Below are 72,089 nucleotides of genomic sequence, written 5' to 3'. Positions count from 1 at the left end.
TATTATTTATAAATTTAATCAATAAATACAAATACATTTACTATTTAATGTTATTAGGCACATTTTATGAATGCAAATGGATTGTTTTATAACATACAGTGTAGTTTATATGCAAACTTGGTATTTATTTATTTATAATTTAGATTTTGATTTATAATTTATAATTATATTTAAAAATATTTACTTTAGAATTTGATTTTTACATTTTATTTTATCATATAAATTTATTTTGTAACATTATTACACGAATTATTAGTTTCTTTGTTGGTTTGTAAGTCATTTATGCAATTTGCTTATCTAGAGGTGTTTCACCCTGCATAGAAACTAATGTAAAATTCGCATTGAGGGGTGAATTGTCTGGTGCTTTTGAGACAAAGCAGAAGAAAGAGTCGTGATATGGTCTGTCCTCTGTTTTGTGACCATGAGAGGCTAAAAAAAATAAAACCGTTCTACTGGCCATGTTTAACAGCACCATGAAAACAAACCATCCTTCATGGGTGGCTTTGTGCTTGATGAGGGCCGTAAAAGCACTCTGGTTGTGTTTAAAATCAGTCAAGGCACCCGGTTAACATCAGGCCAGTGGCTCATGTCTTCGGTGCTTTGGGGAGCTTAGATTTCATAAGTTCAACATTAAAAAATCTCCTCTCTGTCTCTCTCTCCACCTATATCATCTCTGTTTAGACTCCAAACACTTGAGGGAGGGAAGGAGGTGTTCCATTTGGGTTGACATGACCGGACATAACAATGAAGGAGCTTATGAAGAGCGACGGGCGACCCTAAAAGGGCAAGTGACAGCAACACGATACCACACTTAAATAAGCATGCAAAGTCTGTCACACGCACAGTTCATGCATTTAGCAAGCATCTCCCGTAATTCCTTGCGAGCGTCGATACATTTGTTCAGATGTCCCCCATTTGTTCTTGTCATCCTCTATTTGGCAAAGTGGGTTCTAGATTAGTGTGGCATTAAATAACTATGTATTCTCCACCCCGAGCCAAACCACTGTCCTCTGAGATGCTGCAGGACGTGTCCATGTATAGCTAACAGCACCGCTCTATTAGGCCAAAAACAAATAGTCCGCCGTCATGTGGCATTATCGCTGTGGCTACTGCATTTATAGGTCCTAAGGCTCTCACAGCTGGCTGTGCAGTGCTATTACTATACCATGTAACACAAAAACAGTATATTTCTGTATCTATATTTTTCCAATCACATGACAAAGACTTGTGCTGAAAATAAATGGAGCTCAACCAATACTTTACAATAGCTCTTTGTGGGTAAGCTGTGCTGGCCTCATTCATTCATTCATTCATTTGTGTGTTTATGCAATTATTTGTGCTTCTATTTTAGCATTTATGTATAAATTTATTTATGAATTTGTTTGTGCATTTATTTATTATGTATTTATTTGTGCTATTTTGGCATTTATTTCTGAATTTATTTATGCATTCATTCAGTCATTCATGCATTAATGCATTTATTTTGTGCATTTATGCATTATTTGTGCTTCTATTTTGCCATTTATAAATTTATTTGTGCATTCATTCATGCATTTATGCAATCATTTTTTTTTTTTTTTTTTTTTGTGGTTCTATTTTGCCATTTGTTTATGAATTTATTTGTGCGTTCATTCATTCAGTCAGTCATCCATGCATTCATGCATTTATTCTTTTATTTGTGCTTCTATTTTGGCATTTATTTATGAATCTATTTATGTATTTATTCATGCATTCATTCATGCATTTATTGGTGCTTCTATTTGGGCATTTATTTATTAATTTATTTGTGCATTTATTTATTAATTGTGCATTCAGTCAGTCATACATGCTTTAATGCATTTATTTGTGCTTCTATTTTGGCATTTATTGATTCATTTATTTGTGAATTTATTTGTTTATTCATTCATTTATGCATGCATGCATTATTTGTTATGCATGCTTTTATTATGCATTTATTTGTGCTTCTATTTGGGCATTTATTTATTTATACATTTATTTATGAATTTTTGTGCATTCATTCATTCATTAATGCATTTATTTGTGCATTTTAAGAATTTATTTGTTTCTACTGGCATTTGTTTATTTATGCATTTATGAATTCATTCATTCATTCATTCATTCATTCATTCATTTGTGCATTTATTTATTATTCATTCGCTCATTAATTTATGCATGCATTTGTCTGTGCTTCTATTTTGGCATTTATGTACGCATTTATGTATGAATTTGCACATTCATTTATTCATCCTGCATTTGTGCATTTATGCATTCATTTTTTTTTTTTCTACATGGAAAATTTCTACATGAATAAATCTGCAATGGCAATGTATTTGTTTAAAGCCATGAATTATTTAGCTGCAGATTAGCCATCATTTATTAAATGAACCATTTCTTTCTCACCCTACCCTTTCAGAACAATTAACTTCAACCCCTTCACATAAGCTGCAGGTACATGCATGAAATGAATATTCTGCGCCTCAGGCTGCTTCGCTCAACCCAAAGCTATAAAATATGTCAGCTTTTTAAACTAACAAAACTATAAAAATCTTTTATTTGCAAATACTGTGAAAAGCATTGTTGACACAGTAGTCATAATATATGGCATTTATGATTTTAGGTTCCTCAATCTGTGTGGCTGAGGATCAGTAAATGTCTTATGGCTACTGTGGGCTTGAAGGTGTGAACGTGTCAGGCTCCTTGAGTTAATGAACAGCCAGTCAGTAAACAAATATGATTTGAGCGTAAAATGGAGTTTGGGCGCTGCAATGCAATGACGACATCTTGTCAGGAAAGAGATCACGGCTATTTTGTTGTACTTTGACCCAACGAGAACAATTGACGTCAGTTGTTCGTCTAGATTGTAATGCTTTTTTAAGTTGACTTTATTTTATCTTACATGTGACACATCAAATCACAAATTTTATTCTTTCCTGGCTATATGACTAATATGGAGTTCAACACTGTTTGGAACTGTATTTGAGGAAACACTAATTCAGTGTCACCAAGCAAGCAATTTCTCAATTAGTCCGCCAAAAAATGAAAATGGTCATAATTTGAGGATGTGAGTAATCAACTAGTTGACGGTGACCATTGACTGTCCAGTCAGTATGGAACTAAATACTACTGAAATCAATATGCTCAGAATTCTTCAGAATATCATCTTTTTGCATTGCATTACATTGCATACATTTCATCATACATTTATCATTTTGAATACTTTTGGCCAGTGCAGGATGGTTAGTGAACAGCTGAAATGACGGCCAGACCGCTTTCAGGTGAAGTTATACGAGCATGTAATGGAGCCTGGATACTGTCGTCTTCATTTACACACTTCTTCACGCATACACAAACTCTCAGACATTCTCATATGGTGACGCCACCTTTGTCTTGGTCTGCTGAAGCCACAACAATTCTGACATGAATTATTCCTTCTAGAGGCCTCACAAGGTAATGCGGAATCTCTCTTGGAGTCCAACCTCATGTCCTCATGTGTTTACTAAAGCGTGAAACACTTAAATCAAATTTCTCTGCTCACGAGCCTTAGATCATAACTGAATCAAGCTCTAGTAAGTGCCGAGAGTCGTCTGGTGCGTCTTTGTGTTTCAGGGTTTGTGTACATGGGTCCTGATAAATGTGCTTTGGCTGTTCTGTCTGCACTTATCTGAAGTGACTTACAGAACCAAACACAACATACAATGCTTCACTGTTAACATAAATACAAAGGCACATCGAGTTTTTGTCACTGGACTTGATGGCACGTAGCACTGAGTGTGCCATAATAATCAAGTGTTACTCTGCGTTATATGGTGATAGCAATAAACCATATCACATTGGCTGTTTATTGTGGGTCAAAGGTCTCACTATAGGAGAAGCTAAGTTTGCAGGATGGCAGCCAATAAGGAAACACCACTGTGGATGAAGTGTATTTATGTATAAAAAGACATTATCGAGAAGCTATTAAATGAATTCATTTTGTGTGATTTTTAATATATGCAATAATTTAATGTAATTAATCATGATTCCTGAACTATAAACTCTGCAAGAAGGAATTTTTCTAATATTGGAGCAACTGAAGCTTTAAGTATTGTCACAGTAATGTCATGCCTTATCTTCATATAAATTAACTTCATTTAGGGCCTTTTCAATGATATATTATGATAAATTATACTAATTAGTTATATATTATATATAAAATTGTAATTTTATAATATGTAATGTTATATTATTATATATTTATATTTATTTTATATATTTATATTATATATTGTTATATTATTATACAATATATTGTAATAATAAATTACCATATGTTTATTAATAATAATAATAATAATAGTAATAATAACAACCGCAACAACATGCTAAATAACCATGAATGTTATTATTAGTAGTAGTAGTAGTAGTAGTAGTAGTACTACTACTACTACTACTACTACTACTAATAATAATAGTAATTATTATTATTAATATTATTATTATTATACATTCTGAAATGCTTATATTAGTATGTTCTTATTAACATGTTAATTATGCATATTTATAACTTGCATGTTGACCACTACAATTTTTATTTTTTATCTTTTACTATTATTATTATTATTATTATTATTATTATTATTATTATTATAAATTATGAAATGCTTTGTTAGTATATGTTATTAACATGCTTATTTAAAATATACATGTTATTGACTACAATCTTTTCTAATTTTTATCTTTTCCTTTAATTAGTATTATTTTGTTTATTTATTTATTTATTTATTATTATTATTATTATTATTATGCAAAAAAATGCTTTATGTATAATTTTAATTTATACAGTATTAACATGCTAATTATGCTTATTTTTCATTTACATGTTGTTAATCGCAGTTTTTGTTTATCTTTTACTGTTCATTATTATTATTATTATTATTAAACGGCATGTTAAGTAACCATGAATATTATTATTATTATTATTATTATTATTATTAACAACAGCATTTATTAATTTATTATTGTATTGTATATTTTAATGGTTATTATTGTTAATTAATTAATTTATTTATTTATTTATATATTGTTATTGTTGTTGTTATTCATTATAAAATGTTTTATTATAGTTTTTTACAGATTATTATTATTGTTGTTGTTATTGTTATTGTTGTTATTATTGTTATTATTCATAGCTGATAAGTAACCATGAATATTACTACTACTACTAACAATAATATTGTATTGTGTATATTGCTATTATTATTATTGTTGTTGTTGTTTTATTATAATGTATAATTTTTTATATTTTTTATAATATCATTTATAATTTACATGTTAATAATGACAAGGGTTTGTTTTTGGTTTTTTTTACAGATTATTATTATTATTATTATTATTAAAGTAAGCCATGAAGCATAATAGAAAAAGTAGTGTAGCAGGGATCCAGTCATGAAAAGGCTTTGGAGGTCATCAGGATATGATTCAGACGCCGACACTATAATAATTTGTTCATTTAAAGTTAATTTAAAACACACACACACAGAGAGATGCTCGCACGCACACATATTTAGCCGTTTAGTACAAGTAACTCATTTATGCAACCATAAATTCAGTTCTGATGTGAAAACATCTTGTTTTAGGCGGCTTCTCATGTGAGCTGTGTAAGCGAGTGTTTGCAGCAGCACAAAAGAGGCTTTGTTCCAGCAAACACACACCACACGTGAATGACATCACTTGTGTGAGTGTGACTGCGGCGAATCAGGATTAAACTCTTTCGGTGTGTGTGTGTGCATGAATGTGAGCCAGTGGTTTGAAGCCATACCTCAGAGGATATTACTTCTTGATTTAACATCTTTCACCTGATTTTAGCAGGGTTTTTTTTTTCGTTTTCACACGTTATTCTTGTTACTTCCATTACTTTGTGAAGTTGACGTGAGACTCTAACAGCCTTTAAACACAGACACACAAAAACAGTATTTATGTGATGACCATAAGTTGGCAGATGTATTCACAATTAAGTGATACTGAAAACATGCACTAAGTCAAATATGAAACAAAAACCTTTGTATACACAAACTGAGCAAACAACATCCCGTCAAACACGCACTAAAGATGAAAGGCAAACATTCAGAAGACTGGCATGTGTGTTTTCCATTTGCAGACCAGCAGCGGTTTTGGGTTACTGATGACAGTGGTGACCGGGCCAAACATAAGCCTTGATCCATGTAACTGTAGTGTGTGTGAGCGGGTGACACGTGTGACTGAAAAACACGTGTGATGCGAGCACTGCTAGGGAAGTCCTGTCTCACTGCAAACACAACAATCAGTTTGCGTGGGAGATTTCGATAAATGTAAATGATTGCTTTGTGTGTTTGAGCATGTGTGTTTCCCAAGACCTCTCCTGGGAACTGGTGGGCTTTAAGTGTGATTATGTGCCAGTGGAGTGTGTGTGTGTGTGTGTGTGTGTGTGTGTGCGCACATAAAAAGAGGATAAATGTAAGCATGAAGTCCGCATTTGCTGTAAACCACAGTTTAGCGGGGAAAGCTACTTCAGCTTGCCAAGCTACTTTTTCAGCTCTTCAAAAACACAGTGTAGCTAATCACTTCGAAAAGAAGCAATACATTTTAACATGTATACTAAGTTAGTAGCTTATTGAAACTTAGTTACTTCCCAACGCTGACCTTATTACTTCTGTCCTGTGGCAATGAACAGGATGTAACACAGTTAGGCAGCCCTGTTCCACGTTCTTTATATCTAATCGCTACTCAATAATAAAGTTGAACTTGAAACGTGGAAGAAGATCAGGCCGTCTACTTTGCTTTGTCCTTGTCTATTTGTCCACTTCCTTTCACCTGAGCTAACTACACAGCACAACACAAGTTGTCCTGCATTTCATGTTTTGGTCTGTCAGATACTGTGCAAACAAGGGTAATCCTCTTATTTGTGTATACCTTTCAGTACAGTTACATGCTGTACTGTATTGTATGAAAACAAAACAACAGCTGAAGTATTGATTCAGTTTGGCTTTGGGTTTCTTTATATTCCTGGATGCCTGGACATCAAGTGCATCAAGGTTGTGGTGGAAAGCAGTTCAATGTAGTTGTGGTCAAAAGTTTACATGCACTTTGCAGTATCTGCAAAATGAGAATTATTTTACCAAAATAAGAGGGATTGTACAAAATGCATGTTGTTTTTTATTTAGTAATGACCTGAATAAGATATTTCACATAGATGTTTACATATAGTCCACAAGAGAAAATAGCTTATAAAAATTAGCCTTTTCAAAAGTTTACATACACTTGATTCTTAATACTGTGATGTTACCTGAATGATCCACAGCTGTGTTTTTTTTAATTTTATTTTATTTTAGTGTCCTGAACAGTTAAATTGCCTGCTGTTCTTCAGAAAAATCCTTCAGGTCCCACAATTTTTTTGGTTTTCCAGCATCTTTTGCGTATTTTGAACCCTTTGCAACTATTACAAAAGGTTCAAATGGTCACTGATGCTCCAGAGGGAAACGCAATGCATACTTTCTGAATTTGGAAATCAGAATAAATTGAACTTTTGTCTTCTGGGAAGCATGTAAATATCTTCTGTAGCTTCTGAAGGGCAGTACTAAAAGAAAAACACATGATATTCAGGCAAAATAAGAAAAATTTACACAACTTCATTCTGTTCAAAAGTTTTCACCCCCCTGGCTCTTAATGCATAGTTTTTCCTTCTGGAGCATCAGTGAGCATTTGAACCTTTTGTAATAGTTGCATATGAGTCCCTCAGTTGTGCTCAGCGTGAAAAAATTGATCTCAAAATCATACAGTCATTGTTAAAAAGGGTTCAAAAACACAAGATGCTGGAAAACCAAAGAATTTGTGGGACCTGAAGGATTTTTTATGAAGTACAGCAGGCAGTTTAAGTGTTCAGGACAAACAAGGGACTCATAAACGACTAGCAAAAAAAAAAAAAGTTGTGGATCATTCAGGTAACAACACAATATTAAGAATCAAGCATAAGTAAACTTTTGAACAGGGTCTTTTTTTAAAAAAAAAAAAAAAATGCAACTATTATTTTCTCTTGTGGACTATAAGTAAACGTCTTTTATGTGAAATATTCAGGTCAGTGCTAAATTGTTAAAATAATTAACATTTTGCAGACACCGTTTCTGCTAAAGCTAAGAGTAAGCGCAGTGCTAGCTGGATAGGTAACCTATGGCACCATTTCTGGTGACATTTCCATAAAACGATTTTGTTGCTGCTTTCACATTTCACAACCTTTTTTTTAAACTAAAATATCCAGTGAATGATGCTAAAAAAATTATTGAAACACATTAATGTGAATTTGACCCTAAACCTAGTAGTTGTTAACAAAAGCAAATGTGAAACAAAAACACACTTGATGAAGCAACCATATCATTTTAGCTTGCCCCTATAAGTCTTTGAGCTCATTTATTATGATTTGTCATATCCGAACGCTAATCCAATACTTGCTATACTGAGCAAGTTTACAATGTTAGAAAAGGCAGACATTTGAAGCTGGTTATGTCAGAATATATTAGTTTACAAATCATGCACTATGGTAAAAGTGTTTAAGATCATAACAGAGTGATGTTAAAGTAAGTCTTTATTATTTGATAATCTGCCCCATATTCGTTTGTGGGAAAAGAAATAGGTTTTACTGCCACTAGTGTTGATTTTACCTGGAAACTTCATTGAATTGAAAGGTAAAACAGAAAAAGGAAATGCAAACCACAAACTTTGACTAATGCTAGCTGCTACAGTCTTGTAAATCTGGTTTATACTCCAAACAGGAGAAGCAGGTTGGAAAACAGTAAACTTTTGTATACATAAGTGTCGTATCTGACCGTCATCGTCAAAAGACAACAAGATCAAACATTTTGTCTTTCAGATCAAAATTGATACAAATGAAACTGTATTTTCTCACTAACCCTATTGTATGCTATATCTTTCTGAACGATGAGGGCTAAACCTAGAACAAAGCGCTCCACAGGTTTGCCGGCCCAGTGGTATGTGCTAAAATACAGACAAAAAATGGCTCATTGTTGTTCGCCAGACAGCAGAAAGATTAAGTGATAGTAAATAGAGAGAGATGCATACAAAGTTGGAGGGAAAGCCTATTGGCACATCCTGTCGGGTGACCGAACCGGCTGAGAACAACCTATGATGTCATGACGGACGAAACTGTCAAAACAGATAAAGCACACATCCCTTAAGTCACCCACGTGTTATGGAGAGAATCTAAATATAAAAGATCCATTTACAGTTTTTTTTCTGGTAGACTCCCTGTTCAGATATACATGCCAAATGTGGTTCATTAGAAGCTGGGATTGGTTTAGGACTAGTATATTTCTGATTCACCTCCGATGACTTATTTAACTGGAACAGCTGTACTGGATGGCTAGAATTAGGCCTGTGGCACTGCAACCCAGCGCAGATCCAGACATGATCACGTAATGCCTGTCTAAATATACAAATGTGACCTCATATCCAATACGTTTCAATACATCAATAATTTTGTCTCTTTCTCTGTCGCTGTGGACTATTGATAGATGGTATAATACACTGTGTTTTGTTCCTGCAGGGTTAGATCTGTTATTTAACACAGTTTGAGTCCTGGAAATCTCAACAGGCAGTGACAGGCCACTCTGGTTTTAAAAGGCAAAGCATTCCCATTTTTCTCAAATAGCGTAAACATGACCTAGTATTGTCAATATTGAGGCTTACAGTGAATCGACTGGCTATTGTCTCTCAGTGTTTTTGTTAGTACACTTGACCTTTCAAAATGGCAAATTTAGACAACCAATCAGAAACTGCCTCAGTTCGCACCTCATTAAATATTCATGAGATTTGTATAGTCAGAAAATTCCTCATACAATTTGGTTTCAATGTCTGATACAGAAATGACGTCAAATGTAAAACATGTTTGCTTTTGTGCATTTCGGTAGAACTTTTTGTGGAGACATTTTCACACATTGGACAAACAGTTGTGTATATATAGTGCAATCAATATGTCAATATATTCCACTCAGGGTTGTGTATATCATCTAATCAGTTTTGTTTACAGATTTGACTTCTTGGATTTTGACTACCTATGAAGTATGTAAAACAGTGAACAAGTGTGAAAAGCCCAAATATCTTACTCTAAAAAGTCGGACTAATTATAACGTTATCTATCTATAGGGTGGGATTTGTGAGACATAATGTTGTGAGAAGGTGAAAGACAGAGTGACAGGCAAGAGTCATTTAGTTGAGCACACCAGTGATTCCTCTTTGTGTAAAAACCATGACAGAGGTTTCCTGCCTGGCAGACGTTATGATATAGATTTTGAGTCACTTTTGCTACGAGAACATCTGTTGCCGGTCTGACAGTGACTCAAAATGTAAAACAGACACAACTATAAAAGTAGACCGAGACTCCCCAGACGATCAGCTCCTTGTACAGTCACGAAGACGATGTTGGCCACAGTTCAATACCTAGAACACCACATTATGATGTGACATTTATATGGTTTCAGGCGGCTTTTAAATTCCGATTGGGAAATCCAATTCAGTGTATTTCCAATTCTAATCTTACACAGATCGTTCCACACAAATTTAAAATGAATCTTGAATGTCAAACATTCAGTTTAGTGTTTTCAAATGTACTTTTTAAAATGCAATTTACGTTTTCAGGTTATTTTTTATTTAAGTTTTTATTTTATGGACATATAAGGAACCAATAGAACATGGCTGTACATACCTGTAAATCTACAAAGAAGGAAGCTGTGTCTGTATTTATGAAAAATCATAAACAATGTGTCATCTTCTGGTAACACCTTATTTTGATGGTCCCATAACAAACTTTATATTAACAATAAATAGCACTGCAAATACGTCAGCTTATTCTACTAACCCTAACCCAACCTAGACTTAAAGTGACAGTTCTTCCAAAAATGAAAATTACCCCATTATTAACTCACCCTCAAGCCACTCTAAGTGTACATGACGAATACGGTTGAAGTTATATAAAGTTATATAAAAAAGCCAAGCTTTATAATGGCAGTGAATGGCTGTTGAGATTCAGAAGTTCAAAAAAGTTCTAAATATGGATATTTTTCTTAACACAAATGCATCGATTTGCTTCAGAAGGCCTTTATTAACCTCCCGGAGCTCCAATTGTATTCATCTGAAAGAAGAAAGGCATATACACCTATAATGGCTTGAGGGTGAGTAAATCATGGGGTAATTTTCATTTTTGGGTGAGCCTTTAACAGTCCACTAATAGTTGAGAGTTAATTGTAGTGGCAAAGTTACATATTGTGCAGTACTAGAAAGTGAACTATTAAAATAAGGTGTAACCCATCTTTCACTTTACTTTATTGCACAACCAATAAAAACAAGATTCTCTCTGACTGTCATAATGGCATAAGTTTAAACTGTCTTGAATTCCTTATTTATTCATGCAGTACCAAAGTTGCATCACAATCAGATGCTTTAAATATACAATAGCATTTTCATTTCAGAAAATATAAATGGACTCTGTATGTACACTCATAGTAATGTGATGTCTGGTGACGTTTTATCTAATGCCATCTCTGTTATCAGTATGAGTTAACGTTATTGGCATCTCGTGTCGTAAAACTTAGGAGACGTGCTTTCTGACATGACTACGATTGTTCTGCCACGTGCACGGTAATGAAAAATTAGTTTTATTTTATTTTATTTTAATTGCAGTAGTTTTCCACTTAGTTTTCGTATAATAACCCTGGGTCTTAAAAACCTGATATGCGAGTCCTTTTATACTGTTCTTTGCCTCTTCCAGCCCTGCAGTGTTTCTACATGGTCGCTTCTATGTGGTCTAAGCAGAACTGGTTTCATATTACTCTAATAAACTACATCAGGAAGTTAATCTGCCGATATACTCTCTCACTTGAAGAAAAACGGCACCGCAAATGCCACAATGCTCCCTCGTGCTCCAGGCAGCGAGACAGGAAGTGCTTTAATCAAGGGCTTCCTGCGCTCCACACTCTGAGAGGAGGCTTGTTGTGTCTGTGATGGCAGTAATGCACTCACCAGCTGTTACTTTAGCAGCTGGAAGCAGACACGTGTGAGTGTGAATGACTTGAGCTGTTGAAACTCCAGCGTAAAGGGGAATACAGTGCTCTCTATCACTTAGATCTTAAAAACTAGATTACTCATGCCTCCATTGTGATAGTAATGATAGTGATCTGCACCTGACTGCCTGATTGTTGAGACTGATGTTTAAAACTACATTTATTCCGCCTTCTGCTGTAGTAATAATGATAATTATCTGTGCCTGACTGCCTGATTGTTTGTGTTACTTAAGCCTTGTGGTCTGGTTGTTTTTTGCCGAAGGAGATGGTATGCTTGTAAGATAAAAAGATGAAAAATGGTTTGTTTTTGTCAAGGTTTTGTGTGATTCCACACCCAGGATGCTAGCAGAGAAACTGCCATCTCGCTTAACCAGTTTAATGAAGTTAAACAGAAAGCGGCGGGGTTTCCTTTTACATATTCTGTCAAACTTTAATGCTAATGAATGAGATACTAATGCCATTTTAGAATCTGGTTCACAGGAGAAAACGGATCCATTTAGGTGACTAACCACAAATAAACATCCACGTGGAACGACCTGGGGTTAAACGTGTTGCTCACTGGCAGAATAGCGATGAATGTGGGCTCGCTCCTCATGGGACTCGAACCAACAACCTTCTGGTTAGCCACTTAGCTTGAAGGTTTTTATATTTTAGGTTCTTTTCTTTTTGTTTTTATTGCAATGCTGAAATTATGACTCACATGTGAACATGCAAACCCTTTTAAAGCAGTTTGAATGTATTAATTCGCTCACTCATTACAGAGAGTATAAGGACCATATTTTTAGCGTTTTAACACAAATTTGCGTGGCAATGCTTGTTAAAGACATTTTAACAGAAATATATCACTAGGGTTATTTTAGTATTATTTGGTAACACTTTACAATAAGGTTTGATAGTTAATATTACTTAGGACAATACTTTTACAGCATTTATTAGTCTTAATGTTAATTTCAGCATTTACTAATGCATTATTAAAATCACAAGTCGTTTAACATTAGTTAATGCACTGTGAACTAACATGAACAAATAATGAGCGGTTGTATTTTTATTAACCAACATTAATAAAGATGAATAAATACTATAATAAATGTATTTTAGTACAAATGTATTTTATTGTTGCTGATTTAATTAGGCTTGATCCAACTTTTGTCCTTTTTTAGGGTTAATTTTGTATTATAGTACTGTAGTAGTATTTATAGTATTTGTTAATATTTTCAATGAGCTTTATTTTATTTTCAGTTGCGGATTTAATTAGGCTTGATCCAACTTTTGTCCTTCTTTAAGGTTATTTTAATATTATATTATTGTAGTATTATTTATAGTATTTGTTAATATTTTGAACAAGCTTTATTTTAATTTCAGTTGCTGATTTAATTAGGCTTGATCTAGCTTTTGTCTTTTTTTTAGGGTTATTAGTATTATAGTATTGTAGTATTTTTTAATAGTATTTGTTAGTATTGTGAATGAGCTTTTATTTTTAGTTGCCGATTTAATTAGGCTTGATCCAGCTTTTTAGGATTATTTTAACATTATAGTATTGTAGTATTATTCATAGTATTTGTTAATATTTTTAAATGAGCGTTATTTTATTTTTTCAGCTGCTGTTTCTAGTAATGTTGTGCTTTTGTCTTTTGTTTTATTAGTTTTTCTATTTAGTCATTTTGTGCTTTTTTTCCAGTTTTTTTAGTTTTAGTCAGTATTTTTCATGTAATATTTCAGCTTTCTAAATTAATTTAAAAAAAAAAAAACGTATTTAATTTAACTTTTAGTAGTTTTAGTAAACAATAACAGTGATACCAATATTCACTTCAATATTTAGAAGTTTAATTAATATAATAAGTAATATTCAAGTGGTCCATGGTTAATGGAAAAAACACATGAATGGAAATATGGACTGAAATCAAATTAAGGCTAATGATGGTGTGAATTCAAAGAGGCTAAATTCACTTTTGCTGTACTTAAATCTGATTCTTCAAAAAAGGGCTCTAACTGTCATTGTGAGACAGAGATTTTTAAAGTTTTAAACATAATTTCTTCTGGCCTCAACTTAATCTCCTGAAATGAGAAAACAATTCTGGTATCTAGGGACGAGTCTTTAACTGTCGGTTTGTTGTGCATTTATCATCTTATCAGTACCTGCAGCGAAGTCTTGGAATGAATTAGTAATGAAGGGACATTTAAAAAAATTCTAATGACTCATGAAGGATGGTATTGTTGCTTTTGTGTCCACGGCAACACTGTTTTTGTTTTTATTCCACCAACACAGGGCAATGCGTTGCACCCATCAAGGACAGTGGGAGGCTCATTGTTTGTGCTTGAAATACTGAAACTCTGATAACTCAAAGACTGATGCATTGTTCTGTGTGTTTTTTCTTCTGTGAAAAAGCAAAAGCAAGAGAAAGACAAGAGTATATTATCTAAAGTAGGTCTAGTTGGTTTATCATAAGTTACTTGCAAGCCATTTGGTGTTTACAGCTATAGCTCTCCAACTCAAAATGGGGTTAAGGGTCTTGTGCAATTGGCTCCGGTTCTTGGGTCACCTACATGCATGCATTTAGCAGACTGAATTGAATTTGTAAACTTTCACATCATAGAGTCCCTTTTGGGTCATTGTCCAAGTTCTTCTAGTATACTAACTGGTTTTTATAGACTAAATTATTTCCCCTGCTTCCAGCCACTTTTCTATGTTTGTCTAATTTTAGAAGAGCAAAGTTCAGAAGCTAATTGACTACATCTAAACATCGATTTAGACATGCACGTGCAAAGAGAGGTAAATCTGCTCAGATGTAATCAGGATACTAAAGGCAAACAACTATTTTGGGTTTGTTACCACTATAAAAGGAAGGTTTAATTTCGTAGGAACTTCCTTTGGTCGCTTGTAGACTTTATTTGTTTTACTTCCAAAAAGGAGATAATCTTTTTTAAACTACAAACTTCTTTTTAACTAGTTCACGTTTCCCCATACCTATTTTGACTTCACGGTCTCGTGGTGTATTTCTCAGAAAATGTCTTTTAATTTTAGATGCGGACATCTTTCATCTGAATTTTTGGAGTGAAATTATCAGATCGCCACAAAGCTGTGTTGACAGAATAAGGTTGTTTACAAGGTGTTTGTGAGATCTTGCAGATGCTGCATTGTGAAGACATCGAGGTTACTTTGGCGCACAAACAGACTTGAAGTTGAGCAATTGCACTTAAAATTGAGAGCTGAGAAATCAGGTCACAACATCCTGGGTCTATTCTCTGAAACTGGGAGCAAAGCCCGCTTTGCACGCAGAGCAAAAGTCCCTTTGGATGAAATTACACCTGGCTAACCTTACAGGTGGGAATATATCTTTTAGGATGCAACTTTATGGCCACTGCGGTGTTGTTGTCTGCAAGTTTTGTCCAGGAGGACTTGTAATATAACTAATAAAAGGGGAAAAGCACATAAATTTACTACAACTTTTCAACTAAAATTAAAATTGAACATATTTAGGTACTTTAAGTGCCTTTACTATGTAAAGAGTTATTAAAATACAAAAAAAAAGCTCATTCAAAATATGAATTAATATTGTAAAAGTGTATAAATAATATTAAAATTAGAATGGTCGTACTCGGTCTGAATAAAACAAGATCTACATTTCACTAATTAAATCCTGCAAAAGTGAATTATGAAACCAATATGTGCTTCTGAAATATGCAGACTGCAAAAAAACTACCATAAAATGTCATTTTATGTGTTTGATTATCATTGTCAGCCATTGTCATCTTTATATAGCATTTATATAGCATTATCAAAAACACAGTGTCTTGACAGTATCTTCAAGTAATGTTAACTGCAGGTCTTTTTAACTCATAAATCGAAAGCTACTAAAAGGAGTATTTGGCAAATAAGCCTTCCAGGCACACACATTTAAGGGTTTTGAAAGAATGGCTTTATCATCTGCTGCATATCTGGACAGTTTGCACATTAAACAATAACAGTTTGTGTCTGGCATTTGGTTATAGGTCATAAAATAGATGGAATCATCTCGTTATATTGTAGATATCTATACTAGATAAAGAATAGTAGTTAACAGGCGGTTGCTGTCTGTAACTTGCATAATTTCAAAACTGAGTGTGTGTTTACCCTGTTGGAGGGAAACCAGCAGCAAATATGTGATTGTTGCAATGTTAAAGTAATGACCATATTTCAGTGTAGCTAAAAAAATCATCTTTGGTATTTGTTTTTGCTTTGCCAAAGGAGAAACAGAAATTCTTGTTGCTTCAATGTTATTTTAGGACTCACGAATGTCACATACTGAAATAAAAATAAAAAGATTTACTGAAAAGTACTAGTAAATTATACAAATGATTATAAAGAAATGGCAAGTAATACAATGAAATGTAACATTTTGAAGTATAAAGACTGAAATAAGTTTTATAATCGGTGTTATTGCTAACTATAAGTATTAAAAAAACATTTTGGGTAACTGCAATGAAGCTGAAATAAAATATAAGTCTAAGTTGCAAAAAGTTGAAGTTGAAGTAATCTCACTACAGAAGTCAGTTGCTGACTTTTTTTTTTTTTCCTCAGAATTGCGTGAACTCGGAATTGCGAGTTATAAAGTCAGACTTGCGAGATACAAACAGAATTCTGAGGAAAATAAAGTCAGTATTGCATGATATAAACTTGGAATTGCGAGTTAAGTCAGAATTTATGAGATACGAACATGGAATTCTGAGAAAAAAAGTCAGAATTGCACGTTTTTATCTTGCAATTTTGATTATAGTTTATATCCCACAATTCTCACTTTTTTCTCACAATTCTGACTTTATTTCATGCAATTGCATTTATATCCCGCAATTCTGAGAACAAAGTCAAAATTGTTAACTTATATCTCACAATTCAGTTTGGAGTTGGAATTGTGAGTCATAAAGTCAGAATATTGAGATACAAACACACAATTCTGAGAAAAAAGTAATTAAAGAGGTTATATCCCACAATTCTAGGTTTTTTTCTCGCAATTCACTTTTTTCTCGCAGTTCTGACTTTCTTGCAGTTGTAAGTTTATATCCCTCAAATCTAAGAAAAAAGTCAGAATTGCAAGTTTATATCTCACAATTTTGACTTAATTACTCGCAAATCTGATTTTTTTTTTTTTTTTTTTTTTTCCTACAATTGCATGATATGATCTCTGAATTGTGAGTTCTGAACTCAGAATTGCAAAATACGAACAGAATTTCTGAGAAAAAGTCATAAGTCATATCTTGCAATTTTGGCTTTGAGTTTATATCCCACAATTCTGATATTTTTCTCACAATTCTGGCTTTATTTCTTGCATTAGCGAGTTTATACCCCACAGTTCTGAGGAAAAAAAATCTACAGATTCCTCAAACTTGAATTATGAAACCATTGTATACTTCTAAAATATGAAAAAGGCAATAAACAAACAAACACTGTTAGAAAGACTGAATTAATATCTCCTTGTAAATTTACTCAATCTTTATTTACAATAAATAAATAAAAACAGCTCAAAATAAAGAAGTAAAAGAGTGAGTGTTCCGGGAAAGAGTGACAGGGAGCACAGGAATATGGATATAGTCATTTTTAGGTAACAAGTTCTTTTAAGGATATGCTTTAAAATGTTTTTCAGGTGATGTTTTAAAAGCTTAAAGCTCACATGACATGATATTGACATGCTAAAGGTCTTCACAAACATGTTTTTTTCCAGAATGGCACAGATGGAAAACCGCGGCCTTACAGACTGTTTTGGCTGCTGCGTTTGCATCTGAAGGTTGTTGAGAAGGTCTCTGTCGTGTTATTGTAGAGCCGCAGAGCCGGGAAGACGTTGTTTTTGTAGGAGCTCTGAGGAGTGGTTAGATAACAGGCTGTTCTGCTGTAGTTTACACTTCGCAGTGTGCTCCTGTGTGGACAGATGCTCAAGTGTTTAGGCAAACTGTTTGTGCACCCGGGACACGTGTGCGGACTGGAGAACCGTTGAAGGTGTTATGCAACCATGTTAAAGAGTTCTGCTGTTATTAGTCTGCTAACTAGATCCAGATTTCTGTTCTATCTATCTTGTCAGTCTTTCTTTGAGCGCTCAACTCTCTTTTGTGGTGACTAAACTCACTCTCTCTTTGTCTGTTTCTCTCTGGCTTTCTTTGTTTGTCTTTTGTCTGGTGGCAGTGCGAGGTGAAATCGGAGATTGTGTGTGACTGGCTGACTCAACAGGTGAGTAAGGCAGAATTGTGCTTCGAGCAATGGCAGCGCTCCAATGAGGGGAACCTTTCACACGCAAACCCTGCATCACAGCACTAGTGTGCAAAACAATGTCAGACAGACTGCACTCGCTGATCATACAACTCATACTATTACTTCTTAACCAGCAAATCAGTTATGGGACGTCAACATCCTCATGCATTTATGACTGAATGATTGCTATTTTGTTATTAAGGTCACAAAAACATGTCAAGGTCATGTACTCAAAAAAAAAAAAAAAAAAAAATGTTATTTTTTTTACTGTACTCATTATTTAATTGTCATTCAGTCTTATAACCATTTTTGCATTTTGTTTTTGTTTCCTACTGTAAACAGTACTTGCTTTGAAGTTAAAAAACATAAGTATTTGTTACAATAACTTATTGTTACATGAATTAAAAACAATTCAGATTTTAAAGGCAGCACAATAAATATTAACTTGAAGTTGAAATACAGATTTTTCTTTTAATTCGTATAATAAAATGTAAAACTAATACAATATTATATATATATATATATATATAAGCATAAATTAAAGCAGTACATCTAAAATGCTACAATGATTTATTTATTTATTTATTATTTTTAAGACCATATATTTTATAAATCACTTTTTACCCCTTAAATTATTATTGTATATGTCAGTCATGCTTCAATTTTGTTTTTGTTTTATATTGTGAACAGTACATTATGGACCGTTTTAGACTGAATTAATGGTTTGAAGTTAAAAACACAAGTATTTGTTAGAATAATTTACTGTTCCATAAATTAAAAATATTGCAGATTTTACAGGGAGGACAGTAAATACTACCAAGATATGTGCTGTGAAATTGAAATATAGATTTTTCTTTTAATTTGTATAATAAAACTAATAAAATGAATTCAATATTTTTAATGTTTAAATATATAAATAGCAGTAAATAGCAGTAGCAGTATAACAAGTACTACTATGATGTGTAAATTATTTTAAATAGCATTAATTGGGAAGACGAATTGTGATTGCTTGCTTATTTATTATTTATTATTTATTTGATTTGATTTGATTTGATTTGTAAAACCATGACCCTGACTTGTTCTTGACAGGTTATGTGAGTTCCTCAGTACATTTATTATTTTTAGTGACTGTTTAATTAACTGTGCATTGATTTGCCCTGTTTTCACCTCTCTCAGACCTCCGTTTCTGTTCTGTGACTGTTGGTTTGCTTTGATCGTCTCTGTGTTCTTTGAGCAGTCTGTGGTCACTGATTCATGGACACAAATTATGAATCTTATCTGCTTTCCCAGCAGTGCATGATGGGAGGTTTATCTGAGAATCACTGCTGTAGGCTAAAACATTTCAGAGTATTGAAAATGACCGCAGTTTGCTGACCACAGCCTCAAACAGACGCAACACTCACAAACACGAGCTGAGTGGCTGTCTAGTGTAACCTTTCTCTCTCTTGGAAGACTTTGGATTTGCAATATCCAGGCCAACTCCTGATAACAAATCAGATGGGATTATCTTATCACACAATAGAACTTAATTTCTTGGAAGTGACACTGTCACTCTGATCTGGAAGTAATCATCTCAGTGGGCAAATTGGACAACTAATTGTTCACTCAGTGAATTCTAAATGCACTATAGGGAATAAGGAGTGATTCAGACACTGATCTATACAAGGAATAAATTTCCATTCTTAAGAAACACAATATCAGGTGTCATTAATCCACTAAATGTAGAGCATGCTAGGAATGAGGAAAATACGAGTCCGAAACTCTGTTCATGCATGAATAAATGTGCCACTTGTGGTTGTAAAAAACACTTGAATGTGTCACGACTGGTCAACTGACTCAGTATGAAAACACACTGGCCTCCAGGAGTTTAAATCTCTGCTTTAAGGTCACTTTCATTCAAGAAACGGTTAAAGTGGCTTTTCAAATGGCCAAACAGGCACGTTTTAAGACCTAGGTTTACATTTTAGGTTTCTGAGAAGGTTGTCAAGATTAAGGAAGTTCTAGTTAAAGTGTCAGGCCCAAGAAGCAAAATTAGCATTCTGGATTAATTTAGAAAACGTATTTTGCCTTTATATAATAATAATAATAATAATAATAATAATAATAATTGTTGTTGTTATTATCATTATTATTATTAATAATTAATTAATTAATTAATTAATTAATTTTAATATTTATTTATTTATTTATCTATTTAAACAGAATTTGTGCTAATTAATGGCAAAAACATTATATATATATATATATATATATGTGTGTGTGTGTGTGTGTGTATGAACTGACATTAAATGACACTAAAGTTGCTAATAGAATAAGTCAACAACATTTATTTATTATTTATTTATTTAACAGAATGTGTGCTAATTAATGGCAAAAAACATATATACACACTATATTTAAATAAATTTGACAAACTGACAAGAAACAATAACTACTTAATTTAACAAGAATCTAAAAAAATTCAAAAGCTGTTTGTTTATAATTACTATATTTTGTGAAAATGAAAAGTGATTTACTAATTATTTTTTATTATTCTGTTAAATCATTTATATATTTTAAGCATTTTTTAAATAAGCCGTTTTATGTATCTATTAAACAAGTGGGGTTTTTTTTGTTGTTGTTTTTTGTAAGTGACACTCCAATTCCTCCATAGCTTTCAGTCTAGACTTAAAAACCAAATTTAACATCAATTTCTTTGAGAACATATGAAGACTTAAGATGCACAAACCTCCAAATCCATCTGAGGTTTTCCTTTTAAATAAACATTATCAATTTCCTATAAAAATAACATTGGGTATTTCTGAAAACAAGGCATTCAATAACCGACTATTACCCTTTCATTGCCATTAAAGTGAAATTACTAACCCTAGACACAGGAGACGCATAAAAATGCTCATTCAAAAGAAAAAAATCTCACATTTTCAAACAGACTTAGAGAAACAAACAAAAGATCATTGAGACTGAACAGATTCGTTTTATCTGTCACTACATATTTAGTATTAAGCAACAAAAATACTACAATAACACCTAACACAAAACTTATGTAATTTCTTTGCCACTAGCATCATAAAAACGGAATATAACAAAAGTAAATTATTTCATTTCCATTCTTCCATTGTCCAGACAAACATTGTTTGGTTAAGACAATGCTGCTCTGTCAAGCTGGTTGGAAGTTTGATTAAAGCTAACATAGTAAGGACAGTCAAAAATTGTAGTTATATTTAGAAATGGGATAGAAAGATGCTGGAAGATACTCTGGTTGGATCATAGCTTTGTTTTCTATAGAAAGACAGACTAAGATATACAGACACTACCCATTTAGAGAGAGATGAGCACCTGATGACATGGCTGAGATCTGTTGAGTCTTGCCTTTGTTCTGCGGTCAAGTCAGGAACACATAATTTGGGCTTCAGGACTGATTCCTCTCTCTTTGATGTTTTCCATGAGACAGATTGAAGAGAGTTGGCCTGGAAAAGGCTTCGGACCACTTGTGTAACACACCTTCAGATCCTTACAGCCATTCGTTTCTAAGAGAGAGAAAGGGAAAGATTCCTTTGAGGTTGCTGTCTGTCTACGTAGTTGGAAAATATTCCCTGACTGTGTAAAACGGTGAGATTCTCTTCATTTTCCCGTATTTTGTAGGCCCTCTGGGCCAACAGAACAGACGGGTTGGAGTCGATGGACGCTGAGGTCACAGGAGAACAATAGCGCAGGGTCTTCATCACTGTTTAAAGCTCTAAATCTGTTTCAACAGGAAGACAGAATGATTCTCTTAGAGGGAAAACAGACCCCCCGGTGCTGCGTGTGTTTGATTTGGGCCTGGTTCAATCAACACATCTCGCTGTCCGACTCCACCCGGTCCCTGAGTCACCATCCTCTCCAAACAATTGCAATCTCAACATCTCTGTGCTAAATTGGGACAATCTTCTTAAGAAATGCGTAATTAATGACTATTTTTAGTTACAGGTTTGAGAAATACTAATTCGAATGGGTGGTCTGGTAATGATCACGGTTTTAGTGGAATCTTTTTAGTCTGTCTGAAAGCTTTGGCCTGTTATACGGAGTGTTTTGTGCCAGAAGTGCAATTTAAGAAGAGCTGAATGTCTGTTGTTTATGAGCTGATGCAGTCAGCCCTGAATGTGCACTTACATAATCATAAAACTGACACAAACTCTTTGCATCAAACTCTTTCTACAAAGGATACAAAAATACACGTGTGAGAAGGTTTTCTGTTGTTCAACTACTCTAACTTTTTATCATCTAAATGAACGTTGGGAGGAATATAATGGATGATTTAATGATTTACAGTTGGTCAAAAGTTTACATACACCTTGCAGAATCTGCAAATTGTTTACCAAAATAAGAGGGATCATACAAAATGTGTGTGTTTTTTTTTTATTTAGTACTGGCCTGAGTAGGATATTTCACATAAGAAATGTACATATAGTTCACAACAGAAAATAATAGTTGAATTTATAAAAATGACCCCCTTCAATAGTCTACATAGGCTTGATTCTTAGTACTGTGTTGTTACCTGAATGATCCACAGTTGTGTGTATGATTTTGAGATCTATCTTTTCACACTGAGGATAACTGAGGGACTCATTTGCAACTATTACAAAAGGTTCAAACATTCACTGATGCTCCAAAAGGAAACACGATGCATTAAGAGCCGGGGGTGAAAACTTTTGAACAGAATTTTTCCTATTTTGCCTAAATATCATATATTTTTGATATTTAGGCAAATAATGCATCGTGTTTACTTCTGAAGCATCAGTGCGTGATTGAACCCTCTGTAATATTTGCATATGAGTCCCTCAGTTGTGCAAAAAGATGGATCTCAAAATCATACAGCCATTGTTGGAAAGGGTTCAAATTCACAAAAATGCTGAAAAACCAAAGAATTTGTGGGACCTGAAGGATTTTTCTGAAGAACAGCAGGCAGTTTAACTGTTCAGACAAAGGGACTCATGAACAAATATCACTAAACAAAAAATAAAGCTGTGGATCATTCAGGTAACACAGTATTTTAAATCACGTGTATGTAAACTTTTGAACAGGGTCATTTTTCATAAATTTTACTAGTATTTTCTGTTGTCGACTATATGTAAACGTCTTTTATGTGAAATATCTTATTCAAGTCAGTATTAAATAAAAAATAACATGTATTTTGTATGACCCCTCTTATTTCTGTAAAATTATTAACATTTTGCAGATTCTGCAAGGTGTATGTAAACTTTTGACCTCAACTATAAAGGCATATAATTTCTAATATTAAAAGCTTGTGTATGAGTTTGTATGTGAGTTTCTGTTTATGCCACATGAACAAGCTGTAACTGTAATTGTAAACTGATTTTAAGTACAAGTACATGTAAGTACAAGTTTTTGGTTCATTTTGAGTCAAACGTGACTGAACATTAAGACTTGTTGTGGTTCAGATCAACAGATCAGTTCGCCGAATGAGCAAATCTTTAGACTGATTTAAACTGATATTGAATTTATAGGTGTAAAGAGTTTAAGTAAGCTACGCGCAAGTCTCTGTGGCACTGGTAGCAGTGGAAACCAATAGGATATACAACACAGAGGTAGCCACATTTTGCTTTTCTCCAATGAGTGTTTGTGTAATTCTTACCAAAAGATAAAGCTCTACACAAAGTCTCGCAAGCCTGTGGATCACTAGCAGATGCATTCAAAATCTATGTAGTATGTTACATAAGGCAAAGGTAACATTGAGGGAGATAGTGTGTGAGACGAGGGCTACGTGCGTGTTTTGTTATTCCAGGTGGATCGCTGAGTGTTTTGTGTACAGACATAGAAGGGTTTATCCTCTGTATAACTGGTGGTGGATGAAAGCAACGTTAGGCCAAAGGTCAAACCCAAAACCAAAGCCGCATCTTTAAATTTTTCTAAGCCATTAGGTATTTGGGGAGGAAATGAAAGTACAGCAGGCTCTGGTTGCTTTTGTAATAAAAAAGCATAATTCACTCTACTGAAGCCGCAGAACATTGTGTTTTGGGCAGTGGTGTGTGATGAAAGATGTATTACCGAATCGAAATTCTTCCTCAGAGTGTACCAAGTGATGTAATGCTACTAAATTTGCTCAAAACATGCTCATTTTACCTAAAGGAAAACAAACAGCAAAAATTATAAGTTACATCAGCATGTTTCATTGAATGATGGGTTATCTAACACCTCATTTATTTGAGCAGAGAGAATAGCTAATACAGGCTTTATGTGGTCATATAATGAGTATTTTTATGTTGTGAGTGTTCATGTTCTGTTCTGTCAGTCAGTGATCCTGAAAGAGTAAAAATCTAGATGGATAAAGCAAAACGGATAAGGAAAATATGAATTTTAAGAATGAAAGAAATGAAGTTTGGAGGAAGCATAATAACCTTTATGAAAACTGTGGCTTTCTAGAGTACTAAAGACCATTATTACAGTAGCCTTAACATTTACATTTAGATTTGCATTTTCAAAAGGAAATACAGATACTTGCAAGGCAGCAGATGTTTGGCTTTTTCGTCTTTCCAGTGTAATTCATTCAGAAAGAAATACTAGCCTACTCACAATTTGCATTTATGAAAATAAATGAGAAAAAAAACATCAGAACTCAATATGAAAATATTATGATGCAGTCTCACTATAAGATATTGTCACGATTCGATTCCATTCTGATTCACAAGCTTGCGATTCGATTTTCTATTTGATTTAAATAGCGATTATTTTGGATATATATCAGCTACAGTACATGCCAAATTTCCTCAAGGAAGAAAACCTTTCAACTAATGCTGTAAAATATACATGAGAGTCAGCTGGGACTACATTACTATAATGTTGAAGATTAAAATGAACCGATTTGTATATACAAATGCTTAAATTACACTCAATAAAACTATAATAACAGTTAGGGCTACAGTTATATAATTATATTTCTACTCCAATTTATTTTTTGTAATATAAACATGTAAATGGTAGCTACCTTAAGAAAATTAACCATGGTTTTATTATAGTAAAAGTGCAGATTTTTTGGTTGATTACCATTTGTAAAACCACACTTTTACTACAAATACTGCAGTTAAACTATGGTTAGAATACCAAAGCAATGGTTAATTTGTACTTACCATGGTTTAACGAGTAACCATGGTTTTATTTGTAGTAAAACCGTAGTTAATTTTCGTAAAAACATAAATGAAACATTAAGAACAGTTAAAAATTATAATGAATATGTTATGGTGCATATATTTAGCAAAAATGCTCCTCTCTACAGTTTATTTTAGTAGCTGACTAACGAGTTTATGGTCACCGAATATGTTTTCTGAGGTAAATGTAACGTTACCTGTTATTGTATACTAACCTCTTTGCGTGATTAAAACACTCATTGAGGATTACATGAGACAGGATATGGATTTCGGTAAGTTGTACTCATTCTTTTAACACATTATTGAATATTCATTCATGTCACTCCACATTAAATAGCGCCAAAACGGCATTTGTTGTTTAAATATTGTAATGTACAGAAATCTGAGACTTTGTTTCATATCCAAAGTAATAAAGCACAAAGCTTGTTGCAATTTATTGGATGGGAGGTGCATTGCAATCCTCCATTAACTGAAAACAGGCTAGGCTAATCATTCTTGGGAGTAAATTTGTAAAAAGCAAACCCAGCCATATTAATCACAAACATTACACATACAAAGTACACCAGCAGTTTCATACATTTTACAAATATTGTCTCCTGCACTGTTATTAAGTGCTTAAGTAATTTCTAATATGCACACATTTACTGTAAGATTGAGCTACACTGTTCATATGTACGTGTTTCATAAGTTTAGTGTACAGTAGGTGTGGTCTTGAGATTTAATGACAGTGCACAACAATACAGTAAGCAGCAGTAATTGCAGATAATGAAATGTGGTTTCTACAACACCAGAACAAAACAGAGATACACAAAGAGCTAAATGATGAAATAACCATGTTGTACGTGTATATAAAATCATAAAAATGTATAAACCATGTGGTGCAGCATGAAAGAATGCAAGTGTCTACTAAGTGTACAAATGTACAATTTTATACATAACTAAACCAATAGATCCAGATGGAGCTGTAATATGTTGCAATCACTCATGAAAAGAGAGAACTGAAAATGGGAGACTCCCTGGAACAGCGTCTGCCTCACTGATAGAACTTACTCATAGTTTGGCCGTAACTCCTGTCAGGAATAGATCTTCTTGCATAAACTGGAAATTTGTACAGATTTATTGGCATAATAGCCTGTTAACAAATATCGCATTTTATGCAATAAGTGATATTTGGGAATGACTAATTCAAATAGCATTCAAGTGATAAGAATGCATAAAATAGAGGTACAGAGGTGATGCCAAGAAAGTGAGTGCTGAGTGACTGACTTGCCTTAAAAGGTTTGTGAAGTGACAGAAGAAATTATAATTAATGGTCAAATGACCAATTTCCCCTTATTTTTCAACCAATACAGTGGTGAAAGATGACTGGTCATGTGCATAAACACTATAGCTCAAACCTGTGACTTGAGCATGTGTATTATCCACATTAGGTCATTGCTTAGTTTTGTGGCTTGTAGCTAAGGCTTTTTATCCCTGAGCATGATCTAGCATGTGAACAATTTAATGTATAAGAAACAGGAAGGATGATTAAATAGGAGGTTAATCTTTGACCAGTATAGTGTGATTCACAGCATTTATAAGAACTTGACATCAGTTCCCAGCTTAAGCTCGGAAACTATGGTTTTGTGTATCAAGCTATTCTTCTCTCTAGCACCTCTGGGTGAATGAAGTCATGTTCTTTCTACATAAACCATTCAAAGCGGGTATCTAAGTGCTAAGTGTGTGCACGCAAGCTTATGTCAGTCAGTCTTTGGCTCTCTTGTCTTATCAGTAGTTTGAGTCAATGATAAGTTGACTTGCGCTGCTTGTCCTACATATCAAGACCTTTTGTTTATGCTTGTGTCTGAATGCGAATGTAGCTGGCTAGTCAGTCAGTGACCTAACAGTGATTGTGCTTGACCGTATCGCTGAATCGAACTGACTCAAACTGACTTCCAAGTGAAAGAGTGATGTAAAACATTTAAGCAATTTTAGACTTAAAGGGATAGTTCACTTAAAAATGAAAAATCTGTCATTAATTGATCACCCTCATGTCTTTCCAAACCTGTAATACCTTTGTTAATCTTCATAACACAAACCTGCTTAGACAGCAACGCAACTACCACGTTCAAGGCCCAGGTTTTCTTTGCACATAAAAAGTATTCTCATAACTTCATAAAATTAAGATTGAACCACTGTTCGACTATTTTAACGATGTCCTTACTACCTTTCTGGGCCTTGAGTGGGTCAGTTTGCACGGGTGAGAAAACTTTCGGATTTCATTAAAAATATCTTTGTGTTCCAAAGATGAACGAAGGTCTTACGGGTTTGGAACGACATGAGGGTAAATAATTCATGACAGAATTTTCATTTTTGGGTGAACTAATCCCTTCAACCAAACAAATATTGAACGACTACAATGCTTATTGTCAATAGCAATGGAAAGGCATTTTATTAGGCAAGGCCTAATAGGATGTGTCTTGATGCCTTTCTGCCTCCATTTACTGTATAAATTCCCTACTTTCACGTTTCAGATACAAATTGTAAGTGGAAGATGACAAAAAAAGATAATTAGAGCTTTAATTGATTCATTAGCTTTAGTCATTCTGCTGTGCCTTAGGTTAATAATAGTGATATTGTCTATATAAGCAATTGCAGTGCTTCAGTCATGATAAAATTGACCAGTTTACATTTGTTTCCATGAAGTCACAACCAAGATTGATTCTCTGAATGTATGAAGACGTAATTCAAAATGAAGTTCTATCACGCCCAGCGTTTGTAACAACGTGAAGACGTTGACCTATTAGCTTCTTATTACAAAATTTCTGTTAGTCTTTAAAAGCGTTACATAACCCCAATCATCTAAGAGACACACTGTGAAGACACATTCGCTTATGTAACCGTAATGATTTACTCTGGAGCCAAGAGCCCTTACGCTTGTTTAGAGATTTAAGGGGTAGGTGCTAATTCAGCGACTGTTAAAGTGCCTGTTTGGACAACATGTCGCGCTCTTCGAGGTCTTCATTTTCACAAGCAAAATTAGATTGAAATTGGGGATGGTTTAATGAAAAGGCCATCCTCTCTTAAAACCTCTCTGAATGCACTCGCTGTTAAACGCTTTGTCTGTTCACAGTTGTAAACTCACCATTATCTGTTTGTTCGACTTCCTCCCAGTAGACTCAATATACGCTGTGTTTGCTTCCGTACAGTGAAGAACAATGTCAAGAGTGTTGCTTCACAATACTGGCCCCCTTTATGATCACCCGACTCGCTCGTAAATGCTCACGACCATTCGCTGACCCTAGAGAGGATATGTGTATGCATTATTAGTGTTATTAAAGTAAATCGGCAACAGCGGGCAGTCTCCTCAGGCGAAATGAACGAACGTTCTGAGAATTCCGTTATCCCTAAAAGGCAGACATGAGGCAATCTCTCTATAAAACCTAAACCTGGGCACAGAAAGGCCAGTTTGAGCATCCAAGAGCCAAATGACTTAATGCGCGTTAAATCAATCCATGAACTCATTGGTTGAGATTAGCTTTAAACAAGAACCAATCGCATTCTTTAGACCCGTCGTCACCATTCACATACAAGCTCTCTGACTGACCGTCAGACAAACAAAGCGATCATGTGTTATACAAACCCAGACTCCAAAGCGCGTCAGCGGACGTGCTAAGTGACTCCTGACAGCCCATTTGTTTTGGGCCTCCCACTAAAGAGATTACCAGAGGCAAATGCCATCAGTGAAGGGGGTTTGTGGAGATAAATGAAGGTATTTGTTTAATACAGACTTACTTCTTTATGCAGCCGCCAAGTTCTAGATGAAATGGAGAAGGGGTTTAGGGCAGTGGAGCTGGATAAGACACAGATTCAGAGAATGAAAATCATCCAAAGGCTAAAAATAAAAGATGGTTCGGGCTGGTCGCCCACATTGGGGAATTGTTTAAAGATCTTTTGAGTGATTCATTGTCAGGGGAGAAAAACAAGTAGTAGGACTAATTGACCTGCGTATGGGTGAATTTGTTTGTATGTTTATTAAGTGCCTGTCTACCTGGAATTTATGGAAACAATTTCAAGATAGCTTTCTCATAATCACATCGGCATGTGTTGTAGGATTAGGTTTTGTAACATCTCAGTTGTTGCGTAGATCAGCAAGAAGAAAGAGAATGAACGCAGTTGTCAGATGCAAATCTTACACAGACCTTTATTGTTCTTTTAATAGTTGATTTTTACACCACATACTGTACATACAGGCCACTGCAGTCCTTCTCAAAAAAATATACATCCATTCTTCTTGGTTACAGACATTTTGAAGTGGTCACAACATACTTTAACCTTCTTAAACAGTACCTCCTAAACATACTTTTTACCTTCCATCTCAAAACAACATCTTGGTTTTTTTACCAGCGTATCAAACCGTCCTACTTCATGAAGACACTACGAAAGTAAAAATAAAAGCAAAGTCCATCATGGGTTGCTAATATCAAGTAGTGCCAATCATCAAGTCCGTCTAGTCATATCCAACTCAGTTTCAAAGTTTCCTTCTAAGTCTCATATCTACATTTCTCAAGCCCTCATTCAACATTCAACTTTTCTTCTACATAACAGTCTGTTTCTACGTCAGCGTTCTGCTTTGACAAGCATGTACATGCACTGGGCCCTCATGATAATACAGGCAGGACTCAACAAGTAAAGCTCCATGCAAGATGCTACATTGAAATATTCATCCATCATTCTGGGGGGGTTGAAAACTTTTGGCTCAGGTTTGATTTTTTTTTTTGCATTAAGAAAATAACAAATTTTCCATGTCCATTTGGACAGTTTAAAATAATTTTGTCTTGATAAAAATTTGATTTAAATATAAAATGGAGTTGATAATGCATCTGTTTAATGGGAATGTACTTGTAAGACTTGCCTTCCAGTAGAGCTCTGAATCAGACTTTTACAAAGTATTCATTGCTTTGGATATTTCATCTTTTCTCAGTGGGTTTTCGTCCCTTCTAAAAGCTAAACACAGTGCTTTCAATGAAAACAAAAAAGAGCTACAGTAAATATCTTATTGAGAAGTTTTAAAAAAGTAAAACTTTAATTACAAAAAATCAATATTAATAAAATAAACAAAAAATATGACCAAACTAACAGTAAACGAGACTAAACGTGTGATCTTGCGCTTTCATCAACGTGGTGCGAGATGCGTCTTCAAACTTCAGTCCCTTAAGATCGACACAGTCGCCTTTCGAATACTGTCTTTCTGGTACTGGTGCGGCCCACATGGGCCTGGGAGGGTTTGGGGGGGAGGGATTTGGTAATAATAGCTGCCATTGTGGACAGTAACACAAAAACACTGCTGTAGAAACACACAGTCCATACACACACATAAATACAAGTCCTCCGCACGGTGCTCCATGTGCACCCTGGGATAGCTTAGTCTTTACACCATGGTCTCTTTTCGCTTGCCCAATGAACAGATTGAACGCTTGTCCTTTTTGGGTTTGCGGGGGAGGAAGGGGGCGGAAATTGAAGATGATGACGAAGACGAGGAAAGGGTGGACGTTGCGGAGGGAGTGGGGCTGGGAGGCTCCTCAGAGCTGGGGGACGAAGGGGCGGAGGCTGCGGCCCGTGGACAGTTCTCATCCGTCTCCTCCATAAGGATGATGGCGGAGACCGAAGACGAGCGGCGTTTGGTGCAAACGTCAGTACTGGCAGGGGTGGACAAGGACTCGCTCTCAGGAAGCGGCAAATCTTTTTGGGTTGACATGGCAGTGCGGAGACAGTTGAGCCACTGTTGCTTGTGGAAGATGTCGTTGACCTGCAGTGTGTGGGACTGACCCTGAGACGGGTCCTGGAAGCGTACCCGGAAGATGTTCTTGGCTACAGAGGAAGAAAAACAGATATTCCAATGAGCAAAAGGAAACATAAAAATGACTAAATGTGCGATCAGACGTCGAGAGTCGTCAATCTTACCTTTATCGGCGTTACTAAAGGCTCCTCGGAATGAGCCGCCCATGCGGACGTCTCCGTCCTGCAGGTCTTCCAATACGAGATCCTGCACTGGGATTGGCTGGCGGTACACCTGGAAACAATGCCGATCGTTCCGCATCACAGGCCGGGTCAAGACCAGAACCTCCGTAAAGAGAAACACATGCAGCTTCTGAAAAAAGGGCAAAGGAAAAAGAGAGTTCTGGTTAATGACATGTTGTTTGAACAGTGGACTGATTTGCAGGCATTAACAGTTTTCTCTCCTGGCACTCTCAAAGATTCCCTTGTCATTGTGTCATGTGTTTGCGAGACAAAGAGAGCCAATAATTTTCTTCTACTAGCCTTATTTGGAATATGGTGGATTTGTGTTTGTTTCTAGAGAATAAAAACACAAGTGATTTGCCCCCAGCAGTTCAGGCTGTTTGTATGGAAGACAAAAACTTACCGTGCCACTTTTGTTGCGAAGCTCTCCATGGCAAAGCAGGCTCTTGCACTGCTCTATGCGAGGGTCTTTCTGTCTGTCGTCCAAATATTCCAGCTTATCGATATAGTATTGACACTCAGACTCTCCTTTCTTCATGTTTATGTCAGCCAGCACAGCCTGAATGATGCTTATCTGCAGATGAGGAACAAAGGCAGCATTAACACCAAATGTCACCTAAACGGCTCCATTTGAAAGCCTAGATTTGTGTCGGCACTTACCGCTTGCTCAAGGCTTGCTGTGTCTGGGTGGTCTGGCGGTGTGTGTCTTAAAATCTCTTTCAGAAGAAGGGGGTATTTGACTAGTCGTGAGCGAGGGATGTCTAAGAAGCTCCACAAGTCTAGTTTCCTGCTGAAAGGTGACTCGAGGCAGCGCTGTAGGAAGTCCTGAACTCTTGGGTCCTGTTTCTTCTGGTCAAGCAAGGCTTTGGCGGCCAGCTGGTTACTGCAATATGCCCTGTATGCGTTTAACCTTGGCAGCTGTGGAGGAAAGCGAGAGTTAGTCTTAATACTCAACAGCTAGCGTTGTTTTCATAATAACGAAACGACAATCAAGAGTTGAATGCTTACCCAGTCCACAACAATCTTGCCGATCTGCCCAACTGTACCATCTGGGCCTGTAGCCTTCGCCAAGTGAGCGAGAAGATCTGATTGGGTAAAGAATGAGTATGTTAGCACTACTTGTCATCATATACACAAACATAAGACGGTGTGTACAATATTTACCTTCATGAAGAGGAATATAAGCATCCAAGTCTCCAAAGATGGCTGTGAGCTCCTCCTCAGACATGATAGAAAGTTTCAACATTGGGTCATGGTACGCCTGGACACAAAATGAGAAAATGATGAGTAAATAATAGCAGCTTCTAATTTTACCAAAAGAGAGACATTTTTTGCTATAAATGGAGGAAGGAAGCGAGCCAATGTATCTGAGTTTGAAAGCACAGCCAAGAACTTGTTCCGTCTGTTTGCTTTAAATGTTTTAACAAAAAATGTAAAATGGACAAACCTTTCGGGCTAATTTCAGGTCTTCGATCAGGTCCTGTTCCCCTCGGGACAGCTCAAAAATAGCCTGGAAAGACAAAACGAATGGTCACATTTAAAACCAAGTAAGTAGTTTGGATATTTTAGTTAAGACCCTACATGTCTGATTCCTCTCTTTGGTGGGAAATATTTGAGGGGCTCACAGTTTGCTGTTATGTCTGATTACTAGATCTAGTTGTGAATGAGAGGTGGAGGCTTTGTGCGTCAGACCGGCTAGTCTGTGTTAGCACTGTACGTCTGACTCTGAGACGCCAGAATGCAGCCGGACACTGTCCGCTCCATTCCACTGCGTGCCAAGAACACAGGCCAAAAAAACACAGCCAGACCGAGAGAGGTAGAGCGAGGGAGAATGAAAACCGAGTGAGAGGAGGAAAAGGGCGCTTTCCAAGCCCCAGGCCCTTTGGGTTTAATAAGTCACACAGGCCTGATTCAGTAGCATCTGGCAAAGTGGATTTAATAGTCTGGGTTTCTCAGTGCTGTCTGGATTCCGTAGCTCCGACTGTACTCACCTCTTGTCTCTTAATCTCTTTGGTGGAAAAGGTTCCTTTCTGATGGACGTCGAGGGTTTCGGACCAGAGCGTGCTGTTGCGTCTCTTGGGTGGCGTGGGAGCCGCGGCCTTGCTGCAGGGTTTCTGCTGGGGCACGCCCGGAGACCGCCCATCGCCCCGAAATGAGGCCTGGAGGGTCTGGCCGAAGCGTCGGACGGCCCCATTCTTCACGGGAGAGATGAGGTTCGCCAGCGAGGTCACTCGGCCGAGAGGCCGCACGCGCTTAGTACAAGGTTCCTATGAAACACAAGGACGGAAATAAACGTTAAAACTTAATCACCCCCTACTGACCACAACAGATTCCTTAGTGCTTCATTAACTGCTGACATGAGAATGTTAAAAACAAGCACACATAAACAGAGGCTATCGTATGAGTCACTGGATACACTCTCCACTGTTGCGGGTGTGAAGGGGTCAACCGGAGGTCAGGGTGATTGGTGTTTCCTGGGCGACAGACAGCTACAGCCTCTGGAGGCAACAGCTGTTATGCCAGTCACGTGAGATTGACCTCCTCAGCCAAAAAAAAAATTATATATATACACATACACATGCAAACACGAACAAAGACCTCTCTCTAACTGCAACCCTGGAGACCCAGGGTTCAAGAGGCATGACTGGAATGTAGGAGACCTCAGTCAGCTGTCCCACACTGATGACCCACACACACTCAACATCACGGCCTAACTATAGCAAACAGGCCCCCTGATCAGGATGGTTGTTCACTTAACGGAGATAAATTTGCTCTCTCTCAAGAAGAAGTTTAAGAGCTGTTGCTTATGTGTATTTATGTGGGTCAGACGGACCACCACAGGGAGTTACAGATTTGACCTGGATCTTTAAACAGGGTGCACTCTACTCTGCTCTTCTCCCTTCTTTTTAAGAGCTGTTTATGGCTTCGTGTTGAGACAGGCCCTGCAGCCTTTGCGTGAGAGAGACAAGCACACCTGAACCCCCTGGAAGAGGGGGAGGTGAGCACTCTCAAACCCTATATCCATAATGACTGGGCCTCAAGCCAACTTCAACAGACCTAAGAAGGGGGAAAAAAAATCAAAGCAAAGGAGATCTGAGACATTGATCCTACACTCTGAAAAATTCTCCTACCATTTCTAGAACAATGTGAGCTTTGTTGTGAAAAAAGCATTTGCGTCTTTTAAACAGCAGGAACAAAAAGCACTATGTGCTTGCACTTCTTAAAAATGCACATTTTCCAGTTCTGGATGACTTTCCAGCTGCTGAAAGTATATTAAAAAGGATGTGTTGTTCTCATCTTGGCAAAGTGAAAACAAGGAGCCATTCCTCTGACCAGCGGAGACAGCTGCTGAGCAGATCTACGACTTTATTTTAGCAGGAACTGCAACTGTGGCCAAAGCCCAACTGGACTTGGCCACCCAGATCCGCACCGCCTGCCTGCCCTTCCTCTGCTGTAACATATCATGCAAGTAAACATGAAGACCACAACTGAACCTTCTCCACCGGTGGCCAAAAACACAAGACTTTGGGGAGACTGACCGCAGAGGAAGCAGTCTGGCTCAAAACTGAATTTCAAATGAGCACAGCAGTACCTGTGTGAAACAATACTGGCTCTAAGCAAATAATCACAGTGCTGCTGCTGCCCATTGCACTCTTCCTGCTGTTTAGAGAAACCCTGTGATAATAAACTTTTTTTACATTATAGATTGTCTATTGGAAAGAGTAATATGTAGGCAGACGGATAGGCTGATAGTGTGGTTATTTCTGGTTGTGTTGACTCATTGGGACCCCCTGGGAGAGTCACATTGGGAGAACTTAGCAGGGGGAAGCCTCCCCCACAGGAACTAATGTTTAGACTACTGCTGTTTAGTAATGTGTGAGTGTGTTTGCTTATCTATACATTGGGGACAAAATTCTCACTAGAAGTTGGCTAAATCTGATAAAACGTTTCAATGGGAATGACCTCCAAAGTAAAAGTAAACGGAACAGGGAAAGTCTTTTTTTTTTAAATCTAAAACTTCACATTTTCTTTTAGGGGTACAGTTAATCTTTTGTTATTATTAGCTGTAAATAAATCCATCTGACGGACATATTAGATCTTACTGGCAAGCTATGGCAATGATTACCTGAGGGGAACCAAACTGTAGCCACAACTTCCTAAAAATCTCCTGATTCATTCATAATTTGCTACTTCTGCTTTAGCCTTCCCGACAACCATTTATGTGGCCACTTCCGAATCCGACTTGAAACCGCGAATAGGAATAGCAGCCTACTGAAGAGAAGTAAGAGAAAAGCCTCTTTCTGGGTCTTAAATGCAATTCTAAATGCTCAGAGCAGGGCTCAAGCACACCTGGGCTATGGGCTGTGATTGCTTTCAGACAGTTGGATTTTCAAAAGCTCCCACACTTTCAAAAAAAGCCCTGAGGGGTCACTCAAACCATTAATATACACCCAAACACACAGGCTTTAACCTTCCATGTATAGCCACCAAAACTGAAAATTAAAAAAAAAAGTTAAAATGTAAACCAGCAGCTCAGTGACTATTGGTGAGATGACCTTTAGTCTTGTTGATATGCTGATCACTCATTCAAGTCTCACACCCTTGAGAAACACACCTGTGGTTCTTAGTCCTTTAAAGGCAACTGCGAGTACGAGATAACAACAGGGCAAAGTTCTAAATTGACTGATAAAGAAAGTGAAGGAAGTCAAATGTTTTTAGCATGCAAAACAACGAGCAAAAGGACAGAATTTGATTTAAATCGCCTCTCACCTCTAGTTCTTTGTAAGTCTGGTTCTGGTAGTCTATCTTCTGTAAAGTCCGTTTGATAGGTACCACACAAGGTTCATCGTAAGCCACCATTTCTTTCAATAAAATCCACTGGTTGGTTTCTGTTATTTCCAAGGGGTCGGCAATAATCCACAAGTGATTCTTAAATAAAAACGTGATGTGACATAACTCGTCCCCCAACTCGTGATTGTCCGCCTAAGCGGAGCTTTCTTCTTCTAAACACACTCTCGGTGTGTGTGTGTACTCTAACAATCTCTAACTTTGTTCTAGGGATGTGAACGGTAGGGAGTGCTCATATACAGAGAGTTTTAGGGTGGAGTCATGAAGCAAACTCGCCAATGGGAAGAGAGCGGAGGAGGGGATATGTAAAGGATTCTGAACAGACAAAGTCTGGCTATCTCTGCAACCTTATATCAACAAAGCAAGATTTTGTCTATCTAGATATTACTGATTTAGAAATGTATCATCAAAACATTTCACGGTCAATAAAGCAAGAGGGCTTACAAACGTTTTATAAAATCTTATTTATTAAATAATCCTTTTCATTTTTATAAACTCATTTTCTGTCTTAAAAACACTAATTAAAGTTATTTTGGACAGTGACTAAACCAAACCTCCCATATTCTCCAGGTTGCAGTTAAAGTTTTAAGATAAAATGGCAAACAGTCCAGCTTTGTGGTGAGTGAAAGCAAGTCTGTTTCTGTTTGCAATGTGGATTGGTTTATGTATGTCTTTGAGTTGCATGAAGGGTGTAAAGTACAAGCATATTTGCTTTGAGATCTGCCTAATGAAGAACTGGGTCGTTATCACCCACTCATCAGGAGAGGAGGGGGGGGATGATCAATTACAATATCAATCAGGGCTGAAGGTGGGGGGGTCGCACGCAAACAGAGCACTGGTGGCTGTCTGTGTATTAGAAGTGTGTGGGGAGGTCTGAGAAATCAGAAAAGTTTCAGTGGTCCGAACCAGAAACTGACTCAGACCACGCCATAAACAAATCCTGCTTAACAAAAGCTGCTTTTCTCTGTATATTTTTCTCAGCGTACACAAAACAGCACAGCCACATTAGAGTGAACAAAAACTACACTACAGACCCAGATCTTTTACTGCTACCTTCCCACACTGTCAGCGGAGGTATTAACTTGAGCTGCGCAAATGGACTGGCATGATGTGTCGGCACGTTTTAGTAGAGATTTGTGTTAAAAAGTGTGAAAGGGTTGGGATGCGTGCTAAGCAAATGGAGATGAACGATGTGCGGACTTTAAGCTCACCCTCCTGTGTCAATACAAGAGTGTGAAACAGGACATGCATTAGTGTGTTTGGATCAGGACACCTTTCACTGCTCAGTGGACGGGCCAAACAAAAGAAGGGTTATTTGTGACCCTGCATCACAAAACCAGTTATAAGTAGCATGGGTATGTTTGTAGCAGTAGCCAACAATACATTGTATGGGTCAAAATTATCGTTTTTCTTTTATGCCAAAAAGCATTAGGATATTAAGTAAAGATAAAGATAGTTTGTAAATTTCCTATCATAAATATATAAAAAAGTAATTTTTGTATTAGTAATATGAATTGCTAAGAACTTCATTTGGACAACTTTAAAGGGGATTATCTCAATATTTAGATTTTTATTTATTTATTTATTTTTTTTATATTTTTTTTTTTTACACCCTCAGATTGTCAAATACTTGTATCTCGGCCAAATATTGACCATCCTTATTTATTCAGCTTTCAGATGAATCTCAATATCAAAAATTGATCATTTTGACTGGTTTTGTGGTCCAGGGTCACATTTGCTAATGAGGCTGTATTACTGTGAAACATTACACTACTGATTTTCACAACTAATCAATGTGTGTGTGTGTATATATATATATACACATATATGCATGTGTGTGTGTGTGTGTGTGTGTGTACCTGGTATTTATCACGAAATGGGGACCAAATGTCCCCACAAAGATAGTAATACCAGTAAATTTTGACCTTGTGGGGAAATCATGCAGAATGAGGTTTTTTTTTTTTTTTTCTCAGAAAGTGTGCACCATCTCCTGTGTGGGCTAGGTTTAGGTGTAGGGTAGGTGTAGGGTGATTAGAAAATATGGTCTGTACAGTATAAAAACCATTACGCCTATGGAATGTCCCCATAAAACATGGAAACACAACATGTACGTATGTATATGTACTTAATTTTGTATTAAACTGTAACTAATTGCATCCCGATTGTAATTGTACTGAAAACCAGCTAAAACTACACTCTTCAAAACATGCCCTTTTGTGTTCCATAGAATTACAACAATCATAAGGGTTTGAAACAACATGGGTGAGGGAATTGCCACATTGTTATTTTAAAATAAACCATCCTTAACATAAACTATCCTTTTAACAATCCTTCTCAGTTCCTTGAAACAGCATTTTGCAACATCCTCTTATAAATGATGAAACTGAAAGTGCAACATAAACTGGAGAAGTAATAGACAAAATCAGATGAACTAATTAACGAATTAATTTTACTACTAAAAGTCATTTATTAAACATAATTAGCCTAAAATATTTTTCTATAATATATATGTACTTTTTAAATCAAACTGCGTGTATATATTTTTTTATTTTACAGTTTTAATTTAAACATACAAATATAATTTATACAGAATTTCTATTTTTAGTTACGCTGTGTAATAAACTGTACTATTCTGGACAAAGTTTCAACTTTGTATTGCAAACATGTTAGTGGATAAAAGTGTCTGCTAATGAATAAATACAAGTTTCCAAAAACACAAATTAAACGAAATACATCAATTTAATAATACTTTTTTGCCCATCTTTGCCATAAGTATATTAGATGTAGCTGATTTATCAGCAGTTAGTGGCTTTAATCGGCACATAATGGTTGTGCACCAAAAACTAGTTGTGCATCGAATATTGGTGTTGGTGAAATCAATAACAGTGTTCTTTCACTACTCAATCCGTTGGGGAGACACTTTCGTTCTGTTCTCGGTGTGTTTTGAGAGGTGAGAGGTGTGGCAGCCTTATTGGATGAAAGCGGACTCAGCCTGCACCCCCTGCGGGCTAACACCTCGACACACATGACAGCTGGACATCTGGGTGTGAAGCACAAACACAGCACTCCTACTTTAGTGCTAAACACCACCACACAAGAGTGACTCACTTAATGCGGGCCGTGTGCGAGCTTGCCTAACGGGAAAATGTGAGCTAACTTGCTTCAATCTGATAAACCTCTGTTGAACAGGCAGTGGAAAGATGTGCAGTGGATCGTAGTGCTGCCCCCTGGTGGGTAATTCAATGGTAATGCAGTTTAGGTGACTGATGGAATTTTATTTCTTTATGGCTGGATGTTCTAGGATGCACGAATGCCTTTGATTAGCAAAGAGGAGACATTACGATAAAGCTCTCTAGATAACCTCCTTTGTCCGAATTCTTTGAAAGCTTTCTGTTTTTCCTCAGTGTTGGAGGAAATCATCTACTACAACTAACAAAGGTGTGGCTACAAGACAAGCCTGTACTGGGAATAGGCTGTAGGTGTGTGTGACGTCTAAATGTGTAAGTGTACATCAACACAGCAACACCAGCTGTTTTTCTCTAGAATAACACGGTCTACTTCATGGCCAATCCCCCGTTTATTCAACTTCCATTTGGGATCTTTTCTGCTTTTTTCCTTTTTCCCTGCAATATGATTCTTTCTGATATTTAAAAATGTAAACATGGAAACCCATCAAATAAAAATGTTATATTCCACATTAAACCTGTATAATTTTTTCTGTAGAACAAAAATAAGAGATTTTGAAGAAAGTAGATGATTTAAATACAACTGTATGGCTTCTGCAGACCTGGAATATACCTTAAAAAGCATATAAGCCACTTTTATGGTGTGTTTGCATACATTCTGAAGATAGAAAACACCAGTTCCCATTGTACCTGCAAGCATCTACATTCTTTCAAGCATTTACCTTCTTCAAAACATCTCCTGTGTTCCACAGAAGAAAAATTATACAGGTTTAGAAAACACACAAGTTAGAAAATAGCAAGTCTTTTATTTTAAGGCAAACTCTCTCTATAACAATCTCAGTTCCTGATTAGTTTTTTGCAACATCCTCTTATAAAGAAGCTGAAACCGAAACACAAAATCAGAGGATCGTCAGATAGACAAACCAAAACTTGTGTTGAGTTATAATGTGACTTACAATAAGACAGAAATGTTTTTAAGCACATTAAGGGGGTTGGTTCACCCAAAAATGACAATTCTGTCATTACTTACTCTCATGTCATTCCAAACCTGTAAGACCTGTGTTCATCTTCAAAACACAAATTAAGATTTTTGATGAAATCCGAAAGCTTTCTGACCCTGCATAGACAGCAATGCAAAAACCACTTTCAAGGCCCAGAAAGGTAGTAAGGACATCGTTAAAATAGTCCTTGTGACATCAGTGGTTCAACCTTAATTTTATGAAGCTACCAGAAAACTTTGTGTGCAAAGAAAGCAAAAATAACGACTTAATTCAACAATTTCTTTTCTTCCAGGTCAGTTTTCAACGCATGTTCACGACAGTACCACAACGCATCTTCGGTGCGTCACAGACTGACTGATTTCATCAAAATATCTTAATTTGTGTTCCGAAGATGAACAAAGGTTTAATTTTTGGGTGAATTATCCCTTTAATATACCAATGTCAACATTTTTACCTTTACAGTGGGTTCGCTAAATGCACTAAACAATAAATTGCTTTTTAGTCGCTTCATATTTTGCTGTGCCACAAAACTCCATCTACAGAAAAACAAAAATCACACACATCCTGATCTCAAGTATTTTTAATTCCGATTGAGTCAACGCACTCTCAACATAGGTGGTTGCCACCAAACAGAGCAGGTAACTAATAACACACCCCTCTGTCCAGACACACAAGAGAGTCAGGATGTATCCCACACACGCACAGCCTCTTTCCTTCTCATTCTTACAGACTTAATATATTGCAACTTGGTTTGAATATGATCAGACTTCGCAAGTTAAATTAGTCACCGATGAAGCACTTCGGCTATGACCATTTAAAGACAACATTATGACTCTTCTTAGTCTGATTGTGCAAATTCGGCAGCTGCGTTAAGCAGAATCTGAAGAGTGCGTATTTAGCGAGACACAATGTGACAGTCTCAGGATGACGATGGCTCTGAGGGGAGTGCAGAGGGAAATAAAGAAGGTACCTGCAGGACAGGCGATTGTACAATACCCCCACCTCCCCCAATATGCATTCTCAAAGATGTGCTGTGGGGAAGGGAACTGGGAACTTTTGTTTAATGCACTGTCTAGCGAAACAAGTTTCACTCTAGAGTAGTCTGGGTCAGAATGGACCAGTGACTAAAGCATTTCAAAGATGTGAATTGAAGGCATTGAGGCCTCATTCCTCAGGTCATTCCAAAGCCGCATGACTTTTTCTTCAGTGGAATACATAAGAAGCTATTTTGAAGATTTTTATTTAATAGAACCCATAGTCAACCCAATAAAAGTCAATGGGGTCCAAAATAATGGTATCATAAAAATGTATCAGTATCTATCCATCTATGATTTATAATCTATTCTAGCAGTACTACACTCTTAAAAATAAAAGTGCTTCACAATGCCTTAGAAGAACCTTTTTTGTCTAAATGGTTCCATAAACCATGGTTTCTGTTTCAGAAAAGGTTCTTTGTGGCAAAGAGGTTCTTGAGATAATAAACAGGTAAGAAAGAGGTGGTTCTTTAAATAACCTTTGACTGAATGGTTCTTTGTGGAACTAAAAATGGTTCTTCTGTGAAGAACCTTTTAAAGCACCTATATTTTTAAGAGTGTATATTAAACAAAATGGATTTGTCAATCCTGGGCATTTTGTTACGAGATGTTGTTTTTATGCAATACCTTCACCAGCTTTTTTCCATTGCTTAAGGCATGATGGCTCTGGTGAATCAGAGAGCTCTCATCTCGTAGGCGCGAGACTGATGAAAGTCATCTCAGTTGTATTGTTCTCCTGTCTGTCAGAGCACAGAAGATCTGGGCGTGCTCAGTGTGACCTCTTGCTAAACTGTAAAAAAACACTGGGTTGCTATGGACGTGTAGTAATAAATCAACTGTTCCCTTTTGGATAGAGAAAAGTACGAAAATAAACCAGAGAGGAGTCGAGATCAGCGAGGAGTCAAATTACACAACATGCTAGTTTAAACAGCAGCACGTCTTAATTGAGTCCTTGCAGAAATGAGGATAATTACTGACAGTAAACATGGAAAGTTTATGGGTTTGAGAGAAATGACCTTTCTGATTATCAGTGGAAAAATCTTGTAAGATTAAATTCCTCCAGTTTAAGGTTAAAAGGCTTTGATTTTTGCAACAAACAAGTGATTTCATCTAGGATTGCTTTGCAAAATGGCTTTGATTTTGCTAACAAATACGGCAGAGGGTGGCTTTTATTTTTGACCTTTTTTGATGTTGTTATGAGACTTTGATGTTGTTTTGAAGCATGCTTTGGACTTTAGGGAGTAACTTAAAAATCCAAAGCCTCTTGATTTGTGCATTTCGATAAATCTGGCCAAATCTGTCCTTGCAGAACCTATGTTGTTTTGCTGGTTTTCTTACCTTGAAGTCAAAGCTGCACAGACTGACTGCGTCCGCATCGTCTTTCTCTCTGCGCTTGCGTTTCTGCAAAAAAGAAAACAGCCTTTAGGAATCTAAAGCACATTTAAACTAAAACAGGACACTTAAAAAAAAAATGTAAACACTTTCTGGCTTTGAGAGAGGAACCAAGGAAGACGTTCTTTTGTCAACTTACTGAAGAATATGCAAAGTGCTACCTTTAAAAGTTGGTATTATTACGGGTTACAATGGCTCCTAAGGAGGTCCAGCAAGACTCAGGAAGGACATCATTATCCCTCAGGCCTTTTAGCACCTGTGTGTGTGAGTTGGGGGCTGGTGGGGCATCTGGCTAGTGAAAATTCTACCTGTGGAGTGTGTGCAGGGTGTGAAGGGGTTGTAAACATTTCTGGAGCACTGCGGTGGCCACCGAGAGCCCTCAGGGTCTCTGTTATTGGCCTATGTTCTCTTTACTGGGCTTTTCCCAAAACCACTTTACGAAACCATTCAACACAGGCCATTTAAGACAGTTTAGTTGGTGGCTGAGTTATAGCTTAATGAACCTCCCAAGAAGACATCAGCCCCTCCATATAACTAGAGCCACATTTTGTATTACATTTAATAATAGTAAAGTAATAATTATGTATTTAGGTATGCATGTATATATCATTAAACCAAGTCAAGTGTGAGGTTTTTGAATGCTAACAAATCTTGACTGTTCATTCAGAGTGAGGCTACGTATTTAAAAATGGATGGTGGTTTTAACCCAAATGTGCCCATAATCTACATTACACCTCTATATTTAACATTTCCCAAACAGGGCTAGTTTGTAAGTCAATTAAGCTTTTGTTTATAACACTAGTATCTACTGAAAAACCCCTACTCTTGATGCCGCTAACAGAAGTAATGTCTTGATGAGCTCTTTGTTTTCTTATAGGGTGAAAGCATTTGTAAAGTCATGTGATCAAAACCAAACACCCTATAGCCAGCTCACCTAGAGTTTCATTGAAGCAATGAGTAGATTAGGCTAATTTAGCTTCAGAGCCATTCATGGCGAACAAGTTGGCAAACACAATAAAACAATAAATGACAAGCTATCATTTAGCAAATCCCCATTCACAGACAATGGACAGAATTAATCAAGGCCTGATTGGAGGATTTGAGTTGACAGTAATGATTGCTGACCAATCAGAAGCTGAGCTACTGAGTGAATCACAGGTGTTTGGTTTTGAATGTTTTCATGGATAACGCTGATAAGCGGCTGCTTTTGTGTTATCTGAGACTGGAGGAAGACTAATGGTCTGTAAGTTTACAAGTGGCACCGATATTGCTAGCGTATTCAGATAAAAATGTATGTAAAATAAATTAGGTCAAGCATAAAAAGAAAATCACTAAGAATAAAACTAAAAGTTCAACAATAAGAAGAATTAAAACTGAGAGCAACAGAAGGAAAAGGTCAAAGTGATAGACAGGCCGTGTATTTTGGCTCCAAACCGCATGTTCCTGGTGGACCAGCCATAAATGGATATTACTGCAAAGAATTTATGAGAGCAAACAGCTGCTGGCACAGAAAACATGGGATTATTACAAGCAAGCTCAATCAAAGTCACGTTTTGGGACACTCTGCATATTGCAAGGGTCAGTAAGGTCTAGGATGAAGCGTTTGTGCACATGATGGCCAAGACATGTGCTTTGCATACTGTGTTTTTGACAGATCTGGACAAAATCAATACCCATGAAGCCCATCTGTTAGAGAAAGAACACCGATTACCAATCAAAGTGGGGGGAGAAGACTAAAAACCAAAAAGTGAAATGGAAAAAGTCAACTTAAAAGTGTTTGCAACCTATTTAACTTCTTCAATGTGACATTTTCCAAGTAAAAATGGATATTCAATTTGGGGTAAAAGTAAGATGGGACTTCCATCAGGCTGACTTGATGTAAACACTGGACTTGTGGTTGGTAGAAAGGAGCTGGAAAAAAAGAGAGCCTGATGTCACCTGAAAAGTGGTTTCAGAGGTGAAAAGGCAATCTTTAAAGGGAACCCCGGGTATTAAAGGAGTGGTTCACTTCCAGAACAGAAATTTACAGATAATTTACTCACCCCATTGTCATCCAAGATGTTCATGTCTTACTTTCTTCAGTCGTAAAGAAATTGTTTCTTTCAGGAAAACATTTTTAGGAATGTTCTCCATATAGCGGATTTCAATGGTGCCCCAAGTTTGAACTTGGGGGTCTGTGCAATCCGGGTCAATACACAGAGTATGTCAAAAAAACACCCGTCTCGTATTTTTCTTCAACATCTAAATCATCCTACATCGCTGCAGAAGTACCGACCCAGTGTTTATAAAGTGAACACGCAAAGAAGATCAAACACCCATTACAAAAAAAAGATAAAACAGCGATGTAGGACGATTTTGAAGTTGAAGAAGAAAACGTGATGGGTGTTTTTCGACATACCCTAACTGTACTGACCCGAATTACACAGACTATGCACACGCATCACAGAGACGAGACAAGACGAGCATTTGAGGTTAAAAAGTATATCAATTGTCAATTTGTTCTGAAAATGATCAATCGTTTCACTAGACAAGACAACACAACCTGGAATATGACACGATGCCACATTGTGCAGCTGTCGGTTGTAATTTTCAGTCGGAGGGCAACGAGAAGCGATGTAAGCCTTTAGTGTTTTTCCTAGCGAAAAAGAGGAGAAAAGAATTGGAAAATGCCTATGGATGAATAAAACTTACTAAGGACCTGCGTCTTTGTTCTCTCCACTTTAGCCCTGATGCCTTTGAGGCTTTTAGTAGACCACAGGTACTGAAAGAGCTTTACAAACAGCAGAGACCAGAAACACTAGATGCCAGAACTGATTTCACTTGATATCCTGGGGCATTTAAACTCCTTGTGGGGAAAATCGATCGTATGGCATTTGGTTAAAGCCTACGCTTATATCCATCGCCACTTGTAAGCTCTTTCAGTAGTTGTGGTCATCATATTAGAATTTTATTTTCCGAGCTGTGTTGCAGTAAAAATAGCAACAGGTAGTGCAAGTAGCTCACCGAGTGCAACCATCATAATGGCGCCCCCATGATCCAAAATATGTTCAAAACGATGTGGATTTTTTAAAATAACGTAAATCTTTCATGGGTTTTCTACTACATATCGGTAATAGACCTTATTTGCATTATATTAAGCCATACAAGTGTTAATACCCAGGGATTCTCAGGTATTTTATTTTAAACTGACGCCATCCGTAGAACCAGTGCTGCAACTTAAAGACGTCACCTGTACAAGAAAGATTTTAGGGCATGGTTTTCTTTTAATGTGTCAAATGAAAGTAAATGTTCATCTGTCTCAAGCTGCTTCCTGTGTCTTCTGCAAAGTGACTCAATCCATACGCTACAGAAGAAAAACCACACATTTGTTGTATGAATGCCAAACCAACAAAAATTTTCATAAGAACTACCATGTCTTTATGAGTAGGTGGAAATGCCTTAATACTGCACTGAATCACTTATATAAACCTTTACATTATGCAACAAAAATGAACATATTGAAAGACTAGACGTTTGAACATGTCTGACACAGATTTTTCCAAATCATCTTCGCATGTTGGTACAAGCAGCTGTCTAAATTCAATCCAGCAATACCACAGAGGTCCGAAGGCCGATTCCTGCATAATCCGTCTGTTGTTGCACCACCTCGTTCACCCTGCGGCCATGCAGACGGCTTTATCCAGAAGAACTGCTTCCACATTAAAGACAAAGACTCTACGCTTTCATGTTCCAGGAGTTAGAGCAGGGAGGAATACTCTTTCACCTCGGCAGGGTTTTGAAGGTGAGATAATGGTGCTGGAGCTGGAAGCATAATGAGGCCCATGTGCCCGCTAGATGAGCTAATGTGTGTGTATTCATGAAAAAAAATTACATATCAAAGGGACATTTTGGCACGGGATGAAGCGGTTGTCTTCTTTCCCGTCTTTCCACCCCCCAGTTTTCCTACAGATGAGAGATGGATTGCGTTTCGCTTGGCCTTCATAAACTTTGGAATGCTCTAATCGGGCTCTATTCTCTGTTTTCAATCATCCAACTAGTTTGCATTTACTGCTTAACTGATTCAGTGGGATTGAGGGATTTGGATATGGTTTGGTGGAAATTTAGGGAGGGGGGATGCTTGGGAAATTATCAGTGGCAATTTGTGCATCAGCTGAACCAGAGGCACGCGATGCCATGAGAGATGTCATTGAGATGTCATCAGTTGGCAACAACTTAATGGTTGAATGGAAAACAATATCTGCCAAAATTTTCGTAAAGGGCAAGGGGAAAGTACATTTGCGAACTTGCGCTAAGGAAAAGTATGGAAGGTTTAACAAAAATGACCTTAAGGGTGTAGCATTAAAGTTTCTGAAGCATGAAAACTGGTGAACCATAGCAAAGCACTATTAATGGAACTACAGCACTTACGTCATTTAAAATAAAAAGGTCAACTGTTGTATAACAAGTTTTTTATATTAAAATTTTTAAAACCGCTTTATTACGCTTTAAAGACTCGTATTATGAAAGTGAATAAAACGTCCATGTCTAATTTCCTTGTGGCATTAAAAAGTGTAATATAGTTAAATGTAGAGTTATGAAATAAATCATTAATGACTGTGGACAAATCAAGTAAAATGCTAGCTAGTAGTTACCTCAATGTCATCGTATTGATAAAGTACTGGTAAATAGTTTTAGCAATTAGTACTGCAACTAACCATTATTCTGATATTTCTTTTAAATACATTTGATTAATTAAATTTAAAAAAGCATTCTATTTCTTAGTTTTTATCCTGCCCAATGTTGTCCTCCAAACAGTATGCAAACTGAAGAATGTAACTACACCACCATTCAAACGTTTTGGATTAGTGACATTTTATATGTTTTTTTTTTTTTTATAAAAGAAGTTTCTTATGCTCATCCAGGCTGCATTTATTTGAACAAAAATCCAGAAAAAAAACAGTAATATTTTGAAATATTATTTTAATGTAAAATAACTATTTTCTATTTGAATATATTTAATTTCTGTGATGCAAAGCTGAATTTTCAGCATCATTAGTTTTCAGTGTCACATGATCCTTCAGAAATTTTACTCTAATATGCTGATTTATTATCAGTGTTGAAAACAGTTGTGATGCTTAATATTTTGTTGGAACCTGTGATACTTTTCTCAGGATTCTTTAAATAAATAAAAAGTTAAAAACAACAGCAGTGACTTAAAATAGAAATCTTTTGTAACAATATAAACTACCATTTAAAAGTTTGTAGTCAGTAAATTATTCACTTAATACTTTCATTCGCCAAAGATGTTAAATTGAAAAAAGTGATAGCAAAGTTTAATACTGTTAGAAACGGTTTCTGTTTTGAATAAATACTGTTGTTTTTAACTTTTTATTCATCAAAGAATCCTAAAAAAAAGAATCACGGGTTCCAAAAAAAATATTAAGCAGCACAACTGTTTCCAACATTGATTATAAAAGTAATAAATCAGCATATTAAAATTTCTGAAGGGTTATTTGACACTGAAGACTGGAGTAATGGCTGATGAAAATTTAGCTTTGCATCACAGGAGTAAATTATATTTTAAAATATATTAAAATAGAAAAACATTTTTTTAAACAGTAATAATATTTCACAATATTACTGTTTTTTTTTCTATTTTTAATCATGTAAATGCAGTCTTAATGAGGTTAACAGAAATCTTATAAAAAGAAAAACATTTTTAAAATGTACTGATCCCAAAGTTTTGATCAGCAGTGTTTGTAGATTATGCTATACACCCTACAGCTAATATGTTTACATAAAACTCTGAAACCAACCAGGAGTCAAATATGTCTTGCGATTCATTGGAGATTCTTCGAAGACTGCGTTTCAAATCACTTATTCAGTTACACTTATGATGCTACCTTAGTAGGTAGCTGCCTATGTTGATAGTAGACAGCAAAGTGGCTTGGAACAGAACCACTAGGTGTTTTGTATGCTTGAGAAAGAGCTGAGCCATATGGATGTCATAAGCTACTCACCAGCGTGAAGTCCCACTGGGGTCCAGGTGTCAGAAAGTTAAAAGAACTTCCTCGTCTCAAAGACGGCCTACAGCAAGAAAAACACAAGATAAGTTTCTAAAAATCAATTATATTTCTAAAGTCATTTGAAAAACAACAACATGTAATCCCCTCTGTTCATACAGCAAACCAGACACATACAAAGCATCCAACCAGACCCAGACCTCTGGTTGTGCAGTAATGACGTAGACCGTGCAGCCAAACCTTGTAGATCCATTAGTACGTCCATAACCCATGTCAGTGTGCCCACAAAGAAAAGCCCATAAATGTAAAGTAAAGCACATCCTGTACATACCACACACCAAGCCTGGTGTAGCTCTGTCTCCCGTGACACTGCATCATGGTCTGCAGAACTGATACAGAGAGAGCGTCACTTAGCTCCGATCTCTCTAACCCACACCAAGATACTCTGCCGTCTTTCACCCACGTGCCCTTTCCTTCAGTCTCTATCCATCATGTCCTCTTTTACTCACAAATGCACTGCCCCTGCATTGTTGGCTGGGCCCTTATTTGGGGACTGGTGACAACTGTCTCAGCGAGGTCATGTTTGCAAAGATACCCAGGGTTCTTTTTTCAGAAGAGCCGTTGCTTTTTACAGCCACGGTAATGGGACGGCTCGCCAAATCTTTTAATACAATGCCTTCAGAAAAATTCTCAGGTTTATTATGAGCTAATCTACAGAACTACGATTGAATCATCAACAAAGGTGTGTGATATCGCCGTTGGGTTGTTAGTTTTAGAAATATTGCAGCGTACCGATGAATTACCCTGAAGCGTATATCCACAAATCATTCTGAAATCATTTTAGTTTGCTGATGTAATCAAGGCCACATATTATCATATGGCCAAATAAATACTGATTTATACTGATGAAACTACTGATCAAAAGATTTCATTTATTTGATCAGAGATATAGTAAACACTGTAATGGTCTTCTGTTGTAATATACATGAATGTAATTTATTCCAGTCTTCAGTGTCACACGATCCTTTAGAAATCATTCTAATATGCTAATTCGTGTTTAAGAAACATTTCTTATTATCATCAATTACAAAAACAGCTGTGCGGCCGAATATTTTTCTGGAAATCAAGATCTATGAAGTCTTTACTGTCAGTGTTGATCAATTTAATGTGTCCTTGCTGAATAAAAATATTACTGTCTTAAAAAAAAAAAATGTACTGGTTCCAAACGTTTGAAATAAATACATGGACATTTTCATGGAATTTTCAACTAGTTGAAAAGACCAAGAATATTTTGAATATTTTTTCCAGTTTAGCAGTCATTTTTCAAAAATATTTGACCCCAGGATGCTGTGATTGACTAACCAGAAATTATTTATTAGTTATTAAATTAAATATATTTTATTTTAATCAGAAAGTTTTAATATTGCATGAGTTAATTAGCAGTGAAAGCCGTCCTGAATGCATGAGTCAAGGTCTGACATGACGTGTTTTATATTAAAAGTCTTTATTAAAAGCGGGCAAACTTCACATCACAATGAATCACCACTAAAATAGTGGAAAACCAAATAAAGACATTCATTCTCTGGTTGCCATCCACCTTGGGGTCTGGCAGAGGTGTGGGCACGTGTATATGCTTGGGTTAACTTCTCTTATTTTGTCTGATGTGGTTTCTGCAGGCATCTCCCATCTCTCAGTTGTCTGTTTATTATTCCATCACTTAGGAATGAGCGCAGATGACAGAAGAATACAAATGGTGAACGTGTATATGAGAGAATAGGTAATTGCAGTAAATACAGTTTAACAGAGAATGAATGTTTGTGGGAAGTGAGAGAGGCTGGTTTCCCAAAATGACTAAGGTGTGTTTTACAATTGAATTATGTCTGAAGGTGTATGTGGTACAGGTGGATGTTTCTAAATAACAATGCAATGTAAGAAATGTGATGATGCACTGAACAGAACATTAAGAAGCTGGGCGATCCTGGGTGTGATATTGAGAGTAAAGCACAGAATCTATATCAGTGTCCACTAGAAAAAGACACTAGTGTGGGTGGTCTCAACTGCTAAAGACAACAGGGGGCTAAATATGTAGGTCAAATGGCGCTGCCAATACCATGATGGAGTGTCCTCCATTCCATGTTGCCCAGGTGAGGAAAAGACCATAGTCATGACAAGCAGACAGCATACTTAAAGGAACAGTTCACCCGAAAATGAAAATTCTGTCTTTAATTACTGTCATACCCATAAGACCTTTGTTTATCTTCAGAACACAGTTTAAGATATTTCTGATGAAATTCAAGATCTTTCTTACCCTGCATAGACGGCAACGCAACTCACACGTTTAAGGCCCAGAAAGGTAGTCATAAAGCCATTATTTCTGTTTTCATTGTGCAGAAAAAGTATTCTCGTAGCTTTATAACACTATGGTTGAACCACTGATGTCACTATTTTAACAATATCCTTACTATCTTTCTGGGCCTGGAACGTGTTAGTTGCGCTGCTGTCTATGAAGGGTCAGAAAGCTTTCGGATTTCATCAAAAATAAAAAAAAACAAAGGTCTTATGGGTTTGGAACGTCATGAGGGTGAGTAATTACAGACAGAATTTTCATTTTTGGGTGAACTATCACCCAATATTGAGACATGCGGTCATAAAACACTTTACAACCTCTTGTCATTCCCTGTGTTTGCATGTAAATATTAGCTAAATTCATTACCTTAACATTCACTACGTTAATATTCATAATTACAAAAGTAAATTTGGAAGCATTTCTTGACACTTTTCTTCAATATAACTCCTTCGTCCCAAAACCCACCCAACTGCTTCTATTTTTTTATTTTAAAATGTAATTTATTCCTGTGATGGCAAAACTGAATTCCAGTTATTACTTCAGTCTTCAGTGTTACTTGATCCTAAATTATCTCTCAAAATTTAATATCCATGCTGAAAACTATTTTTCCCCTGAATTTTTTAATAAATGGAAAGTTTAAAACAACAGAATTATATATTACTAAAATACTTTGTAACATTATAAACATCTTTACTGTCACTTTTGATCAATTTAACAAAGGTATCAATTTACTTAAAATCACTAACTGCAAACTTTTCAATGGTAGTGTAGTATTTACTTATTTAGATATACTACTTCTAATCTGCCATACTATTTAGACCGGAAGGCATGTGTGAAGACCAGATTATTTCAAGTATGTGTGAACTAAATAGTTGTGATAGTCACCTTAAAGCAGAAAAAAAACACCCATGACCTGTAACCATATTGTGTAAAATGCCTACAGCTGCATTTCCCAAGCCTGTTCCTTTGTAAGGCCCTCAGCACATTCTCTATAATCAAACACACCTGATTCACATCATCAGCTCAATATCAAAGACTCCAATGCCTGATACAGGTGTATCAGATAGAGAGAATGTGCTGTTTGGGAGCTTCAGGAACGGAGTAGGGATCCTGCGAGTGTGTATTACTTCCAAAACATGCCTGGAATGCTGAGGTGTTGTCTGAAACGCTGGACATTGGCATGACAAATATGGACCAAATAACAAACACACCCCATGATGGTTACATCAACCAGTCTCAAACAGGCAATGTAACAGACTACACAAATATACCAAAAATGAGGCCTGCCCTGTTTTAAGAACTCCACAGGACATTACATCACTGTTAGCATCGTCGCGTGTAAGCTGAACCGATACGAGTGTGGGAACATGTAAGATGCTACTTTGTGTTCGCAGGCTGACGTCATTGTTATACAGGTCGTTTTGATGTGAGGAAGTTCATATAAACACATTGCACTTTGTGTGTAGCGTATTCTGATTTTTGGACGTCCCAAGTATTCACAATGTACTATACAAACCAATATTTAGTTTCAACCGGACGGTCAATGTTGGTTTCAGGTTTTTTGGTATTTTCTTCCATCACTGAGAATGCCATCCCACTTACGTTAAGGTGGGAAAACACTCAAGGGGATTCAGGTTAAGATAAGTAGGTTTGGTTTCACAGTGCTTTACGTCGCAAACAAAGGAGAGACCTTGGAGGAATGATATGTCATTTACTCATCCAGAACAGCTTCAAAAGATCTCTTTGTTGTGGTTTCCACTGTCAAATATGAGACATCATATATAACAAACCTGTAGAAGGCCACGCAAAAGGCTTGAGTATCAAAATGATGCAGAGAACAGATAATCTGAAACTGGATAACGGTTGCCTTAAACACCTACGACATTCTGCTATGTGTAAAGCAGTGACGTTGTGCTCTTATCTTAACTGGATCTGTTTTTTCAGTGCGTATGAAACAAAATGGGTTATTGTAGACTAAGTCCTTTCGTCTTGCTAGACAAAACAAGGCTGAAAACACGACATTTAATAAAAGTCTATTTAGCTTTTCCGTTACATAACACTACGTCAAAACTTAAGGTGAGCTATTCAGGTCATGAGCTTTTTTTTTTTTTTTTTTTTTTTTACATGAACTTTTTTGCCTTACATGAACTCATAGTTCATGTAAGGCAAATATTAAGGCCTGTTCACACCAAGACCTATAACCATAAAGATTGTTACAGATTAGAAACTAGATTAGAGTCCACACTAAGGCACGATAACGTTCAATTTATTATCTTATCTGCCACTAAATGCTCAAGCACTTTAAAACAGATGGATTCTAATTGGCTGTCAGTGTTTTTATCATTCATCAGCTGAAAAAAAAAATTTTATCATTACAGTTGTGGTGTACAATTTCTAAACCATCTTTATTGATATTGTTATAGTTTTCTTGCTCGTTATGAATAGGCTTTTACTCATTAATACTCCTTAATTACCTCATGTCGTTACAAACCCTTAAGACCTTTGTTCATCTTCAGAACACAAAATTAAGATATTTTTGACTAAATCCAAGAGATTGATTTCTGACCCTGCATAGACAGCACTGCAACTACCATGTTCAAAGCCCAAAGAGGGAGTAAGGACAGTGACACTGAACTGAACGAAACTCATATATTTTGCTGATTATTGCTGCTGTAAACAGTCAATTATTGTCATGTTTCGGGATGTATTAATAGGTCGGATGGGGAAAAAACATTTGGAGTACTATAGACTAACAAAAGTTATAACGAATCAAGGAGAAGAGTTAAAAAAAAATGTCTGAGGAACAAAAGGCGTTTGTGGTTAGCCAAACTGAACAGTATTTCCACGGCAAGCATCTTGACAACGTTTGTGTTTGTTTTTATCATTTCCGGTTAGGTAGATATTATAATATTCTTTATTGCATACCATGTCCTTCTCTATAAAATTTAGCAGCTTCCACACGTTTTTTCGTGGTTTAGACAGCATAAATGAGCAGAACAGCATATTCAGTAGTACAATAAGCATGCAATCCATGCTGTTGTTTACATCTGAGTATCTCCAATATGACCATGGTTCTGGGTAACTGAATCGTGCCGTAAGTGCAAATCCTCTATAAAGTTATTTTTGTTTTCTTTGCACACAAAAAGTATTTTCGTAGCTTCATAACATGACGGTTGAACCACTGATGTCACAGAATATTTTAAAGATGTCCTTACTACCTTTCTGGGCTTTGTATGTGGTAGTTGCGTTGCTGTCTATTCAGGGTCAGAAAACTCTCGCATTTCATCAAAAATATCTTAATCTGTGTTCCGAAGATGAATGAAGGTCTTACGGGTTTTGAACGACATGAGTGTGAGTAATTAACAACAGAATTTTCATTTTTGAATTAATATATACCTTTAAGAGACGACTTTTCAGACAATACAGCAGGTGAAACAAATCTCATAGACTTACATATACTGCATTATGTCACTACTTGAACTACTGATTTCCCAGCGATCCCTTGAAAGATATCTTTTGAACAATGCATAAGACTCTACATTGTCTATTTAGCAGGTGACGTCACTGTCCCGGTGGTGCTTTTGATGCGTGATGCTTGGGTAAGAATTAATTTAAACACAGTTATACTTTCTGAAAGCCATAGCTGTGGAGCTATTAATTCGGCCACTAAGCAACTGCCTCACAACACCTAAACATTTAGAATCTCATAGCATCCACATAGCAATGCCTTCACATCATAATGGCAAGCAGTGCTCAAATTTTCCAAAAAATGTAAAAATAAAGTTTCCGTGCCATTTTTGTTGTTTTTCTTATTGTATAATAGGCAAATGGGGTCACATTTCCCGGTGTTCCAATCAGGCAGAAGGCTTGGCATGAGTGAAAGAAAACCAGACCTTCTGCCAAAATAAACTGTTGTTATTTTAGCCTGTGATATAAAGCGCATTTGATGCTCTCTGGCTTCTTTCTCAGAGTTTATGAGGGATATCTTGTATATATTTGGCACAATCTATTTATATTTGGGACCCTGGACACATTATCAGATGTCCTTTTAGTATAATATTGGTAAAATAGCTACACACCAAGATTGGACTGATGTGATTGTTTCATTCTAACCAAAACACTGAAAAAGGATATGAAGATCTAAATGTCTTCAAATGCCTTGCTTATTTTATATGATCAAATTACAATGTATTTGTTTGGTTTGCTTTTTCTTTTATTAGATCTGCTCTGATGTATATCCTTTGTAAACATCTGCAATTGCATTAACGTTACACAGCTGATGCAGTGATATTGACAATTTAAAGTACTGTGTAAGCTACAAAACAAATCACTGAGTGCTCATTTGAAACAGGTGTTAGAGGCTTGATGTGCTGGTGGATTGAACGCTGTTTATATTTTGTGTGGCATGAGCGCCACCGTGTGTTGAGATAAAACATTACCGTAATATATGTCCTGCTGTCATTCTTTGTTTTCATTTTAGCCGACATATTGCGGAAGTTTTTCTCACTTTGAAAACATAACAAACTCACACATCTATTCTCACCCGTTTAGTGGCTTCTTACAGAATAACTCATTAGATGTTATTATAAATTGTAGATAAAACATTTTAAATGCAATCAACTAATACATGTTTATTACCAAATCTCATGCAGTTATATACAATTGCAAAGAGTGGGATATTTGTGAAAGAGATACGCAATAGTGCGAGCTATGAAATGATCATAATAATAAAGAACAACAACAACAACAACAAAGTGTGTGATATGATCTTCCTAACCGTTTGAAATTGTGCTCTGGGGACGCATCCATATCTGCCACGGACGACTTTCTCTTGGTCCTCCTCGGTCTTTCGTTCACCGGCTCTGCCAAAGGCAATGGCGATCCGTCGGTTTCCTCCATTTGAAAATGTGGACCTGGAATTCGCTACTGTAAACTGTATACAAAAACTAATACAATTAAAATGAGTTATTTTGGGGGGTGGATTGAAAGAGGGAAGTTCGCGATATTCAACGGATGGTATGGATTTTGAATATGGCGGAAATCTGGAATCATAGCCAATCAGAAGCGTGCAGGGGGCACCGTTGCTAGGATAGGGAGGGATTTAATGCGTGACGACATACTTGCGCGCTTGCTCTGTCTTGTACATTTTTTAAATGCAAGGAAATATTACACAGTTGGCATGTAAAATAACGCAGTGTATCAAAAATACACACGATTTCAACTGAAAACAAACGAGTACTAGCAATTTAAGGATTACAAAAGAAAGAAAAGTAAGAAAAGGCTATTTGTAGCATAGGAATTTCATTTGGTCAACTCTAAAGGCGATTTTCTCAATATTTTCATTTTTTGCACCCTCATTTCATTTTAAATAGTTGTATCTTGGCCAAATATGGATCTCACAATTACACAGCCATTGTTCATGGTTCAAAGGCACAAAAATGCTGAAAAACCACAGAATTTGAGACACCTACTGAAAGTTTAACTGTTCAGGACAAACAAGGGACTCATGAACAACTATCACTTAAAAAAATTAATATATAAAATAAAATAAGCAGCTGTGGATCATTCAGGTAACAACACAGTATTATGAATCAACTGTATGTAAACTTTTAAACAGGGTCATTTTTATAAATTCAACTATTATTTTCTCTCGTGGACTATATGTAAATGTCTTTTATGTGAACTATTCAGGTCAGAACTAAATAGAAAATAACATGCATTTACTATGATCCCTCTTATGTTGGTAAAACTACATTTTGCAGGTTCTGTGTGTGTAAACTTTAGACTTTACAAATAACATTTCCAGGCATTTAATAAAACCAAGAAGTAGTCCTACATCAAAACGATCTCTGCATGTGAAAACAAAAAGATGTAAAAAGCTAAAAACAAAAAAATAATTCTTAAACTTTATTTGAATATAATTAAAAATATTTTTAACGATTCCTTCCCTTGGCTATTACTGCATATTATAAACTAGTATTGTAATATACTAGTATTGTTTCTAATAAAGATGAAAAATATGGTAAACAAACATTGTTGTTCATGTATTTTCTTCAAAAACAGACTTTTTCTATCATATTTTAATACTGAATATATTAATAGGTGATATGTAGACTTTTTAGCACCAATATTCTACAAAAATGAACAAATCTGGCAAAATAAGCTGGCCTAATTGTGGAGATATGACTAGTAAAAGACGTTATGCTGTTCATGTAGTTTGTGTAAGGTCAGATGAGCCGTTGGTTTTGAACTTCGTGTTTGGAGGCAGATTTATCTCACACAATAGTCCAGAGCTCATTAGAGCTGAAAACATTTAGCTTGTTTACTGCAAACTAATGATGTCTATTCTGTATGGTTACTCATTAGAAAGGAAGTTCAAGAATTGTAAATGCACAATTCCCAGTGAATACGCTTTTTGTAACTATGAGTCAGTAAACCAGTAAACCCCTTTTTTTTCTTTCTTTTCTTCCTTCCTTTATTTATTTTTGTGAAATGCCTGCTTATTACTCAAATTCTAAGTTGTTGTAGTTACATATTTATTTATTATACACCACACAATAATAATTAATATTTGTCAACACATTCTATTCCCATAATGTTCAATAATACCATGATCTGGGCATATACACAAAATATTAGTAAGGATAGTTCACATTTGAAGGTGAAACAGTGGTTAATAATTCCCTAAGTGTACACATCTTTATCATGTTAATAACTACTGAACTATTAACATGAACTATCACCCAGCTGCTACATGTGACTATTATAAACATTCAGCAAACATTGTGAAAACCGCTTGAACAATTTTTAACACCTAAATTAACCATTATTCAGCACATACTACATTTTGGAATTTTAGCTTGTGTCTCCTTCCAACCAACAGAGGGCAGAATTGAACTGCTCATTAAGTCAGTTTGGGAACAGGTATTCTCTGATGGAGTGTTAATTACAGCCTTTTCATTTCTTTGGTTGTGAATCCATAGTTGGGGCTCCTCAAAATAGCAACCAAGCTAATTGAAATTTCACTCATATTCAGCTGAAAAGAAAACATTTATTTCTATTCCCCAGCAAATTTACAATAACCTCTTCAAAAGGCTTGAGTGCGCACAAAATACACAGGAACAGGGCACTGAGGGCTCTTTGAGTGCAATGGGAAGCTGAAGAATTGATCCCCAGTCATTATAACCGATTTCAAATGGTGCTAGATGATGGAAGGGACTCTAAGCACCAGAGGAAATCAGTCATCCTTTAGTGGGGAGAGATGGGGGCAGGAACCGCCAGAGAGGGAGAAAGAGCTTCAGAGAACACAGTCTCTCTTTACTAACCCTCTCAGGCATAGTTACCAGTTCAAATGAGGGAACGACAAACAAATACACACCACAGTTTCTATGAAGACAGACAAGTAGACCCAAATGCTCAAACTCTTTCACGATGCATTCATACAAATAAATACAGTTCAATGCAAAGTGCTTCTGTTATTCCGGCTTAACTATATTCCATTTACATGTATCCATGCACCATAAAAGCCCTGGTTATCCTTGAACCTCATTTTGAAGAATTCAGTAATCATTGCATGTATAGATGGAGCTAAAATTTGAAAAAATAAATAAAAATATAACCTAAAAAAGAATACTAAAAATTAAACTGGAAAAAAAAGAAAGCTTAAGAGAAACTAGAGTTTGAAGTAAAATTAAAAGGAAAACAGAAAGATAAAAGCTAATTCAAAATATTAATAAACACTGTAATTGTACAAGAACACTAAAACAACACTGCATCTTGCTGTTACACATTTATAAACTCATACACATGTAATGCAAGATATTGCATCATATTCCTTTTGTTCCGACTTCCATAATCTACAACATTAACATGCATTGCATCATGCAAACATATGATAACATCTTCACAGAAACGAGATTTAACACTGATGTTTAAGTAGATAAACACGGCAGCGTATAAAATTTCCACCTACTTCAACTTGAGTTCAGTTGCTACTGTGAGTGTGAGTATTAAATAAAGTTAAATCTTGTTTAACTTAAAGTTAAATGACGTTTTTCAAATTCTAAATAAATTTTTGGTAACACTTTGCAATAAGGTTCATTAGGTAACATTAGTTAACTACTTTAGTTAACTACTTTACTGTAGTTAACATGAACTAAAAATGAACAATACTTCTACAGCATTTGTTAATTTTAGTTAATATTAATGTCAACATTTACTAATGCATTATTGAAACTGAAAGTTTCAACAATGAACAGCTGTATTTTCATTAACTAACATTAACAAAGACTGTAATTTTTATTGTTTGTTCATGTTAGTCAATACATTAATTTTAAGATTTGAACTTCAATTTAAAAGTTTAAATATCTTATACAGCCAATTTGATTATACTTACAAATTTAAGTCACCTGAACAGAAGTTCTGAAGTTTTAGTAGGTGGAAATTTTTTACAGTGACTTGTTGATCATATATATATATTTTTTTTTTTACAGTAAAACAGCAGTATTCCCTGTGGGACTAGGCTGGCTTGTTCACACCGCATTCATTTGACTTCCAGTACATCTGAGTGAGTTCATCAAGCGCTTGAGGCAAAACATGAGCGCTATCTGGTTCTCCTGTGATTCAATAGAAGCACTTCCCTCACTTCTCTTGAAAAGCCACTCCACCCACTAACAGATCCTTGTCCTTTTTCGTCGTCCATCACTGCGAAATGCGATCTGGCGGCAATTCCCTCCCCAAGAACACTGATTTCAAATGGTGCTAGACACTGGTAGAACACATCTAAACCACCATGTGAAACCAGCATCCGGAGGAAGCGTCCAGGAGTGCAAACGATCCCAATCAGAAGTCCCTGTGTGATGATTAACATAACAGGAAAGGCAAAAGGTTGAAACAGCAGTGGGCATGCTTTAACAGGAAGTGACTCTGTCAAAACAAATGTCACGGTCATGGTCACCATGGTGTTGCGGTTTTGAATAGTGACGTCCATTTTTCTCTATTGATACCAGGCTTTGTAAGGCTGTAGTTGTTGATCAGTTGGATATGACTGTGACCGCATCTTATTGAGCAACACACAATGTGGTTTGATGTATGGTGCGTTTGTGTATAAATAGACCCTTGATTGGCCAGAAAGAATCCCTGCATTGGTTTTTTTGTCCGTGGGAGGATGACGTCAGCCCTTTTTCAAAGGAGAACTGCTGGGAGATGGAAATTATGAGTCACTGGAAGATCTCTAAACAATGTCATCATTCAAAGTAGTCGTCGAACGCGCACAGGATTGGACGCTCACCTGCGGCCGGGCCAATGGAGGTCCTTGAAGTTAGCTTGCGTACTTACCACCAACACAGCACTGACGTAATCACAGGCCCACTCGGAAATTAATGCGTTCAGACGTGGCGCGCTGTCTTTGCTGTGATAAGTGTGAAAATGTACCACACCTTCCACGGCTGCTCCTCTTTTTATACCTCTCAGCCTATGACTGATCACAATGGTGATGTCAATGCTAGTCACCCTGCCATCCATTAAATCATTGTCTTAGTCTGTAGGAGGAAGTGTTATTATTTATATACTATGATAGTTTTATTATTTTGAATTAGTTTATTTGGTAACACTTTACAATAAGGTTCATTTCCTAGTGTTAATGAATGCATTGACTCATATTAATTTAACAATGAGAAATACATTTTTACAGTACTTACAACACTGTTCAGTGTTAGTTCATGTTAGTTAAGGTCCATTAAATAATAATAACAGATACAACTTTGTATTTTCAAAATGTATTAGTAAATATTGCAGTTAATATGAACTGAGATTAATAAATGCTTTACAAGTTAGTATGTTCATACATGGAACTTTACTGTAAAGTGTTACTATTTGTATATTTTCAGTTTTCACTTTAGTCTAAAATATTCAGTAATTTAGTGCTTTTGTCATTTTAGCATGTTTTTTTATATTTCTTTACAGCTTTCTTTTTACAGTTTTGGTGATTTTAGTACTTCAGCTTAAACATTTTACAAAAATTTAACTAAATTTTGAATAGTTTTTTTTTTTAGTTTAGTTAAATGTAGTTATTTATAGACTGTATTTGTTTATTAAGTTTTCAGTATTTAGCTTTTCAGTATTTTTATATTTATTAGTTTTCACTTAGTTGAACATTTTCAGTAATTTTGTGTGCTTTTGTCATTTTATTTTTTTGTATCTCTACACAACTTTCTTTTTTCAGCTGTAGTGATTTTAGTACTTGAGCTTAAACATTTAGCAGTTATTATATTATTATATTATTATATCAGATTCATTTTAATTACCAAAAATTTGAATATTTTTGTTAGTTTAGTTAAATCATTCAGTTATTTATATACTATAGTTATTATATTTTGAGCATTTAGCTTTTATTTTTATATTTTGTTTCCACTTTATTTTTAGTTTAAATTTCTCTGTAATTTTGTGGTTTTGACATTTTAGTTTTTTTTATTTATATATATTTCTATATACCTTTCTTTTGTCAGTTTAGTGATTTTACTTCAACTTAAACAGATAGTTGTTAAAATATTTATATTACATTTATTGTGAAGTACAGAAACCAAAAATTGAATACAAATTTGAAGAGTTTTTGTTAGTTTAGTTAAATTTAGTTATTAATATACTATAGTTACTTATTGATATCTTATATATTTTTTTTACAGTTTACTTTAGTTTTTGTTTTGGTAATAATTTTGTGTGCTTTTGTCCTTTTTATTAGCTGTCCAATTTTATTTAGCTTTCATTTATGTAAGTTTTATTAATGTTGGTACTTCGGCTTTAGAATTTCAACTTTATTCCAGTTAGTTGCTAAAGGAAATGTTTCTAATTTGTTTTACATTCACGTTTTTCATCTAATATTTTATATATGATATAGATCTATTTTTAATTCAGCTTCATTTTAATTAACGTTAACACTTTACAGTAACGTTAATTAGCTAACATAGGATAACTTCTTTAGTTAACATGAACTAAGAATGAACAATACTTCTGCACAATGCATTATTAAAATCAAAATTTGTTTAACATTAGTTAATGCACTGTGAATTAACATGAACTAACAATAAACAACTGTATTTTCATTAACTACCATTAACAAAGATGAATAAATAGTGTGATAAATGTATTGTTCATTGTTCGCTCATTTTAGTTAACACATTAAATAATGTTAACAAACAACACCATATTGTAAAGTGTTACTGAAATAAAAAGTTTTAGTGTCAGAGTCAGTCAAGAAGGAGCCTGATGAGATACTTAAAGAGACAGTTCATCTAAAATTAAAATTGCTCACCAAACCTGCATGACTTGTGGAACACAAAATACTTTTTTGTCAGTACAATGAAACCAGAACAACCTCACTGGACCCTAACTGACTGTACAGACAGAAACATTTTTAAAAACATCATCTTTCTCCTTCACAGAAAAGCTTTGAAACAACATGAGGATGAGAATAGAATGACAGATTATTCATTTTAGATGAACTGTCCTTTAAAACCTTAAGGTTTGCAGTTATATTTAGTCTAAGAAATATGTTTTTGACTGTTTGTGCTGGAGGCATGTCTATTATTTCCTTCTATTTCTCACTAAGAATAATCAAGATGGCCTGTAGCAATATGCTGTACACTACTGTCATTCTTCTACCGGCTTGTACAAGGTCTAGCGCTGAATGCTAAGAAGCCCACACATATTTGGCTTATTATTACACACTTTATTATCGGTTTCTCGCACCCTGGAATCCACAGGAGGTGCCTGATTTAAAGTCACTCAGCATGGGAAAGAGGAGAGAAACGCAGTCTTGATTTTCACACGTTGTGACAGTTAACCGTCTTCTGTTAACTGGCGCTAGCTTTGGCATTCTGATTTGTCAGTTTAATTGGGCAGAAAATATCATCTCGCATAACATACACTATTCAAAATAGCACAACGCTAGCAGCCGGCAAAGCTTGTTAAAGGTCCTGTAAGCAATTCAGATTTTTTTTTAAAGCTAGATATTACTGAAATGGCCGTCCTGAGAAATCACACCTGTCTCTCTAGCAGCACTATAGGCTCTGTAAACGGCAAATAACAATGTGAGTGTGGTCCACTGAGGTTAGCCAGTTAGAAAACTTTGAGATGGCTCTATGCAAACCACAACTAGTGGCATGAGTTTAGAAAAGGACTGTCTTTCAAACAATGGCTGATGGAGGAAGCATTTCAGAAGTTTGTCTGGAAACAACGATTACCTCTGCAATTTCATTTAGTGCCACTAGAGGCGAAGAAAGTGCTTACACAGCTTTTAAATTTTCCAATTTTTTGTGCTGATTTAAGGGAAAATCTGCAGAATCCTGGGGAATGGATATGGTACATGGTAAACATGGTAAAATGTGGTAGGCTTAGCCAATAAATCATTATCATATGAGACAAAATAGTTAATAAACACAAGGGAAGGATCTATGTAAATTTGAGAGAAGATTAAAAAAAATGCAAAAGTACTTAAGTTATATAAAATTATTTATATAGATAGATAGATAGATAGATAGATAAATTTTTTTTAGAAAAATTACAAAAAAAAAAGAAAATGAAAAAAATTATTATTTTTTATCTATCTATATTCAAATTATATATATATATATATATATATATATATATATATGAATTTAAAAAAATGTAAAAAATACATAAATGTTAAAAAGAACTTCTTACAAAACTTGCATATAATTAGAATATAGATTGATAGATAAAAAATATATATTATTTTTTATCTGTTCAAATTATATATAAAATTTTAAAACGTAAAAAATACATAAATGTAAAATAAAAATAATTACTTACAAAACTTTTATATAGAAAATTATATTATTTTTCTTATAAATATAACTATATATATAATTTTTATTTTATTTTATTTATTTATAAAATTGTATATTTTCTATTCTATTATATTATATTACACAGCACTTTTCCAAAAATTAATTACTTGGTAAAATATTTACTTAGTAAAATCAAATATATATAGTATTTTGTACTACTTCTGTTTCAGTACAGTTTTGTACTTTATTATATAAAACATTATTTTGACAGCAATATGATGACTTCAAAATATAGCATTACTTCATTTTCTCATACAGTACTAAATGCTCTTTGTAGAAATGCTTTCAAAAAAATTGCATGTATCATATTTGGGGGTCAAAATATTTGAATACTTCTGGTCTAAATACCAGACGTCCAAATTCTATGGAAATTTCTGTGGGCAGAGACTTCATGTAAGCCTGGTCATAAACCCTATCAGTTTTCTCAGTTATGTTGATTGTAATCACTGATAGTGCAACTTACCACCAGGTGTCAAACATTTCTCTGCAGTTCTGAAAGCAAACAGAAGAGGACAGTGTTTCAGTACATCTCATTCAGACACAACCACCCAGCAAAAACAGGGCAGAGCTGCAGGGACTCCTGCCAATTCAGTGAATACACAAACACACATGTGAGTCCTGCTCTCTGGTGTGTGTGTGAAAAGCCCACCATGGAGGCGTTGTTCTTTGCGCCCTATCACTCAACTTCCTGCTCTATTCAATCCCAGGAAGTGGCATGCAGAATACAGAAAACTCTTGCACACACACACACACACACAGAAACCCACAAAAATGAATGGACTGCATGATTGCCCGTCGCTACCAGTGATGACATCACCCCCTCCCGTCCCGTTGCCTCCTCGGCCTGATTTTCCAAAAGAGAATGACAAGAGCTCCTATTTATGTAACAACCTGCTCTGAGCACGCTCTCCATCTCGCTTGTTCGCTCAACATGTTATCGATTTATTTTTTACTAGCCCAGCTCTGACGCCAAAAAGGACAGCTAAATGTTTTCGTCTCTGAGAATGTGGGTGGGCGAACAGAAACACCTATCCGCTTTGGTGGCTTGGCTGGAGCGAGCTCTTTAATGACGTGGCCCACAAGTGATTAGTCTGTCCAGCCACGTGAGTGTTTCTCACTGCTGGATCTGTTAGAGAGGCGGTGTGATGCTTCTTTATAGTGATTAGTCTGTGAGAAGTGAAAATGTGCAGCTTATGGAGATATTTTGATCTGATCTGACTTTTAAAGGGCTAGTTCACCCAAAAATTAAAAATTCTCATTAAAAGTATTCTTGTAGCTTCAAAGATATCTTAATTTGTGTTCTGAAGTTGAACAAAATTCTTATGGGTTTGGAACGACATGAGGGCAAGTAATTAATGACAGAATTTTCATCTCTTTAAACACTGACATATGCATAAAAATATCAGTTATCACTCTATATCTCCCAATCCTGTCTTAGTAAGATGATATTTAAATGCTTAGTTTTATGATCAAAGCTCTGTAGTTTTAATTTTATGTAATGCAGTGCATAGCAGTTACACTAAAGGGCTTTATACTTGCTAGAAAACAATGAACTATTAATCAGAGGATAGAAGATATGTATTAGAAAGGGTTAAAATAAAAAAAATAGCACTGTATGCATTATTAATGCACACTCTTGGTCTTAATGTCCACAATTTATGAGTACATATTATTTGTGACCCTGAACCACAAAACTAGTTATAAGGATCCATTTTTTTAGAAAATGAGATTCATACATCATCTAAAAGCTGAATAAATAAGCTTTCCATTAATGTATAGTTTCTTAGGATAGGACAATATTTAAAAATCTGAAATCTGAGGGTGCAAAAAAATCCAAATATTGAGAAAATCACCTTTAAAGTTGTTCAAATGAAGTTCTTAGCAATGCATATTACTAATAAAAAAGTATGTTTTGAAATATTTACAGTAAGAAATTTACAAAATATCTTCATGGAACATGATCTTTACTTTTGGCATAAAAGAAAAATCAATCATTTTGACCCATACAATGTATTTTGGCTATTGCTACAAATATACCTGTGCTATTTATTACTGGTTTTGTGGTCCAGGGTCACACTGTTAAAGATCTTTAATCAAAATATCTTTAATAACTTTCAGAACACGTCAACATTTTATTTTTTATATCTAATATCTTTTCCCAATGCAGTCAATTCCTGATGAATAAAATAAAGTGCCGCACTGCCGCCCAACATTTTCTCCTTATTTCACTGACAAATACATCAAATAATGGGTTGCTGGCTTTCAAAATGACTTTTGTTCATCCAAATTATTACATAATGACTCAAGAAAAAACATTTTTTAGGTTGTCTGACATAACCGTATATTGTCCACAAAACAGACTGCGGTTTTGAGAAATAAAGCTGATGGGGAAAAAAGCAAGCACTTCAGATTCAAAGCGGGGCATAGAGCATTACTAAAAATCTGCCCACTGCAGTACAAAGCCCATACGCACACGCATACGGCCACGGTGTAGTTATTTCTCCATCAAACGTTTAAAACCCAGCAGTGCGTTCTGCCCTGCAGGGATAGTGACTCACATTTACACCTCGATTAGTCCCACACACACTCTTTTTTACCAGCATAAATAAGTGCTTCGGCTACACTTTGCTGCTGTGACAGAATTCGATACTCATATAATCAGTCCTCATTATCACAAACTTTTCCCAGACCGCTTTGTCATGGGGCACATAGCTTGGTCCATTTAAAATGAGTCTGTGCTGGTCACGATGTGGGGTTATGTATGGATGTTGATGAGTCATAGGATGATGTGAATCATAAGAGGCAGGTGTTTTATTTTAATCCTGTCAAACTATGATGCATGTACACAAGCACGGTTATGACTCGCATTTACACAAGTGCACATGACAAACTACTATCCCGTAATGCATAACACAGCATTTTAAAGAGATAGCTCATCCAAAAATGAAAATTGCCCCATGATTTATACTCCTTCAAGCCATCCTAGGTGTATATGACTTTCTTCTTTCAGATGAATACAATCGGAGCTGTATTTAAAAATGTCCTGGCTCTTTCAAGCTTTATAATGACAGTGAATGGGTGTTGAGATTTTGAAGTGCAATAAACTGCATCCATCCATCATAAAAAGTACTCCACACACCTCTGAAGTGTTAATAAAGGCCTTCTGAAGCTAATCGATGTGTTTAAGACAAATATCCATATTTAAAACTTTATAAACTGTAATCTCTAGCTTCTGCTAACTGTCATACATGCATTCACGAGAGAGTGGCGTTCCAGCGGATGACGAAGGACGTAGGCGTAGCGTAAGCACAGGTGAGAATATGCTAGTCTCATGAGAACCAAGTTTTGTTTACAGCAAAGGAAAACCAGTCTCCTCTTGGCTTGTATTAAAATCCATAATTTTTCTTTACAAATCCTTGTTTTGTACTTCTAATTCGTTACTGGTATTTTTTTTTGCTCTCTCGACACTTCTCACCGGAGCCAGCGCTATGCCTACATCCTGGTTTATAAAGCTTTAAAAATAGACATTTTTCTTACACAAACGCATCAATTTTTCTGTTCACCTAGTAGTCATTCATTTTAAGTATTAGTTAACTATTAGTTGCATGTTTAATAAACCATATAAATCATCATAATGAGTCTTTAATTGCCTACATAGTCTAAAAGCTTGCCACAGCACATCGGCAGATATAATAATTATGAATGTTTTAGGGAGAAACAGCAAGGAGACTGCATTAAAGTTTTAATAATTTATTGATAAACAAGTGTTTTCTTTGTTTTCGGCTTAAGAGATGAAGTCGGCGACACTGACTCGTCATCTCCACGTGAGAATATTTGTTTTCTGTTTGAATTGGTTAATTTAAAAGTAGACATTTCACTCTCTACAGATATTTTTCATGCCTGTAAGGCAAGTATACAGAGAGTTTCGTAGTTTCGTGCTCAAGTTCACAGAGACAGCAGAAAGCACATCCTGTTTGCTTTCATTAGTTTACAAAAACACAACATTTTGAGTGCACACAAATAAGAGTCTTAGATTTGAAAGATGTATTACTTCTATCTGCATGACCAAAAATGACGGAGTATTTAAGAAGCAAGAGACCACTCCGACACCTTCATCTGTCATGCAGTGACCGTGCTACTGTTCAGCTTCAATACACATTTTTCTAGGCTAACATTAAAATGAGCGGCCATGTAAAGTTGCTACTACTTGCATATTTTAGATGAAAAGCCATATTTGAGGTGGATGAATGATAAGTGAACTTTTGGATGTCCTACCTAATGTACTATATTACCACAAAGACCAGCTGTTAACGATCTTTCCGTCACAGACTGCGTGAATTTTTTTTTTTAGCGACTAATAAAATTTTGGTCGACCAAGCCTCTTCTCATCAACTAACAGTTAGTTGACTATTAGGGGGCAGCCTTAATCGATTTGCTAGTAAGTCATTCTCATAGATAAGTGTAAAAGGGGATTTTGACAACATTGTTGTCTGAAAACATGAAAAACGTACCCTAAATATCCTCTGTGTGGCCTAAATGCACACTACAGTTGCCGGTCTGATGCCCTGCAGAGAAATAAACACACAAGTGCAGCCGGATTCACTCGGTAAAGACTCTGAGATGAAAAGAACGGCATGAGACAGTGCTGTGAGGATAGATGGTTTTAACACTGCTGTGTGTATAAGAGTGCAAAGTTAATGCAGATCAGTCAATAGAGTTCAGCGTGGTGTTAATATGGCTTAGCATGCTCTCCTGAGTTCATTCAAGGGGCAGGGAGAGTAATAGCTATAAAGGCAGCAGGTCACACACTCATTCTCTCGCTCTCTTCCTTTCTTTAATGAGAAGCTGTTCTGAAGGAGACTGCTACCTATTAATAAATCAAGGCTGAAAAGTGGTACTTCTGTGCAAGTTTTAATAAATCCACACGACGCAACAATGCTGCAGCACACAACAAATTAAAAACGCAGTAGATTTATTTCAAATATATTAGCAGAGTGAAAATGTAGATCTTGTGCTTGAAATGTTAGCAAAAACTACTTTATTATTTTATTTATTACCAAATTGTTTTCTAAATGCGTAGCAAGTACACGCCCACACACAGCTATACATGACGTGACACACTGATTTCATATTAACCAAAATATGTTTTTCCCTCTTAGTCTCCTGGCATTATCCTCAGCCGTTTTGGCAGCGCGTCGGCCCAAAGCATGCTCTCAGTGCGCGAGTTCTCTGGAATTCTTGGATATTTGTGGGGAATTTCAGACATCTGGCTGTTCCTTTTGATCTATTTACAGGAAGAGGCTGAACTCTGGCCCACTTGTGCACGCGCAGTGTGACATAGCCACAGGAGAATGTTCCTTTCTGGGCAAAAACAGATAAACAACCTTAACAACCTTATCAGAAGAGTGGGCCAAATTTAGAGCCTGAGTAAATACCCTAGGAAAACAAGGCGGAAAGAGAAAAATAAGGCAGTGAGAATGAGGATAAGTGGGTTTCCAGGAACCACACTTGAAAGGACAAGTAGGTCTACCTGCTCGTCTCTGTTCCTTTTTGGCACACAAACACGTAGACTGGATCTGAAGGGTTTAGTGATGTGTGGTATGATGTGAGAGGAAGTGATGCTAACCTGAGTCACGCTAAACACAAGGAGCCCATTTATTATAGCTCGCAATACTGTGCTTGTTTATTTTTGGTATAACACTTCAGTTGAACTTATGTATATAGCAAAACCTGACAAATCCGTGATTCTACCAGGTGGATTTTGTCGAAGGAGCAAGAAAATTATAGTGACCTGCGAATACAAATTCCCAGGACGTCCTGAACTAAATGAGCTGTTCTGAGAGGCGCTCCTGGGAAACTCTGCCTGCGCTCGACTGGAAGTGGCCTTGCCAACAGAAACACCACTGCGCAAATCAGTAATTTTACATTTCCTCACCGCAGTGTGCTGCATATTACGCATGTCCGCTCTCTGATAACCTCTAAACCACCATTACCTGCTCACACACACCGCACGCTCACTCTGATGCAACATTTACCAAACAGTTTTATCCGAAATTACGTCTCTGTGAAGAAACCTGGGATTAAGAGACTAGTCAACCCAACAATGAAAACTGTCATTTACTCACCTTGTTCTAAACCTGTATGACTGACTTTCTTCAACACAAATAGGGAAGCTAAGAAAAATTCACATCGCTCTGTTCTATACTGTGAAAACCAGTGAGTATATTTGTATTTGCGAACATTTTAGGCCTTATCCACACTAATACATTTTTGTCTGAAAACGCATCTTTTTCTCTCCGCTTTGACCTTCTGTCTACACAGAGACTCTGTTTTGATCTGAAAACAATTTCTAAAGTACGGATAGTGAAAATTTATGCTTTTAAAAACGATGATGCACTTTTAGTCGTGACACATATTGTACCAATAGTACAGTTGTACAGTTGAATCAAAAGTTTACATACACCTTGCAGAATCTGCAAAATGTCAATTATTTTATCAAATTAAGAGGGATCATACAAAATGCATGTTATTTTTTATTTAGTACTGACCTGAATAAGATATTTCACATAAAAGATCCACAGGAGAAAATAATAGTTGAATTTATAAAAATGACCCCATTCAAAAGTTTACATACACTTGAGTTTTAATACTGTGTTGTTACCTGAATGATCCACAGCTGTGCTTTTTTGTTTAGTGATAATGAGTTGTTCATGAGTCCCTTGTTGGTTCTGAACAGTTAAACTGCCTGCTGTTCTTCAGGAAAACCCTTCAGGTCCCACAAATTCTGTGGTTTTTCAGCATTTTTATGCATCTGAACCCTTTCCAACAATGACTATGATTTTAAGATCCATCTTTTCATACTGAGGACAACTGAGGGACTCATATGTGACTATTACAAAAGGTTCAAATGCTCATTGATGCTTCAGAAGAAGAAAAAAACGATGCATTAAGAGCCAGGGTGAAAACTTTTGAACACAATGAAGGTATATTTTTCTTATTTTGCCTACATATCATTAAGTTTCGAAAGTATGAATATATAGTGCAAAATGCCTCCAAATGTTAATTTAGAGTTTTGAGAGCTATGACAGAAAGGAAAATGTTCAGCGATTACGAGCTTTATAAATTATTATAAATAATATTAATTGTGTTCCCCTAAGAATCCTCACTTGCAACACTTTCGCAACTCAAACTTTTTTATTTGCAAGTAAACACAAAAATATAATATAATTTTTTATTGATGTCTCCTTGGGGGCTCTGTAATAATTTTGTAATGTCAATTTTGGAACTTAACAGCATTCTCCATACACTGTAAAAAACAATTTGTTGAGTCAACTTAAAATAATTTGTAACCTGGCTGCCTTAAAATTTTAAGTTCAGTCAACTCAAAAAAAGTTTATTCAACTTGAAATGTTAAATTATACTAAGTGACAACTTAGATATTTGAGTTGAATCAACTTAAAATTTTAAGGCAGCTGGGTTACTTACCCATCTGTTAAGTTTAGCAAACACAAATATCCAAGTTGTTACTTAGTACAACTTAACATTTCAAGTTGACTAAACTTATTTTAGTTGACTGAACTTAAAATTTTAAGGCAGCAGGGTAACAAATTATTTTAAGCTGACTCAACAAATGGTGTTTTTTATTTTTTACAGTGTAGGAGCAGCATAATATAAGAAAGTTTCTAATGACATGAGGGTGAGTAATTCATTACAGAATTTTTATTTTAGGGAAAGTTAATCCTCTAGATACCCTTCTAAGGGTCACAGCGGGGATATCAGATTCCTTGTGGGATTGAACCAGCAACCTTCAAATGACCAATCCTGAGTTTTAACCACCACACCCTAGGATTTGTGGAGCTGCGAATAACCACAAACTTAACACTGTGTGTTATGATCATCACATTTATATTTAACCTAACACCATTTTCCGAGAAATGACACATTCCTGTCTGTGAGGGAATAGCTTCTTGGA

At 35.9% G+C, this 72,089-nt stretch overlaps 1 protein-coding gene and 1 long non-coding RNA gene across 3 annotated transcripts in view; one reads left to right on the top strand and one right to left on the bottom strand.

Annotated features, from left to right (window-relative positions):
* Positions 1-2,291, top strand: part of LOC127163718 (uncharacterized) — a 19,173-nt gene extending 16,882 nt beyond the window's left edge. Inside the window, exon 3 of the long non-coding RNA XR_007827530.1 lies at positions 682-2,291. This is a non-coding gene — a long non-coding RNA (uncharacterized LOC127163718). The remainder of the gene's footprint in view (positions 1-681) is intronic.
* A 27,306-nt stretch (positions 2,292-29,597) lies between these two features.
* net1 (neuroepithelial cell transforming 1) lies at positions 29,598-56,270 on the bottom strand. Of its 2 annotated transcripts, XM_051107059.1 has the most exons (11): positions 56,029-56,270; positions 48,902-48,968; positions 42,849-42,911; positions 33,434-33,709; positions 32,890-32,952; positions 32,607-32,703; positions 32,451-32,527; positions 32,103-32,360; positions 31,846-32,016; positions 31,386-31,572; positions 29,598-31,292 (listed from the first exon to the last, which is right to left on the bottom strand). In XM_051107059.1, the coding sequence occupies exons 1-11, from the start codon at positions 56,148-56,150 to the stop codon at positions 30,853-30,855; spliced, it is 1,821 nt and encodes a 606-aa protein (XP_050963016.1). In that variant the 5' UTR covers positions 56,151-56,270; the 3' UTR covers positions 29,598-30,852. The 2 variants fall into 2 exon arrangements, with proteins under 2 accessions (XP_050963016.1, XP_050963015.1); XM_051107058.1 differs by lacking the exons at positions 42,849-42,911; positions 48,902-48,968; positions 56,029-56,270 and adding an exon at positions 36,213-36,488.
* Between the last annotated feature and the right edge of the window lie 15,819 nt (positions 56,271-72,089).

Source organism: Labeo rohita, chromosome 4 (assembly GCF_022985175.1).
Source record: "Labeo rohita strain BAU-BD-2019 chromosome 4, IGBB_LRoh.1.0, whole genome shotgun sequence".
Lineage (NCBI taxonomy): Eukaryota > Metazoa > Chordata > Actinopteri > Cypriniformes > Cyprinidae > Labeo > Labeo rohita.
The sequence above is the reverse complement of the archived record's forward strand: the minus strand, read 5'-3'. Positions and strand labels throughout refer to the sequence as shown.

What these genes read in the sequence shown, in the direction of transcription:
- net1 (XM_051107059.1), bottom strand. Translation starts at nt 56,150, where the DNA reads ATGGAGGAAACCGACGGATCGCCATTGCCTTTGGCAGAGCCGGTGAAC. An exon ending in TTATATTCCTCTTCATGAAG is followed by an intron (nt 32,528 to 32,606) that starts GTAAATATTGTA and finishes TTACCCAATCAG; the next exon opens with ATCTTCTCGCTCACTTGGCG. An exon ending in TTCGCAACAAAAGTGGCACG is followed by an intron (nt 31,573 to 31,845) that starts GTAAGTTTTTGT and finishes CCCTTTTTTCAG; the next exon opens with AAGCTGCATGTGTTTCTCTT.